General features: G+C 39.3%; 2 protein-coding genes and 2 long non-coding RNA genes across 5 annotated transcripts in view; 2 read left to right on the forward strand and 2 right to left on the reverse strand.

The window, feature by feature from the left end:
* The window catches only part of LOC121634908, a 4,515-nt gene extending 3,064 nt beyond the window's left edge, over positions 1 to 1,451 (reverse strand). Inside the window, exons 1-2 of the long non-coding RNA XR_006009321.1 lie at positions 1,413 to 1,451; positions 116 to 275 (exon numbers count right to left, since the gene is read on the reverse strand). This is a non-coding gene — a long non-coding RNA (uncharacterized LOC121634908). The remainder of the gene's footprint in view (positions 1 to 115; positions 276 to 1,412) is intronic.
* A 22,246-nt stretch (positions 1,452 to 23,697) lies between these two features.
* Positions 23,698 to 32,070, reverse strand: LOC121635090. The gene is made up of 6 exons (XM_041978150.1): positions 31,989 to 32,070; positions 29,636 to 29,728; positions 29,326 to 29,457; positions 26,803 to 28,123; positions 26,541 to 26,604; positions 23,698 to 23,827 (listed from the first exon to the last, which is right to left on the reverse strand). The coding sequence occupies exons 2-6, from the start codon at positions 29,726 to 29,728 to the stop codon at positions 23,698 to 23,700; spliced, it is 1,740 nt and encodes a 579-aa protein (XP_041834084.1). The 5' UTR covers positions 31,989 to 32,070.
* Positions 31,895 to 40,338, forward strand: LOC121634909 (BEN domain-containing protein 5-like). Of its 2 annotated transcripts, none has more exons than XM_041977870.1 (5): positions 31,895 to 32,137; positions 33,824 to 34,385; positions 35,873 to 36,000; positions 37,754 to 37,964; positions 39,906 to 40,338. In XM_041977870.1, exons 3-5 carry the CDS (start codon positions 35,878 to 35,880, stop codon positions 40,040 to 40,042), a joined length of 471 nt encoding a protein of 156 aa, XP_041833804.1. In that variant the 5' UTR covers positions 31,895 to 32,137; positions 33,824 to 34,385; positions 35,873 to 35,877; the 3' UTR covers positions 40,043 to 40,338. The 2 variants fall into 2 exon arrangements, with proteins under 2 accessions (XP_041833804.1, XP_041833805.1); XM_041977871.1 differs by lacking the exon at positions 31,895 to 32,137 and adding an exon at positions 32,272 to 32,472.
* Positions 40,339 to 43,876: 3,538 nt separating this feature from the next.
* LOC121634910 lies at positions 43,877 to 56,896 on the forward strand. Its single transcript, XR_006009322.1, has 3 exons — positions 43,877 to 44,153; positions 49,384 to 49,385; positions 56,883 to 56,896. It is a non-coding gene; the product is annotated as an uncharacterized LOC121634910 (long non-coding RNA).
* The last annotated feature ends 238 nt before the right edge of the window (positions 56,897 to 57,134 follow it).

Here is a 57,134-nt window from a genome sequence, read left to right on the forward strand (position 1 = left end):
GGATGTGTTATTTTAGTGTTACCTTTATTTTTTTGAGCAGTGTACATATATACTGTCCTTTTCTAGTGAACTACTTCTCTAAGAACTACTGTGAACTCACAACAACTAAGCATACCATATAGTACTTCAAAAAGTTTCAGCCTTCCAAATTCACGCTTTCCATGGCGCCCAACAAAGTTGTACTGTCTGGATAGAGTGTTGTCCATAATGAAGGCCATCATTCTTCTGGTGGCTTCATCAGCAGTGCTCCCTCCAATTTCTGCCACAACAGCAACCTTAGGACATAAGGGGACATAAATTGCATTGGCAATTCACAGCTAAAGGAAAGCAAATACAGCTACAGTGTAATTAAGTATGCTATACTGACATTTTTGACTGAAAATTAAAGTGTCAAAGTAAAGCGCTGTACAAATGCAATGATCAAAATGTATTATCCACTATAAATCCAAAAAAACCTTTGTTAAAAGGAACCATATCAGACTATCAGCACCTGTCGGGCTTAATATGTTGTTATTGTCCGGTTATATTAAAATGAATTTAGTAATGAGTTAAAAAATTTGCTTGCTTTAAAAATCTTATATCTCAATGTCTCAAGAATTATATTTTCTATGTACAGCACATCGGCAAACGTGTTTTAAAATGTGCTATATAAATGAAGTTTGAATTGACCTATGAGGTTGACATTTTATCTGTGCAATGCATTCTGGGACAGTGACGTAAATCTGTTGATCTCAGGGTAAGAAGATAAGTAGGTGAGGACAAATGTGACTTTTTTGGGGCTAGATTTTCTTTGAGCTGTTTTTGGTTTCAGTATTCAGTCAAAATGAAACAACAGCAGGGACAAATAGTCAAGACAGGAAGTACTGGGTGTCCTCTTGTTGAGATGTAAACACGTCCCTCCTGAAATAATGTATAAATGTCACTGCACCATCCAACAAGTCTGAAATGTTTCAAGGTCAGAAAGTTAACTAGTTCGACTTTAAGGACATGCTATCTGTTGACACAATTAAACCTAATCAATCATACTTAACTTTTGTGATTTTACCATTTTCATTATATATTATATAATGTGCAATGCTTTCCTCTAATCTATATTAGAATACCTTTAATCCCGATGTTTACCGTGAACAGCTGTTGACAGGAAAAGGAGCTCTTTGCAGCAAATGTGCTTCCTGAGTTGGTGTTAGTCTGTCCTCTCATTTTCAAGTTTGTTTTTGGTGATTTCTTCAGTGATTGCTCTAAATCAATGCATTTTGTTTAATTTAAAAAATACTGAACTCACTGAGAAATCACTGAGTGAATGTACTGCTAGATGGGGCCAAGACCACACCATTTGACATCATTGCCCAGAATGTATTGCAAAATAAATGGTTGCATTTAATGAGCATATTTATTACATCCTTATCATTTACCACTTCTTTCAGGAAGACCGGGTCTGCCAATTTTTGTTCCATTGCCTCAACACTGGAGACTGTCCGGAGTGGAAAAATGGCCCCCTCAGGTAGAACTGCGGTGGCTGGTCCATCGTGTTGTTTTATCAGTGACTGCAACATCCGACTGTGGACCCTCTGAGTCTCCTTAATGTCTTCCAGGAGGGTTAGAACACGTACAAACATGTTCTCTTGTGAACTGGCATTAGTGGCTTGGAAAAGCCTTCTGGGATTTTGTTGTGTAACCACAGATGAAGGCGTGGAAGCTGGTCGTGGCTGGACAAATTGATGGGTGACGTTCAGGTGGGGAGTTTCTCTGGACTGCAGGTTCTTCAGGGCTGATGCTGGTATGGTCTCTGTCCCAGCATTGTCCCAGTCTTCATCTGAACTTGACAGGATCACTGGCCTTGAAACACACACACAAACATTATAAAATAAATGGCATGGGTAATACAGTTTATCGTGAGTACAAAGACTACAAGCAGCACAGATAATGAGAAGCAAGTGTTTACAAGTTCATGACCATCCCAGGAGAGCTAATGCAAATAAATTTATATCAAACCCTGTAATTTTATCAGAAAATTTTGAAAAAAAAGTTTGTAATAATAATAATAAAAATAATAATAATATATTTTATTTCTGGACACCCTTCATGACACTCAAGGTGAACTTACATTAAAAAACCATCAAATAAATAAAATGAAATACAATAAGTTAGTAAAAAAGAAAAAGAGAAAAGATTAAAAATTCTGAATTTAGAGCAACCAGTTTACCTAACATCATGTCTTTGGATAGTGGGAAGAAGCTAGAATACCTGGAGAGAACCCATGAAAACACAGAAAGACCCCTGTTTAAACCCCTCACTGGCCAAGCCTCGAACCAGCCACCTTCTTGCTTTGATGACACAAGAGATACGCCATCACTGCTGTTTTAGATGAAAAACTGCACCACACCACAAAAGTTACTCGATCTTTTTATGGTTGCAGTTTTCTCATTTCATTAACTTAAAAAGAACAGAATCAGCTGTTTAAAGTGCTGATCAACATTTATAGAGTAGCTATATCAAATCTACATAACCATCTCACCAGGAGACTACAGTCCAATCAAACTCTGATCAACTGCATCGATCAAATTAAACATTGGATGTGCCAGAACTTCCTTCAGTTAAATCAAGACAAAACTGAAATAACAGTTTTTAGATCCAAGGAAGAAAGATTAAAAGTCAGTTCTCATCTTCAAACATTAAAGTTCTAAACTACCAACCAAACCAGAAATCTGGGAGCAGTCCTGGACTCAGACCTGGATTTTAGCAGTTATATCCTCTTGACTACCATGAAAAAAAATACTGTCCAATCACATTTTTTTTCCCCCAATCTTTGTAAGGTACCAAAGCCCCACCCCTTCACATTTGGTATCATTGAAAAGCCCTAAATGTCCTCTGTAGATGGCAAAAGGAGTTAACTCAGTAGAATGCAGTGGGTGGGAGATATTCAGGTTTACAAATGTCCCACACAGAGGACAAATCTGAACTACTGGTAGTCAGGAGGATATTAAGACAGTTGTGAAGTCGGCCTGTTATCACTTAAAGAACATCTGGAGGATTAAAGGACTGATGACTTAGCAGGATTTAGAAAAACTGGTCCATGCATTTATCTTTAGTAGACTGGACTCCTGTAATGCTGTCCTCACAGGTCTCCCTAAAGTCCATCAGACAGCTGCAGTTAGTCCAGAACGCTGCTGCTCCAGTCCTCACTAAGACCAGGACAGTAGATCCTAGAACTCTAGTCCTCAGATCTTTACACTGGCTTCCTGTCTGTCAAAGAACTGACTTCAAAATCCTGCTGTTAGTTTACAAAGACCTGAATGGTTTAGGACCAGAATCCATTCAGGATCTTCTGGTTGGTTATGAAGCAACCAGATCCCTCAGGTCATCAGGGTCAGGTCTACTTTCTGTTCCGAAAGTCAGAACTAAACGTGGAGAGACAGCGTTCAGCTTTTATGCTCCTCACATGTGGAACAAACTCACAGAAACCTGCAGGTCTGCTGACTCAGCAGTTTTACATCAGGGTTAAAACTTTTCTATTTGCTGCCATTATCAGAACAGCTGTTAGTTCCCCACACTGGAACTTTATTTCTATTTTATCTGTTTTATTTGAGCTTTTTTTGCTTTTAATTTTTTCTATTTCTATTAAACTTTGTTTTTAATGTTTTCTTTGTTTTTAAATTTTACCCAAATTTCCCTGAGGGCTCTCTGAAGGGATTAATAAAGTATTTCTATTCTATTCTATTCTAATGTACAAAGTACAAAATGTATAAAGTAATAACGACAATAAAAAATATGATTTTTATTTACTTTAAGGCACCCAAAGTGCTTTACACGCTTCTGTAATGCTTTAATGTTTTATGTAAAGCACATGGAATTGTCTTATACATGAAATGTGCTATACAAATAAACTTGCCTCGTCTAGAGAGCATGAGTTTCAGCTTGAACAGGAAACTGTATTAAACATTTTGATATCGGATTCGTGTAGCTCAAACACTGAGAATAAGAGAATTCTGTTACAGCTAATTATAGTAACCTATAGCCCCTAAGATCATGACTGAACCTGGTGAGCAATAGCAAAGGCCTACTGAAAATATAATTTGTCTTTATTTCTTGTCAATTTACATTATTCATAAGAAACTGAAAAATTTACCTCCTTTTCCGCTTCCCTCTTCCTAGTATCCTACCCGAATCGGACTCGGTCTGCAAATCAGAGGTCACTTCAGACTTCTGCAGTTTTGTTCTGGCATTTTCAAAGTTTTCTGGAAATGTCAGTCACACACACACACACACAATTTCAAAAAGTTGCACAAAGGAATTACAGCAACATTTCTTGTTTTTGTGTTTATATGATCAAAATATAAATGAACAAGGCGAGAATCATTACCAGCTTTCCCCAAGATCCGAACTCTGTACTGTGGCCAGTTTGCATCTGGCGTATGTCCATCCTTTATAGCCTTGTTGATGTCTACTCTCCCTGGTGGCCAGAAACAAGAGTCTTCTGCTGGTCCAGTAAATCACTTGCATGGAATAATTGAGACACCTCCACCATCCAGAAAATCCACAACTGCAAACGGTAACATGCTGGAGGGGGGGGCAAAACAAACAAACTAGTTCAGCAGTGGCAATGCCACATATCCAGACTTCAATGGCAAAATCACCATTTTCTGTTTTAACTCTTCAACAAATACAACATGCATGTCTTTAGATAAATTTGAAACAAAGTATATTCCAAGGCATGTAGAATCCAATGGGTAGCTGAAAAAGGCATCACTGTTTTCAAAGACCTGACATAATGCTTTTACAACTTGACAGTCCTGCAAAATGTTTCTCACAATATGAATTCTTCCCCCAACACTAAAACAGTTATCTCCCATTGAGCAAGAAACTAATGTCTGTCCGTCACTGTAATTCTTGAACTGCTTCCAGGTTTGAAGGTCACTCGCTATTGGTCCAGAGTTGTGGGGCTGTTTAAGAGAAGAGGGAACAGAAATGTTCTCCGTTCTTTTTTTCTGAATACACTGCCTCTCAAGGATGTGCCTGACAATTTGTTCCACAGGCTTCTGAGGCCTCCGTACAATCCTTTTCAGCTTTCCTAGGAACGTTTCAAATGGGAAGCAAGAAATGCTGTCCAAAGGACCAAACTTCCGTGCATCTTGAGCAAGGTGTATTAAAGAGTGTACATTATAGCTAAGAAATTCAATACCATAAATCAAACCAAAGTCTGTCACAAACTGTTTCAAAATATCCTCTGCATAGCCACAATTATCAACACACAAATCGAGACTTAAAAGGATTCTTATAGATACAGATAAAAGTATAAAGTTTCTATACACTTGGTTTGGTATATTACCAAGTAAAACAACTGGACCTGTATATAGCAAAAATTGCCTCAGTTCAGTTGCTTTCCACATACTAATTTCAAGGAGAGATCTTGGTTTCCTTGCAAAACTTCTTGGTAAATACTGCTTGACAGAAACCATAAATGCAGAGATCACATTTAGAATTTGAATGGACTGTCTGCATTTTGGGGGACCTTTTAGCCAAAGAAAAATAAGCCTGCGCATTACTCCCAAGCACACAAGATGCATGTAGTCCAGCACAAAACCTGAGACTAACCCCAAACCCAGATCATTCAGAGGTGAAACCCCAACTTGGTGCTCTTTGTAAGCTAAAGCGTGAAAAGCCTCATCAGTCCTTTGCTCAGCAGAGGTTTCAGGAAAACACACCCTTCTATTTAAATGTACACCTTTTTGAGTGCACCGCTCACATGAATAATAACCAGTGTGTCCCTTTACACATTTAAGAAAAGCCCGGGCAGGAGCATCACAAATGAATGCATCTGGAGCAGCAACTCTGAAATGGACACCATTAAACTCAATGCCCTCTTGTGTAATTGCCCTTACATCTTGTACAAATTCCTTCAAGTATTCCTGTACATTAGAGGGTTTGGTATTACCCGATTTTGGGATCTCTTTGATCCTTCCGAGAATAGGCCACAGACAAACATTGGTGCTGTGAAATAAAGGTAGCCCATCAACATTTATTCTAAGAGTTAGAGTGTCTGTTAGTTCGCTCAAATCAAAATCTAAAAGCTCTAATGCTGCAACAATTGACTTCTTTAACCCAAAATAGTAGTATGATCCCCCAGCAACTTCTTTCACATCGCATTTGCGGGCAGTTGACATCAGTGTTCGAGCATCTAATGGCACATTGAGACCCTTTTGTCTCAAAATTTTCATAAGGGCAGACAAAGCATTGTGTGAGATATTATATTCTGCAGCCCACTCTGCAAGTCCTTCTGTATCATGTGGTATTTGTGACACATAATCTGAATCTGAACAGTCATCATCAAAGTCAAACTCATTAAAATCAGCCTTCCCACATTGAAAGTCTTGAGGAAAAATGTCATTGTCAAAAGAATCATAAAAAATGTCTGTGTGTTGTTCATTCAGTGGACTGAGTTCAACATGTTCATTGCAATCATGAAACACTTCTGCTGGTTCATCCTCAAATTGACAGTCTGAATCCTGTTGATGCTCTGATTTATTCTGCTGTGAAATTAATTGTAAATGTTCAGCCACTTTCACAGCTATTTTTCTTCTTTTTGTCCTCTCAGACTTCTCCATTACTTTCTGAAAGACAAATATTAAGTATTAGAAAACAATAAGATAAAACAGCTAATTTGGGGGATCCTGACTTGCTGTGAATATAAGGTACAAGAGCAAAGAGATGGGTGATAAATCAATGTTCAGATTAATTTGATATTTATAATGATTTACTTTTATGAAAATCTGAATATGTTTTCCTTCTGTATGCTCTGCCAACACTCACCTCTGGCATCTGTAGCCAAAAAATAAGGTCACATAATTAAACACAGAATGCATGTAAAAACAGCAAAGAAAAGAAAACGCAGAATTTGGGGAAAAAACTGAAACCGATTTCATAGGGCCGTCCTTGGTACTGCCCACTCCACTGTACAACAGCAAACATAAATCAATATACAGTATGTATTAACAAATTTTAATGCAATACAATAAATGTACAATTTAAAAATTGTATAGCTAGCTGAAGTCATAAAACAAACAAAGTAAAAAGCTCATGTTTAAGAGAAATCCATCCCTCCAGATCAATATTCACACAGGCAATTAGGAAAAGAAATCCTGACAAAAGACCTGGCACAAAATACATAAAAATCCAACAAGCAATAACACTTGTCAAATAAGCTGGATATGGCTAGTGAAATAAAGCCCAAAAATTGGTTAAAATACAGAAGAAACAGCAGGGAAGTTGACATGTAAAGCAAAGGAATTTGTCAGCACTGCTTGCCCTTTCATCATTTTATACATTTAACCACCGTCCACCTTACTGAACTTAAGTCTTACACGTTGGGAAATAATTCTGTGGCACTGCAGCTACTTTTGTTTACTCGGCAGCGTGTGCTATGAGACAACTTGCGCTGCCTTCAGCTGTCGCCACACACCTGCTTTGATAGATTCATATTGTTGAACTCGCGGAGATTTTTTTTTTTTTTTGAGAAAAAAAAAAAAAAAAAAAAAAAAAAGGAACCATTATCCGAAATAGAGAGTCCACCACCACCATAAAATCCTTCCTTTTAATATTATGTTTTGTTTTAAATACAGGGGAAATGTCAACTTTGGTTAAAATCCCAGTTCAGCAGAAATACTTCTCAATTTATATCGAACTTGAAAATGGGTGCCAACAGTGCAGGCAAACTTTAGGTGAATTTTTAACATTTTAATAAAACGCTTCATAAAATATATAACTAAAAATGTGTTATACATTTTCTTCACACTTTTCTGTAAGAAGACAAGAAAAAAATTCAACAAACTCTGACCAGGTCATGAAAAATGTTTTTTTGCCGTACCTGTCTAGCGTTGACAGTAAGCTAGCAACTGCCTTCAAAAAACCGGCAAAAACCGGTTTAGTCAAGCATTCATAAACATCTTTAGAAGCAGTACAGTCAACTTAAGAATTCACCTCGACGAGACTGGTACATTTTGAGATATAGCTTAAAAGATTAAACTTAAATAAAAATGTCTTACGCTTCAAGCAGAAACGTTAAGCTCCTATGAAGTCCACGGTCAGTGTACCAAATAAGCTCGAAATGGTGGAATGGGTGTGCTCTCGCGACATTCCGCCTGTTCTTCGAAATTACGCGAAATACTCTCTCCCATGCTTCATGCTGGAAATGGATTGGATGGATAGTGTCACGTGTAACGGGCGGAGGTGGAGGTGAGGACCCAAATGCAGGCAGTCAGGCAGGAGGCAGATTCGGTGCAAGTAAAAAGGTTTGTTTCCCAAAACAAAGACAGGGAACCACACACGACAAGGGTAAATCCAGTGAACAAAAACTACACATGACCAAATGAGGATCTGACAATGAATGACCGAAAACCAGGAGTACTTATACACAGAGGGAGTAACAAGACACAGGTGAAGTGGATTACTAATCAGGCCAGGTGATCTAATGCGGCAGAACAGAAATCACAGGAAAACAAGAGGGAAAAACCAAACATGACAAAACTGAAAGCTAAAGCATGAACATAACTATAAACCAAGAACACCGAACTAAACATGACAAAAACCAAAATCCTAAACATGATCAAAACACCCACCAAAACCCAGAAACCGTGACAGGATAGCAAATAAGGAAAATATTATTTAGGAGTAAATAATGGTGTGTGTGTGTGTGTGTGTGTGTGTGTGTGTGTGTGTGTGAGAGAGAGAGAGAGAGAGAGACTACTGGAAAACAAATAATGAAAGTAAATAATGCTCCTAAAATGTATATAAAATTGAAATATATATGTTTTGTTTTAATGTAGTGAACAGACTAAGTCTCTGACTTAGGGTTATTTAAGATTAATTTATTTTTACAAATTAAATATTTGTTAGTTGGGACAGGATCATTAAACTCAGATGGGTTTTATCTGTGTTACCCATTCAAAACCCATGTACAACCTTCCCATTTGTTACCCCTATGGTACCCATAAAATATAAACCATTTGGGTTGGCCCATCTGGGCCCTATTTGGGTGTACCAAGTGGGTCTCAGATAGGATACCCACCATAAGCCCATGCCCACTGGGAACCCCATCATCCCAAGTAAATCCCATGTGGGGCCCACATTCATATGTTTGCTGGGTAGTGGCCCTGAAGAAAGGGTGAGCGGTGCAAATTTGATCAAAATTAGACAACTTATGTCCAAAAAAATGAGCGTCCACGGCCAATGCATTTTCAATAGGCTTTTCCCTACCAATAACCCCTATTCAATTTTATAGGGACGTGGAGAGCCTCCCGTGGGCCAACCGTGCAACGTAGAGGCCCGGGACCACCAGGTATGTGTGTGGGGCGGCCCCCCGATCCACATATCGAGCCCGTGTCACACAGTGACGCCCAGAAAATTTTCCCTCCAGATATGAAAAACTTTTCAAAAAGATGCTCTCGGGGTCAAAGAGCTGAACAGCCCCTGTTAGTTTCCAGGTGAAAAGAAGTGGAAAAATATTTTTGGGGCCCTGCGGGCCCAGAAACTTTCAGGGTTCGTGGAGGGGGCGGCAGGCCACACCCACATGAAACCTGGGGACCCTCCGGGGCCGCGCCGTAGGCTGAAAACCTTTTGCATTAAAAGTATTGGCGAGTGGATGCTTTGTCCACCTGCCTATAGCTCCCATTATATCACTTTTAGGCGTCTGGAGAGCCCAAGAAAGTTCCCAGAAACCCCAAAATCGTGTCAGTTGATGTATGCTGTGGGCCCTACGGGGCGGATCAGCGCCCGCATCAAAAACGTGCATGTGCACGAAAAGCCAGTCAAAAAGACACTCGCTCAATGTTAAAGTATTAGACGTGGACAGACGACTGCAGTCGCCGCAAGTTTTGGGGTCCCGCGTGGCCTACGATTGGGCTAGAGACCGCAAAATCGAGTCATTATTTACTGAAGTCATCCCCTACGAGGGTGCAGTGGAACAGTGGAGCTAAATCATTTGTGTGCCAAAAGCCACCCAGTTTTACACTTTACAGACAAAGGCCTCCATGTCAATGTATTGGAAGAAACACACACCTTAATATCTCGGCCTGGGAATGGGCTAGAGACCCCAGAATCGGGTCAGTATTAACTAAAGTCATGCCCTACAAGGGTGCAGTGGAATGGTGAAGGTGAAATTTAAACCCCGTGGACCTGGTGGCATGTACTACAAGCGTGTGAAGTTTGTATGTGGGAGTTATGCTGTTTGGAAGAAACGTGTCCATGTCTAATACTTTAACATTAAGGGTTAGTTCAGGGTCGTGGACAGAGGCCATAACTTGCTCATTTCTGAAGATATCAAGCTGAAAATGATGTCACATACTCAGTGGATGTACATGAATCCACCTAGTGAGTTTCAGCCCTCTAGGACAAAGTTTGACCCAGTTTTAGCCTGTCCACGAACCCAACCTGACCTCCAATGTTAAAGTATTAGACACGGACACATTGATTCAATGTGGCCTAGCTCAGTCATTTGTAATGATAGAGACCTGAAATTTTCACCAGTTGTCCTTTGTGGGACCCCCTTTCATCTACCCAAATTTGAAGGAAATCTGAGAAACTTGGTTGGATTTTGGGGTCAACGTATGCGTCGCTCCTTCTGGAGTACCAGAGGCACGAACACAACTTAGTGAATATTTTCAAAGTGTTTCACTGTGGAGTACCAAGAGCACAAGGAATATCTTCTAACAGGGAGACAATAAAGTATTAATTTCAGTTTTCCACTTAATTTTACTCATTTTTAGACTTTTTTTTCTAGAGTACCAGAATTTAGTGAATTTTTCCAAAATGTGTCACTGTGGAGTACCAAGGGCACAAGGAATATGGTCTAACAGGGACCCAATAAAGTATTTATTTCAGGTTTTCACTCAATATTTGGTCTTTGCAGCTTTGCAGCGTCCAAGGGTGATAGTTTTGCATTAATAAAGAGCTCATAACAGTAGCTTTATGAGGATGTAAGTCCCATTGGGTTTTCACCGTGTTTGCACCATGTTTCTGCAGAGAAAACGGAGCAAAGGAAAAAAAAAAACAACAGCAGGGAGAGGTGGGTGCAGCAGCTGTAAACAACTTTCTCCACCGTGCTGGAGTTTGGTGTGCTGTTTCTGATAATGTTTAAATGTTAATATGTGTGACTGCTATCTTTAATATATATATTACTAGTGTTTTTCATAATATAGTAGTAATTACACAGAAAAAATAATTATTCCTATATTAAATTAAAATTTTGGAGAATGCCAAATCGAAAGTCAGTCGAGTCAAGACTTTTTTATATTACATGGCGTACGGGCACTTCAAGCTTTGCGATTGGCTTTTCTTGGATGACATGCCAAGGATTTGAGGGTGAGTAAGGGCGCTTTTTCATCTCTGACCCCTTTAGCCATACACAGGAAAAAGAGAAAAAGATGCAGCTGTATTTTTAGGGAAAATTCACCCTGGAAACATATTCTAAAGTGTGCTCTCTCTCTCTTCCTGTCCCCACTATTTCTTCTCTCTTCTTCTTTCATCCAACTGCTGGGTGGGGTCCCTGGTGAGGGGAGCAAAGATTAAAGTTTCAACAGCAGAATTTTATTTAAAAAATGCTACAAATAATCATCATGTTTTTGTCCGAGACCCCTCCCCAAACAAGTAGGCTCACCAAGGTGCAAAATCTCCAGCGTGAGAAAAAAATGTGTATTAAAATGCTCCAAAGGGAAGTGGTGTTCCATCAAATGGCGGTAAAGAGGGACAAAACGGGGAAGCTGCCTCCTCATGAGGACCTTAAAGGTCCCATATTATGCAAAATTCACTTTTTAATGGTTTTGGAACAGTCATACTGGTCCCCCCGCATGTGTAGGAGACCCGTAAGTGTGAAACTCTTTCAGGCGCTCTCTCTCCCCCCTGCTCCACCTCTAGGGAAGTAAGCGCTGAAATGAGCTTGTTTGAAAGCGTGTACGTTATGACGTCATAAGGGACAATAACCACTCCCCACAGAGCGATGGACCCGTCTACCGGCTCTCAAAGCCCGCCCTCTAAAAATCACCTAGCCCCAGTGTTTTTCCCTCTTCGGCAACCCTCGTTAGCGGACATGGCTAAGCGACAGAAGCACTGTTCTGTTTGTGGCTGCATAAATGAACACGAAAACGTTTTTTTACTTCCATCCACTGAACCCACGAGGACTGAGTGGATTAATTTTATTTTGGAGGAAATGTACCCGGAAAACTTCCAAAGGTTTTGCATGTCTGTGGCCAGCATTTCAAAGAGGACTGTTTCCACAACATGGGGGCATGGAAAGCAGGCTTCGCCAACCGTTTGAAGCTGAAGCCAGGTTCAATACCAACTGTCCGTGACACAGCTGGAGAGGTAAGAGCTGGCAGTTATTTTATCGTTTCGGCCTTATTAGTCTGATAGCTTGAAAATATATTAACCTGTCAATCACCTCATGACGGGCGATGCGATGGGCGGAGCCAACAGCTGAGCTGCTCCACCAGGGTTCCGCCCACCATAAACGGCACATTTCTGAAGCTGCTAAAAAGAGGGAGGTGAAGAGAAGCCGCTGCACTCAAACTGAGGGTCGATTTGTCCATACCATGGCGGAAATATTTCATTTAGATATTAATGAATGGTCTCAGATTGGGAATAAAGTGTATAATATGGGACCTTTAAAGCCTGCCTCACCCTGGCAGAGCAGAGGATCCCGGAGCTGCTGGATAAGTTCCTCTTCTTAGTCTGTCTTTCTTTTAATTTAATATTGACAAGCATATGCCTTCTCATCCATAAAATGACTGACAGAGAGGATTTATCAATACAGTTTCATGCTGAGTGCTCTCTCTCTCTCTCGCTCTCTCTCCTCATCAGACAACCTGGAGGAAGAATACTCCAGCAGCGACCGATTCCTCCTCTATGGCTTCCTGACAGCGTTCTGGAGCTGCCTCTACGACTACCGGCCAGTTGTGTACGCAAACCAGACCGACGCCGAGGTCCTGGAGGCAGAGAAGTCTGGGGGAGAGGATGGTTTCCTTCTTTATGTAAGCACTCTGACACTCCTGCCCAGTGGTGTGAGGTGGACATGTTAGTGGATTGAAGGCTCACACATTTTCCCCTCTCTGTCTCTGTGTGGAAAAACTGGTGAAAGAGCACAAAATGGTTAAGACATTCAGGGAAGCCCAAATGTTTTTAACCGTGGAGGAATTCCAGTGGCTTCAGTGGTGGATGGCTGTAAAAGCTGCCCTAAAGGAGGAGAAAAAGTCTTTTCTCCTCTTCACAAAGGGCAAGGGGCCATCGAAGAACCTGAACACGTACCTGTGTCTGGCCTGGTGGGACATGGGGCTCCAGGGTGAAATAAATTTCATGCTGATAAGGACGGCAATCGCCACCTATGTAAGTTCCCACTCAAGCTCAATAATTGCTCAAAGACAGACATGAAAACTCTTAATTGTCTTCAATAGTTGTTCATCTTGTCTTCCAGGCCAAGCAGTCAAACAACTCGGTGGACAGGAAGAAGGTCGCTGTATACATGTGCCACGACATCCGCACGGCAGACCGCTTCTCTTCAGAAGAGGAAGAGCTGAGCAGAGGAGACTGAGGTGGAGCACAGTGAGGATGAGGACATTCCCTTTGAGGAGTCAGGATTGATGGAGGAGCTGCAGTGGAAAGAGAAGACGGAGGAAGAGGAGGAGGAAGAGGAGAACGAAGGAGACGAGAAGGAGTAGGGGAAGGGACAGGAACAAAAGGGGGAAAAAAAAAGGACAAAGGTGTGGCTTCCCCTTATTCGAGGCTGACCAGGGCAGCAGCCCGTGCAAAGTGTTCAGTCATGCTCAGCCCGTTTAAAATCCAGCAAATGAAGGAGGTGTCATGAAAAGTAAAAAGCACAATAGCAAAAAGAAGGCTGCAGATGACAAAATAGTGTATTAATACGTTTTTTTTAAGTAGTTAATTTGTAATGAGTGTCTGTTTATTTTTCAACCATATTTTTTAAAACTTGTAAATAGTTAATTGATTTGTTTATTTTTGTATTTTGCATTTGTGTTAGAAGTTATCAGATATTTAGATTAGTTCAATTAGATTAGTTCTTAAGTATGTTTCCTTAAAATGTTCTGTTTGTTGTTAGTTTTTAATAAATTTGTTAAATTGTTTCCTGATTTCTGTCTCACTGTGGACAAGGGGTGAAACAGGGGTCCAGTGGCAATAACTAAACACAAGAAAAAAATTAGGTAAAAACTTTAAATAGTAAAAGCTAAATAAATTAATTTAATTGTAGCCAGGTAGTGAAAGAATGAAAATGTGGTATGGACATAATCTTAAAATCCACTTTGTTTAATATTACTGGTTAGAGCAGGTTAAAGATGTATACTGAGTTCAGACAGCAGGGGGACTATTTCTGTTTGAGTATCAGTATCCCCGTTTTGAAAGTGCTCATGGGAAAATTTTGACAGGAAGTAAAGAGAAAGCACTCGGAAGGAGAAGGATTGCACATGTTAGCGGTGAGAAACAATTCATATTGCGTGTGCGGGGTCGCACACCGCCTTTGACCGTTTATTTCGTAGCAACCGTTGGGGGTACGCACACGCTTGGGTTCCCGTAACCTAGAGGGTATGGCCGGAACCCCAGTGTAAAGTATAGGCGTGTGTACGCCCTTCCGAAACTTCAGGCGTACGGGGGGAAAAGCCTTCCACCTTAAATACCATTCTGTGGCATATCTATTTAGGAAATCTCGCATTGCAACTTAACAGCTAACAACTAAGCATATGGCTAACATGTAGAAGACAGCCAACAGCTAGCAGGTGGCTAACAGCTTGCAGATGGCTAACAGCCAGCAGATGGCTAACAGCAAGCTGATGGTGAACAGCTAGCAGGCAGCTAACAGACAGCTAGCTGATGGCTAACATATAGCTGAAGGCTAACAAATAATTGATGACTTACACATAGCAGACAGCTAATAGCTGAGTAGATTCATAAGGGGAAAAGCCTTCCACCTTAAATACTGCTTTGTGGCACATCAACTTCATGAATCTCACTTTGCAACTTAACAGCTAACAGCTAGCAGGCGGCTAACAACTACCGGTGGATATTGGCTAGCAGATGACTAACAGCTAGCAGGTGGCTAACAGCTAGCTGATGGCTCACAGGTAGTAGACGACAACCAATACCAGACAGCTAACAGCTAAATGACAGCCAACAGCTAGCAGGTGGCTAACAGCTAGCTGATGGCTAACAGGTAGTAGACGACTAACAGATAGCAGGCAGCTAAATACGTTGCACCTCAAATACTGCTCTGTGGCGTAGCTGCTTTGTGACTCCACTCACTTTGTATCTTAAGAGCTAACAGGTAGCTGACAGCTTCCAGACAGGAGGTGGCTTCCAGCTAGCTGACAGCTACCAAATATTAGATGACTTACAGATTGCAGGCAGCTAATGGCTGAGGAGATTCTATTCTATTCTATTCTATTCTACAGTCATTTAGCAGACACTTTTATCCAAAGCGACTTACATTTTGAGATTCAGAAGGGGAGAAATGCCGCTCTGTGCCATGGCTGTTTTGTGAATACCGCCGATGACTAACAGCTAGTAGACAGGTAACAGTTTAGAACGTACTTGCTAGTATGAACTTGTCAGAAGTACAAACATTTGAAGATGAAGAACGCATGTATGCTCATTGTGCATTTGTAATGGAAGTGTACTTGATGATGTCAAAAACCTTGCTGTAAACAAAAAATAAAATAAAATTCACAAAACACTTGCTGAAAATTGTTAAAAAGGACAGAGCAAAGCCATGAAATTGAGGTCCTGGGGCCTCATTTATAAAGCTGGCACAGGAACAAAAACCGGCATACGCCAAATATAGTCAACTTTTGGGAGTTTTCAAAACCAAACTTGGTGGGAGAATGTTCCCACACTGTAAAAAAAAATATAATTTTACAGGAAATGTTCTGTAAATTTTAACAGATTTTTCCTGTTTTCCAATAAAACAATGGAATGCTAGTAGATTTACAGATATTTTCATTAATTTTAGATTTAATATTTAAAATTACAGTTAATCAACCATAATGTAAGATTACATTAAAATTAGGTTTTTTTAATGACGATTTATTGTATTTGTACATCTTTACCTGTACTTTTACATGAAGATTCTGTATTTTTTTTTACAGGTTTATTACCATTTTGCATAAGACAATGTAATACCTGTAAATTAACAGATACTGCAGTAATTTAAAGATGTACCTTTAGAATTACAAGTAATTAACCATAATATATTACATTTTTATTATGTTTTTTAAAGGTAATTCCAAATATATTTTCATATTCAAATGTAATTTTACATAAAATGTGATGTAATTTCACAGATCTTTCCTAATAACAATAATGAAGAAATATGTAAAATTCCAGAAATCTTCGGGGTTTTCGACAAAATTACAGGTCATTAAGTATGCATCATTAAGGTGATTTTATGTATTTTTTAGAGGCAATAAGTAGTATTTGTACAGACAAAAAAGTAATTTACTACACATTACTGTATAAAGACCATTCAAAACATATCAATTTACAAAAAGTGCACTTTGCATTTCATTTTACAGAATAAATTCTTACATGTATTTTTACATACATGTATTTTTAATAACATAAAATGCCTGTAGATTTGGAGATATTGGGAGAATTTCAATTGTTACCTGGTATTGTTAGTACATTCCAATGTAATGTTGCATTTTTTTTTTACAGGTTCATTACCGTTTTCAATAAGACATTACATGTATTAGAAGATATTAGTAGTAGTTTTAAGATTTACCCATAAAAGTAACCATAATATATGATTACATTATCAATATATTATCATAGTCAATTTAACATGTTCATATTCAAATTTTCATTACAGAAATAAGCAGTCATTCAAAGTGTTGCCTTAAACTTTTAGGGAATTAATCACATGTTTTTTTGAAGGGTAAACATACACAATAGTAATTGACTGAAAACGACTGTTAAAAAATATATATTTTCCAAAAAGTACGAGATTATTTTTGAAGCCGCCATTACTGGTGATTTAACATACAAGTTTCCTTTTTTCTTCATAAATCTGGACTTGTCGCTGGAAAGTATTTGAAAAACCCTCTTGGTCTTGGATTTTTTTATTCTCTGTTGTCATGTGAGCCTATGGGGACTGGACAGGACACTAATAAAAAATTCTTCATTCATTAATTCTGAGAGCACTTGCAGTTTTTACACTGAGCACCAAGCCTCCAATCTGCCCGTCCTTTTGGCGGCTCAGTCTGTGGTTTTAGACAGAAGGCGGCAAATTGGAGCTCTGTTTTGGTCCGCCGATTTGCCGCCTCAGAGGGAACACTTATTTCCGCCTGCTGAATGGATGACCTGCACTGTTGTGTGACCCACAGCCAAGGAGTTTTAAAACCAGGAAACAGCTCATCACAGCAGTCAGTCCATCACTTCATCTGCGGACATCAGGACAGGAGATGATCATGGTGCAAACTAACGGTTGCTACTTTCAAATTAAAAGCCCCCGCTAAGAACTCTGATAAGGTGCAATTTCAAGTATTTCCCCATTTTTCATCCCCCTGTGCTCCTACTAAGTTACAGTACTGGGCATTGCTCTCCCTCTGCCAATCCGGGGAGGGCCCTGCACTGGAGCTCAAGTCTTCTTCTTTGCTTGAGGAGTGAGCAGGCCCTTCTTTTCACTCGATGGGGCGGTGGAAGGATCACGTTATGCAGCCAGACTCTACTCACCCCCTCAGGTGCCCCGGATGGCCAGGAGGAGGCAGTGTACTGGTGCATGTTGTTTTTTGAGAGGAGTTCACTTACACAAGGGAACACAGGGAGAACATGCAAACTCCACAGAGAAGGCCCTTTAGCCAACCCTACCCAAGCTGTGGATGCTGATGATGTGGAGGAGCAAACACACCCCAGCACCCATAGCGTCCCCGGCAGGAATTGAACCCAGGACCTTCTAGCTGTGAGGTGAGCTGCACTACTGTGCCACCGTGTTTCTTCAGAAGATATCATCTGCAGCAACAGAACAGGAAAAATGAGACAAGCTGCACTTTTATAGCATTTTTATTATTAAATCTGAAATAACTTTAACGTCATACAGCAGGTGTTATTTTTTCTTGTCTGACATATTGTGCATATTAAAAATGCTGAAACAGTAGAACTGACCATTTCTGCTGAGAACAATGCACTCGTGGAAAAAGATTAAACTCTGAATCTCTAGATGACATTCTGCTCACACTTTTGAAACAATTTCTTGATTCCCATCCTTATTCATGTGAAACAGCAGGTGTTATTTTTCATATCTGACCTATTCTACATATTTAAAAACACTGAAAAAGTAGAACTATATAGATTTCCACTGAGAACAGTGGACTTGTGGAAAAAGAAGGCAAAACTCCGAATCTCTACATGACGTTCTGCGCACACTGGCTGTGTGACTGCTCTCACCCCAACACGGCGCTGTAATAAAAACAGAGACTTTCAGCAATGCAGACACGGCACTGAACACTATGAGGGGCCGTGTAGGCCATAATATATTCACACACTCATACATACATACATACATTCTTACTCTCACATATATATATATATGTCAAGGGGTGTTGTATGGATCCAAGGAGTGAAGCTTACGGAGAATGATAAAGAACAGTTTATTGAATGTGCAGAGGAGATTGCAGGGTTTGCTGAACAGACGGGCTGGAGTGGGCAGACAGGACTTTCCGGGATGCAGGCGAGGTACGGACAGGTTCTTGGGAGAGAGATGTCAACAGGTTAGTATCAGTTAGACACGACAGAATCAGATAACGTGCACGACTGGTTACCTCGATGAGTAGTATAATCCAGCGATGACTGGATGTCCGTGTGGTGGTTATATGGAGGTGAGGTGATGATCTGATGTCCTTCAGCTGCGCCGTCCTAACAGCGGTGTCAATTGGCGGTCCGAATATGGTCAACAGGAAGCACTGATTGTAGATGAGCATGGGCCATGACAATATATTCTCAGTCTCACATACATACATTCTTACTCTCAAATAGATATATTCTTGGATGAGAACTGGAACTAAAAACCCCTCCCATGCATGTCTCATTCTGCACACACTAGTTCGTAGTGGGGGAAAAGACTGATGCGTTCACGTTTCCTATTCTGCATCCAGAGATTGTGGCTTTATTGTGGACAGTGGTGACAAAATCAGGAGGGCTTCACAGCGGAAGCAGAGGAAATAAGAAACTGCACTCTAATAAAATGAGCCAAAAAACCTGCCACCCGCGAATGACGATATTAGCGACTTCACAGGAAAGCAAACCCAATATGGTTTTTAACAAGCGGACGACATGATACTGCCCTTAATGCATCGCCACTGTAAACAGGAAGGACACAGCTACTTGCTAAAATTTATTAATTAAGCTAGTAACACCATTTGGTAACAGTAACTGAGTTAGTTTATTTGAAGAGTAACGCGATTGAGTATTACTAGTTACTGACAAAAGTATTGATGTCTTGCTACCTTTCTTCTGTCTCATTTCTTCATAATTTTGAGCTGACCATGACACAGCGCTGTCCCTGCTTCTCAGCAAATCACAGGACGATAAATTCCCTGCCTTCCGATTCCACCAACTCCTTCTGTTTCCATTATACTTTTCCTCACACATACACAAATTCTCTTCCTCACACACACATACTTCTCTTACTAGGGATGTGCATTTCAGGCAAAAATGCTATTCGAAAATCGGGCGTTACTAATTTACGATTTTCGAATATTCGCTTCTCGCGGAGTATGAAACAAGCTTTAATCCCATTAAACGGGATATGAAGTGCGCCGCTGCCACCAATGTGATTGTCTTCCACAGACAGCGAGAATCATCCTGACACGTTGCTATGCTGCAAACATGTGGAAGCCGCCAGTAATGCAACTTTCTTTTCGCCGACATATGAATCATTCTTCGAATTTTTATGATTTAACGACTATTCGAATATTCAAAAATTGATGCCCATCCCTATCTCTTACATACATGTATTCTTTATTTTACATGCAGATGTCATTGCATTAATTAAGAAAGAATGTATGTATGTGAGAGTAAAGACCCCTACATCTTCCACGAGAAGCGAGAACTTTGTTCTTGTTCTCGAGGGTCAAAGAACAAAATGACGTCATTTCGTTCTCGCCGGACATGATTGAGGACACTTCTTGCCACATCGAGCTGGCCGAACTTTTTTCTCAAGGGGCTCCGGGAAGTGTTGCGTGATTGGTCGGACATGTGAGGTGGGCGTAGATAATGTGTCAAAGCATGAAGGGGGACATAGTGACTTCCGCATTTCTACTGATGAAGGATGAATGAACAGCTTTAATTAACAGCTGATCGAGGTGGTGAGAAAGTACAAAAATGTTTCAAACACAAGGTACATAAAGATGCAGATTCTGCCGCGTAGGGCTGCTCGATTATGGGAAAAGTGATAATCATGATTATTTTGATTGAAATTGAGATCTCGATTATTTAACACAATTATAGATGAGAAGTTGGGGGGACATTTGAAGTGTTTACTGTGGTAATGCCGACTAGTTTCTTTCCACCAGGTCCCCATAGCTATTGTTTGTCTCAGACCAGCAGCTATGTTCCGACTGGTGTGATCTGGAAAAAAATAGTCTGGAGACATTTTGTTTTCAAGTTGAAATCCGGGTCAATAAAATGTAGCGTGACATTTCTATACGGCTCTGGTGCGGCTTTACCACAGGTCCGTAGCGGTGGCGAAACATCGGACTGTCACCACGTCTTTCACAACACCCTCACCGCACTCATCATACAGGGAAGAAAGAGATAGTCCACTAACATGGTGTTGAGATGGCAGTGATACCATTTGTCCAAAGTGTTGATGAGTTTCTTAAATCCCGGATTGTTCACTGTGTTAACTGAGAAAAAAGTTCTGTTTGTTTATAACGTTTGTCTCTCTGTGACTCTGGGAGCTGGTGGATTATTTAGTTGCGACTCACAAAAATTAAACAATTTTCTATTTTTTTGTGTTGCGTTGCAAGCCCCCGTGTGCAAGTCTGCGTGCACGAACGCAACATTTTACATGCACGACTGTCGCCTGTCGCTTGGCTGGAGGAGGGCAGCGATTTCCGCTTCCTCGCACAAGTTTAAATAGAAAATGATGGAGAAGGAGCGACGCCACCTCCCTTGTGTCCAGGTGTCTGCAACTCGTTCTGAATAAAACTAAAGCGGTCGGGGCTGTGGGAGAAGTCTGCAGCAAAGCGCTGCAATGACAGCTGGGCTTGATTTGAAAACAGCACAAATCGAAGGACAAAAAATAATCGGACCATTTCATTTTTATGATCGTTGAAAACCCAGATCGTAATTGTGATTAAAATTCTATTAATTGCCCAGCCTTACTGCCGCATGCACCGTCTTGCAGTGTCACTGACCAATTTTCTCGTAAAATAAAAAATAACCGGGTCAACCGGCTCCTGCACATAGACGAGCCCCCCCCCCCGCAGTAATCTCTGCCCTGTCTCGCATGCAGCTTCTCGCGGAGTATGACATGCCCTGCCAAGAAAGAACTTTTTTCTCGCTCTTGCGGCCTCGAGAACAAGAACAAATTTCTCGCTTCTTGTGGAGTATGTAACAAGCTTAAGGATAAATGTATGTGAGAGAAAGAATGTATGTATGTCAGAGTAAGGAATATATGTATGAGAGTTAGAATATATGTGAGAGTAAGAATGTATGTGGGAGTAAGAATATATGTATGTGAGAATATATGTATGTCAGAGTAAGAATATATGCGAGAGAAAGAATGTATGTATGTCAGAGTGAGAATATATGTATGAGAGAGTAAGAATATATGTATGTGAGAGTGAGAATGTGTATGTCAGAGTGAGAATATATGTATGAGAGAGTGAGAATATGTGTATGTCAGAGAGAATATACAGTGCATCCGGAAAGTATTCACAGCACTTCACTTTTTCCACATTTTATTATGTTACAGCTTCATTCCAAATTATATTAAATTAAGCTCTTACCTCAAAATTCTACACACAATACCCCATTATGACAAGGTGAAAAAAGTTTTTTTTTTAAGTTTTTGAATTTATAAAAAATGGAAAATGAAGAAATCACATTTACATAAGTATTTACAGCCTTTGCTTAATACTTTGTTGATCCACCTTTGGCAGCAATTACAGCCTCAAGTCTTTTTGGATATGATGCTACAAGCTTAGCACACCTATCTTTAGGCAGTTTCGCCCATTCTTATTTGCAGAACTTCTCAAGCTCCTTCAGGTTGGATGGGAGACGTCTATGCACAGCCATTTTCAGATCTCTCCAGAGATGCTCAATCGGATTCAAGTCTGGACTCTGGCTGGGCCACTCCAGGACATTCACAGAGTGGTTCTGAAGCCACTCCTTTGAGATCTTGGCTGTGTGCTTTGGGTCATTGTCCTGCTGAAAAATAAACCGTCGCCCCAGTCTGAGATCTCGAGCGCTCTGGAACAGGTTTTCATCCAGGATGTCTCTGTATATTTCTGCAGTCATCTTTCCTTCTATCCTGACTAGTCTGCCAGTTCCTGCTGCTGAAAAACATCCCCATAGCATGATGCTGCCACCACCATGCTTCACTGTAGGGATGGTATTGGCCTGGTGATGAGCGGTGCCTGGTTTCCTCCAAACATGACGCCTGGCATTCACACCAAAGAGTTCAAGCTTTGTCTCATCAGACCAGAGAATTTTGTTTCTCATAGTCTGAGAGTCATTCAGGTGCCTTTTGGCAAACTCAAGACCGGCTGCCATGTGCCTTTTACTAAGGAGTGGCTTTCGTCTTGCCACTCTACCATACAGTCCTGATTGGTGGATTGCTGCGGAGATGGTGGTCCTTCTGGAAGGTTCTCCTCTCTCCACAGAGGAACGCTGGAGCTCTGCCAGAGTGACCATCGGGTTCTTGGTCACCTCCCTGACTAAGGCCCTTCTCCCCCGATTGCTCAGTGTAGACGTCCGGCCAGCTCTAGGAAGAGTCCTGGTGGTTCCAAATGTCTTCCATTTACGAATGATGGAGGCCACTGTGCTCATTGGGACCTTCAAAGCAGCAGAAATTTTTCTGTATCCTTCCCCAGATTTGTGCCTCAAGACAATCCTGTCTCGGAGGACAGACAATTCCTTCGACTTCATGCTTGGTGTTTGTGCTCTGACATGCATGGTCAACTGTGGGACCTTATATAGACAGGTGTGTGCCTTTCCAAATCATGTCCAATAAACTGAATTTACCACAGGTGGACTCCAATTAAGCTGTAGAAACATCTCAAGGCTTATCAGTGGGGACAGGATGCACCTGAGCTCAATTTTGAGCTCCATGGCAAAGGTTGTGAATACTTATGTAAATGGGATTTCTTCGTTTTCCATTTTTAATAAATTAAAAAAATCACCTTGTCATAATGAGGTATTGTGTATAGAATTTTGAGGTAAGAGCTTAATTTAATATAATTTGGAATGAAGCTGTAACATAATAAAATGTGGGAAAAGTGAAGCGCTGTGAATACTTTCCGGATGCACTGTATATATGTGAGAGAGAGAATATATGTATGTGAGAAAAGATCATATGTATGTGAGAGTAAGAATGTACGCATGTATGTGTGAGAATATATTATGGCCTATACGGCCCCTCATAGAACACAATGTCTGCACACAACACCTTTAATACATGCAAAGTGACCATAAGCAACTTGCCCGTTAAGTACTCCATTCAAACTCCGCAATGCGGTTGATAAGGCTCAGCACTTTGGGGTTCACTGCAACGCTCTTCTTCTTTTCCTGGCGCTCTACTTTGGAGCCCTTGTCAGGATTGATCTTAAACATGCACCTGGACAAATAGGAGTGGTAAAAAATACAAACACTGTTAGAAAGCAACACAATATTAACTAAAAATTCACAACAATCTAATCAATCTCAAATAAAAGATACACAGGATGTTTGGGGGCTAACAGGTATTGGTTGCCGGGAGGGGAGAAAAAGAAAGACAGACATTTTTGTTAAACATGATGATGTGAAACAACCTTGCTGTTGCTTATGTAGCTGGTGAAGACATTATTGTGCCACCAAAACTCTATCCTCAGTGTTGTTTTAGTTGTTTCATAAAAATAAACATGTTCAAGATAGAAGTAAGATGTTCGAGGTGTCACTAAAGTAACAAATATTGCCAACAAAGTCACTTTTACACTTGAAGTGCATTGTTGCACGAAAAGCTAGTTTTCTCAGCTTTTTCGTAAAAAAAAAAACATTTTTGCTGCAACTACCCCAAGTTCTACTGCAGATTACTGAAGAACGGAAAAAACTAGAAACAGTTTTTTCTGATGAAAGAAGAGAGTCTAAGCTCTCATTTGGTAGTTTCGGTGTTTACATAGAAGTAGCACATAATGATCTGTGGCTCTTCAAAAATAAGTGAAAGTGTTCAAACACTGGTGATATGGAGCGCTCTTCTCTGAAAACGGCTGGCAGTGAGTGTTATTTTGGTCCACTATTGGTAGACCTCTACTTTAAACAGATGATCTCCCTTTATTCTTATAAAATCACAGCTCATCATTAGAGCATATGACTATCATTACATTAATGTTTTACAATAAATCTATCTATTGATTATATTTTCTTATGGGATAGCTGTGAGTTACCTCCTTTGTTTAAAAACATTTTTCACAGTTCCAATGCATAATAAGGTTCATTTTTGATGAATCCCTTAAATCTTTAAAAAATCATTCTGATTTTATAGGAATTTATTTAATTGTAATTTATTTAGGAACTGAGTGTAAAAAATGAAAAAAAATATTTGTGTACATAGCAGGCATTCTTGCATAGCTTAATAATGTATAATTTAATTTGGCAAGTCTTTATCGACATCACAGACAAAATGTTTACAAAAATGTGATTACATATTTAAGTGCAGTACTCAAAGGCAAAGAAATGCTAAAATGAGTGTGTGTGTGAGGGAAGGAGATTTCAGTCTCCCGTTTTGTCACTTATATTGAAAATAAGAAACAAACATAACATATTCTTTGTGGTTCAAACAATTCCAAAATAGAAAAAATAAATCAATAAGACACACAAATGCATTTTAAGAAACCCAACACTAAATATGCCAAAGAACTAGCTGCTGAGAATACCCAAAATCCATCATAAGAAATGCAAAAAAAAAAAAAAAAAAGTTAACAGGGGGTTCTGTAGGCTACATTTTAGTATCTTTTTAATGAAAGTAAAAAAATGGATGACACACACTTTTTTCTTGTCTTAGCACCAGCAGCATCTAAACACTTTTAGAGGTATGCACCTTTGAAACTGGTTTGTAGTACACAGAACAGGAAAGGAAGAAACAAAAAACTAATTAATAAAAAAATTTAACTAGCTGATACAGAACTGTGTGTGTTTAGCAGGTGGGACTGCCTAGTGTCAGACCTGCAGTGTGGCTGTAGAACCCTGGCATTTCTGCTTGGCCTAACATAGACACTCCAGTAGCAAAGACAGTTCTGTAGGATAGTAATCATGAGAGGAGCAAAAGCAGCCTGGGAGAGGCTGTAGTCAGCAGTGACATAGCCAATGAGAAGCACAAATAATGCAAGTAGAAACTATACCAAAGGCATGTTCTGTCCATTCCCAAAGAATGTGTTAACTTCCTCTCTGTAATTAGATTGTTTGATCGTTTTTCTGTTTATTTTTAATGCAAGTTTTTTTCTGTAATGGAGCATTTACTGAAATATTGTAGTGTTTCAACTTTCCAAGCCACCATACTGATGTGAACTACTCACATGTTTCAGTCTCTCTCATATGAGTTTGGCAAGTCACACACAAACACTTTCTCTATACATTCTATAACAACACACTTGTGGCATAACCTGTGTACTGAGATGAGTTGCATTTTTGTTCTGTCACCTTGTCTGATGCATGCAAGGTGTGGCACTTGTGGGAATGCAGCTGGAACTGTATCAAATGGGATTAACAACAGGGCAAGCTCAGTTTCTCCATCTACATCATAAGAGAGAATTTCATGCAACTGCCCCCTAGATCCATCATCCAGTCTGACACACCAGTCATTGCGTCTCTTTGCTCGGCTGTAACCGTGGCTGGTGAAAACAATACCTTTGTGAATCATTCTCTTGTGTGAGAATATTTCACTTGAAGGCTGTTTGCCTGCTGTGTCAAATGCCTGATGCTCTTCCTGAGTGAGATGCTTGACCCTGCCAGCATCAAGAACAGTGGTGTTGTCACACTTTTTGTAGCTCTGAACCTTTGAGTTATCAGTCATTTGGCTACAGAAACCCAAAACACGGTCACTTACTCTGTGTTTGGCTGAGAAGTATGGGATGGATTTGTGAAGCAAAAATTTGCCCACAATCTGCTTGGGAACATCTTTTGTGCCATGCACCAACTTAAGAAGACTCCCATTGGCACTTTCAAAAACAAAGGCAGAGTGTGCCCATAAGGGCCCCAACAACTTCACTGATTTGGCCAAATGTGTTAGAAGATGTACATTTGAAGTCATGGAAGCCTCACCAAAAAGCACTTGAAATCTGATCACAAATTCCAACAACATTTCATCAGCTTTGTTGACCTCCTCAAAACTGACTTCCTCTTGTAAAAGCAGGTAAATTGCTGACACAAGAAGACAAAGATGCTTGGTGTATTTCACATCCAAGAGTCCTTCAAGACAAGGCAGACTATAAAATAGCAGCCAGTTCCTCCATTCAGATGCCTTCCAGAATTTGAATTCTGACATTGATCTAGGGAGTCGAGTGATAGGATGTGGTGGTTTTATTTTTTGAAGTCTGTCATTCAACACTCTTAATGTACTTGGGTTACCAATGTAATATGGCTCATCTACACTCTCTAACAGAAGCATTGCATGCTGCCTTGCAACACCCAGTAATACAGCATGCATGTAGTCTGGTGCAAAACCCCACACAATGTCAAAGAATGGCATATTAATTAAAGGAGATGGCCCCTTTACTCCCCTAACATTTTTCTTTAGGTTGAGAGCCTCCTCCATGTCTTTCAGCATGCTCTCTGCATCTCTGTCAGGATAATCTGATTCTGTGATAGGGTATTTCACTTGTCTGTTTACAAGTGTGCCTGGGTGGAGGCAGAACCCACAGCCAAAATGCCCATTAAACTGGGTACAGTTCTGCATTGCTGGTCTAGCCTTGGAATCAACACAACAGCATAGACCCACAACTTTGCTGATGACCACTCCCTCATCCTTTTTCCATGACACTGCCTTGGTTGCAAGCGCTTTTGCTTGATCGACAAAAGGCTTAAGAAAAACATGCATTTGAGGTTCTGTTGATCCAAACCACAACCCAGCTAATATCACGTGCTTGAACCTAATGTTTGGTGGCAGCTCATTGAGATGAAGGTGAATGGGCCAGATGGAAAATCTGGATGATTTGTATAGAGGAGAACCATCTGAATTAAATGTGTATGACAGATTGTTAGGATCTGATAGAATTTCACCTGGTGCTGACAGAACTTTATACAAGTCACCATCATAAATGTCTGATATTATATTGCCTGCTTTGGCTGGTCTGTCCACCCTGTAGCTCAGCTTGGTCTGTAGCTCTGGAGTGTGCAGAATGTTCTGAATCTGGGGAGCAATTGGAACGCTGATAAAAAAGGCCCCATTATTAAGTGTAGTTGGGTCAACAGGTGAATTGCAAGCTGAACACACTGTAATGGCCCTCGCTAACACCTCATTTTGACCACCCAAAGAGGTTTTACAGTCTTTACAGTACAAAATAAATTCAACTTTGTCCATGTTTCTTTGAAACACTTTGTTGGAGGCATACTTAGATGCTGGTACAACATCTTGTCCAAATAAGTGATTGATGAGTTTAAGCAAGTCATCAAGTGCAGATCCAGTTATCTGATGCCTTGCCGCGTAGGTCAGGATCATCAGTAATGCCTCGGCCCGTGATGTCTTCCCTGTGGCCTTAAGAGATGTGTCCATATCAGTGTCTGCTCCATTACCTGGTGGATCATTTGAACACTCAAAGTTGCTGTCATCTGGTGACTCTGAATCTTCACGTTGAAAGTTGCTGCTGTCTGATGACTCTGCATCTTCTGGCAATGTGTTTTCTTGCATGAAAACCCCTTGGTGATCTGCCAAAATCCGGGCCTAAGAAAGACAGTGACACATTAAACTCTTGATGATTTTCACAACATCTTTAGAAAAGGTTATTAAAGGTTACTTTGTGTTTCTTTCTTCAACATCTATCCACCCTGTTGATTACATAATTTGCAGATACTGCATTTTTGGAGGAGTTTAAAGAATAACTGAGTCTGTGTTTTATTTTTATCAAAAAATCTTGTGTGATGCACCAAAATTTACTAGCTGTGTGTGTTATTTGCTTATTCTATTCTGGATCTAAAAGTTTTGAACTGCTCCTCACAGATTATCAATGCAAAAATGTGTATGTAGGAATAACACTATATTTTCAGTTATGCTACTTATTGTGCTAAAATATAAAGCTCTAAAATATGATGGCAATTACGTTTTGTATCAAGTTTATTTTCATGTTTTCTGCTTGCCACAACACAAATGTTAAAGTTCACAAGCCAAAACATAGCGTTCATTTAGCAAAGGAAAGCCTTAATATAGGGCCCCATGTAGATTTAAATATAAAAAGCTTTATACCTTGTGTAAGCTAAAAACACGAGTAACCTTCTTTGTTTCCAACAATCTTTATCTGTATCTGTTTCTTTCTTGCAGGGTCACAGGGGACTGAAGTCATCCCAACTAAAATTAGATGAGGGCTAAATATACAGTTTATTTTCACAATAAGTGAGGCAGTGATGACGGGGGGAAAAAAAATTCTTGACTGACTTGAAATATGTGCAACCCCTTTTTTTTAGTTGGTTAATTTATGAAAAAAAAAAACCCTGTACCTGCCATTTCTGGTGGGAAAATGGCTTACATATTACAGTTACTGTTGTGGTGCAATATACCTACTTACAATGACTAAAGTAATGTCTGTGTCTATTGAATTCTGACCTATAATATCAAGAGGTTTCACAAATAGACAGCAAAGTTGTAGGTGAAATACAACAGCCTGGAATTTTGCCTCATTGTTCATTTTTTGAGGTATAAATCTAGTCCATTACTCTCTGAAAGTGGCAGCACGCTGAACTTGAAAATTAAGAAACAAATGCACATTTTACCTCTCACTTGAGTTACCATTTATTGGGAATAATTGAAAAATCCCAATAACTTTTGAATAAACATGGCATGGATACTGGTGAAATCAGATGAACCACACACAGCACATCCTTAGTTTATTTCATTTCAAATCCAAACTTAAATTATTTCAAAGCACTAACCTCATCTTCATGTGGCAAGCTCTCATGGTCACCTTTCACTCCACAATGATTCCCATCTGCCGGTATCTCAAATGTTGGAGTCTCATCTGCCAGGGTCACACCATCTCGTGTTTCATCTGCTGGCATCTCATACTGCTCCAAAGACATAGGACATACAATGAATGAAATACATTTATTCTGTAGTTCTTGCTGTCCCTTTAACTGAGAAGTGAATTTCTTTCTTTCAATAGAAAATTAATAGGTGATATTGCATTTTTAGCTGTACTGTAGTTTAATTGCCAGTTTACCATCTTAAACCAGGCATACATACCTCATTTTGATGACATATTCTCCTATGTGTTGATCTTGGGATCTCCAAACTGCAATGAGGTTCAAGGTACACTTTGTACTTTCTCTTTGGCATCTAAGGGGTAAAATAATACTGCATGATCATGATAGTCGTTTTTATTTGTTTCCTATTTAACATGTACAAATATCTGTGTGGAGTGACATCAGAACTGTGGTATTTCTTATCATATAATGCACACTGATTGTACCTACATGTTGCATGTCTGTGATTATACCGGTAATTTACAGTAATGACTTAAAGTGAAATTTCCCATTGACAAACTACAAATTATATTGCTGCATCAATCTATGAAAACACAAATCAAGATGTAGTTTATAGGAAGCATCCTTCCAGTGTGTATTTTAAGGGCAACAAATGTTTTATTTGGTTTTTATTTTTGCCATGTCTAATTTCTAAATTCCATAAAATCATCAGAATGCATTCAGACCTTTTAACTATGAATGACTTCAGCAATACAATATTGCCCACAGTAAGTATGTACACCCCACATGTGAAAATCATGGTTGTAATTTGTGACTACAATCCAACTCCTTCGAGGCGAAGGGGGGGGCTCAACTTGAGTACAAGAACAATATCCGTACTGTAGCAAGTTTTCATATGACGGACTCTAGAACATTCCACCGCAGTGTCGCGAGCTCATGTCTTCATGCAGCGCGAGGACGTATCAAATCGGCGGGAATTTGTCGCAATTGCCGGGATGTTCGCTTACGTTAGATATACGGATGGCTACAAAGCTATCGTCCCAATTTCAGATATAAAAAATTTTGATCCGAAAACCTACAAGAATGACGTTCTTTATCAAATTCTCTGGGAAAACGACTACTACAACGGTCAAGTTCTCCTACTGAAAGGTAAGTTGATGCAAAGTTAAGATTTTTATAGTGTATATAAGCTAACGCCATCATTAGCTTAATTTAGCTACTAGCATAAGACACCACTTTTTATATATGGAGTGTGTCTCAAACCGCGCACTTACATGAGTGCACTGGAAGGTAGTGCGTAGGGCGCACTAAGCACTACCTTCTGTAGTGCACACTATCGTGGGTAAGTCCTGATCCAAATTGAGCACTAACGTTTTGCACTTACCGGTAGTGACGTACCAGCTTAGCGGCGCCGCTCCGTTAATATACTTTTTTTTTCTTCCAAAATCCAAAATCACATCAACATACGTGTTTGCATGTCATACTTTTATGCTAAAACAGCTTTTAAATAAGCAAAGATATCTTAACTGAATTAAAGTACTTTACATTATACATCTGTTTTCATTGCTGTTTACACTGATACCGTTCACGTCTGGCAACAGGAAACCGATTATACTAGAAATCATCATTCAAAATATGAAATGCAGTAATGACGCTAAAACGGAGATGCAGAAAACATTTTATTTAAAATTTTAATTAAATCATTTCTCTCTTGCTGCCTCCTCTTCTCCACAGCAGCGTCCTAGCCCGCAGGGGATAAATGCCTCAGTGCCACTGCTGGCTCGGTAGTTTGATGCCACAGTGACCTACGGTGAACACAGAATGGAAGGTTATATAAAAGCAAACATTATTATATATATGTACTTTATGGTTACTTTGCAGACGCTTATCTAAAGTGATGTACAATCAGCTACGGCTTCGTCAGCGGTACCAACGAAACGGGCCGGTTCTCTAAACCAGCGGTGTTTCCTAATCAGTTTTCAGATTAAGGACCATTTCGTTTACGCCAGAGACCCCGCAGTGCTTAATCTGGAGGTTCAACAATAATGAATAAACATACGGAACCTATAGCATTAATCTTTTTTAACACTTATAGCCCATCTAGATCCGCGAAATCGGCTATAAAACTGCTAACATTTACGTTGCTAACTTTACTGCAACCTCCAACAAATGATCAGATCCATAACTGTCATTAGGGATAGAAGAGATAAGAAACATGCTGCAGTTTATATTAGAATTTTGATCAAATATCTTCATACTTACAACAGTTGAAAATACTCTCCGCATGCTTCGGTACCGCTGAGTCGGTGGCTGCCGGCTCTGAAAACTGGTTGAAAGTCCCTCCCCTTCCGCTACGTCAGCAAGATGGCGTCCGTTTAGTGCGTGTAGTGTCCATCGTTTCGCACTAGATTTTTGGCCGAGTTTAGGGCAGCATCCGGGTACTTTCAGTGCACTGAGTTTTTACTGAAATTTCTGTGTCAGCGCACTAAGCACTTAAATGTAGTGTTCGAAGTATAGAAGTGCGCGGTTTGGGACACACCCATGGTCTTCGACAGACTTAAGCTTATTTACATAATTAGCTAGCATGTTAACATACACACTTACGTACTTACCTTTTCATAGAAACTCGAGAGGACCTTCAACAGTTCACAGAGAATCCTCGGAAGCGGATTAGAGTCCCAAAGGTCATGGAGGAGGGGCTAGTTGCGGTGGAAAAAAATCCTGAAGCGGTCAGAGAACTAGTGACTTGAAGAAAAAAGCGGTAAGTATATGCAGGGCTCTCATCTCTCACGCATTGGGCGTGAAACACATTTCGACTTGCTCACACGCCGAATATACCATTTCTCACGGTGAGAAATCACCATAGACTGTAAAATCAAAGATCAATGTCGCGCCGGAATAGTACTACAAGTCCCACAATGCACTGCGGCTGGTTGCTGCGCGACAGTCCGCAGCTCTTCAGCTAGAAGCAGAAAGCGGCGGCACCGGATAAACAAAGTGGGACCGCTCGCTTTGACTTAACTTGAGACGAAGCGAAGCCACAGCGTTCCTTTTCCATGGAACCCAGGGACTTTACACTCATTGTTAAAGACGCAGGTGATTTGAATCATACACCAGAAATTACTGTGTGACAAGCCTTGGAAATGGAACATGTAATGAGCTGTAGAAAACAAGCTGTTCCGTTTATAGGAGTTAAATGTTCAGTTAAAGTTTTATCTTCAGGAGAAAACCCTCAGAGCTCTATCAGATTGCACTTTTTCAAAGCACCATTACTAAAAAACGGGAGCACACGGAGCTCTGCTTTTAACTTCATTACCAAGTGGAAACTAAGATAAACTCTGAGTTTTTGTTTGACTTCAATGGACCAAGTAAAACCGGAGATATGATCTTCAATTTAACGGTATAAAAATGTAGTGGGATATGTTTGGATAATCAAGACTGATTTTGTAGATTTATTGATTCAGTTAGCATTTAATGTTATTTATGAGTTAAGTTGATCTAATCAGCTGATAGTTCGAGGTTCTAGTCAAATACTATCATTACAACAAAAAAAGCTGCAGATAAAACCAGAATATAACAGATTTAACCAATCTGGCCCACTACCTGCATTTGGCTTTCATGCCCTGCTCTAGAAAGCTCCACTGAGCAAAAACCTCCATAATGAATGATAAATGCTGCATCTGATTGAACCAGTCAGATTAAACAATCATGATTTAAAACTATTAAAAAAATCAGCTTTTATATGTTTTATTTTTATTATTGATATTGATAGCAAAATATCTGAAAAAACTGCTGCATTATGTGGATATTGTTGTTAAAAAGCAGATCACAGTATTACCTGAACATATGAAAAACCATACTTTCTGTTCATTATTAAAGTTTGAATGTATAAATGCAATTCACAATGCTTAAGCATTTTAGTCATTGCTTTGCACTAGGTGTCCAACTGTAATATCTATTTGTGTGTTCTATAATGCATTTAAAGATATAAATATCAAATAAGAATCACAGCATTTGGTTGTCTCAAATGTCGGGAAAAAGCAACTCAGAATTTGAACATTTCTCATCATGATGCTCAGTGGTTAATGCTGTCCAATCTACCAAATACGCTCCTGATATATGGTAGGACCATTGACTTTTTTTAATTTATACACGTCATGCATGTCATGAATGTAGTGGAGAGACCTGAAGTCAGCATGAGCCCATCATAGTGCAACTGTCCAAGTCTGCACGGGACATAAAAATTAGCGCTGCAGACCAGGGGCCTCATTTATCAACAGTGCGTAGGAATTGCTTCTATCTCCTTAAGCATTCACTATTTGTATTTCAAGTTCTTACAGTAAGTGTCCACATAAAAGATCATACTTGTGAAATTTTCTTTTAAAGTGAAACACAATTATACCAGTAAATGCTTAATAAAATATTTTTTTTGTGTGTTTTGTGTTAGAAAACCATCCAAGCAGCTGAAGGAAATGAAAAAAGAAAAAGCCTTATGCGGATCTTGGAAGAAAAAAAGGCAATGAAAAAAACTTCTCCACTTCTTGCAAATGAACAAAAGAGGAAGAGGGAGGAAACGCCGCCAGACAGCTTCTCTGACAGTGATGAAGACGGAGGAGGAGTTGTACCACAACGGATATATGATGAACTGACTACACTTTTGGCAAAATTGTTTTTTATATGCTGTCCCCTTATCAATTAAACAAATAAAATTGAAATAATATTGGCCAATATCAGATTGATATCGGGCTGATATCGATATCCAGTTGTAAAGACAATATTGGCAGATACTGATATTGGGCCGATAGTATCGTGCACCACTACCAGTGTATTATTGTGAACGTACTGTTGGAGTTCTTAATGCTGCTCTTTTTTTTTTCTTTTTTTATGAAGATTTGCTCAACTAAACAAGAGTAAATGTGAGCTGGAACTGGAGTTGGCTAAATATAGGGAGGCAAACCTTTCTCTGCAACAAAGCCTAGATGAGGTGCTTAAACAACTCTTTTCACAAAGTGAGTATTATCTGTTCATAATTGCACATGAATAACTAATAGCAGTATTTTTCTTTTGACAGTTTTTTTTTTTATATGTGCTTATAGGATATATATATCCTTTTGAGCCACTACAAAAAACCTCTGCAATAACATAAAGGGAAAAAAAATACTAAAAAGGGTTAGGCCATAGGGGTCTCTACATACAGTATTAAATATAGCAAAGTAGGGGCATTTTATAAGACATTGCTGAATATGCAAAAAATTAACTTTCATTAATAACTTTGCAACAGTGTTAACTTTCATAGGTCATGTACGCTTGAACTTCATTCATGTTGACTGAGGTGAGGTGAATGAAGAATTTGAAATGACTAAAACAGGTGGGCAACATTTCCTTTGGAGGGCCAGGTTGACTTGAAATAGCAGGTTAAGGGCCACACATTCTACATTTGAATTGAAAGATGATATACATGACATGGTACCAAATAAAAAAATATCATGTACTATTTCTAAACAAAAACATTCTCATGTACATGAATACATTCATGCATTTTGGCCATGTACGGGCTAAAACAGGGGTCTCAAACTCAAATAAAGCGTGGACCAAAATGTTAAAATTAGTACAATCCGACGGCCGGAAAAGTTCTTTATTTAGAACTTATTGAAATAACCTCTTTGCACATATTGACACTTGTGCCTCCAGTCATATCAGTCAGCAAGAAGTTACATAGGAAGACCTGACAGTATGTGCCAGTTATGCAGCAGTTCGATGACAGACAGTCGGACGACAGACAGGAACGCGTGCGCATCTCCCGTAACTGCAGCGCTGCTAAAAACAAATCGAATACATTTTTTAAAAGTACGCTTTTCTACTCTCCAGCTATTTCACCTGCAGCTGTCAAGAGCTCTGCGGTTCCTCTCTTCAGTCTAACGTTCAGCTGCATTCGGGCTTCGTGGTACATGATGGCACAAAAAAAAACATTTTCAATCATCTTCTCAATTAACAACAGGGGATCAGGTTGCTGGAGCTGATGAATGAGTGGGACAAGGACTGGCGCATGCGTGCGCCACGCAGTGCGTTGTGGAATTTATTGTAGATTCACAGTATATTAGTGATTGGTGCAACATACCACTAGGCCAGTTATAATTATAATTGAATATTATCATGCAGGTCGAGGATTATTCCATTGCGGGCCAGTTATGAGGACAAAAGGGTGCAGTTACCTCTTCTAATAAATCAACAGAAACCATCACATCAATAATTAACTGTATATTCCTGACCCTTTTTAAGTGACAGATTAAATATTCATGATAACCTGTATGTTGGAAATTTACTACAATCAACTTGTGTTTTTATCATGTTATGCCAAAATGTATACCACAGGACCTGTTATAATGGCGATATTGCTATAGACTTTAAATTCTTGTTGCTGACAGCTATTTATTGTAATATTAACAAATTTCTACTGTCACTGTTTGTGTTACATGTTAACACTCTGTGGACAAAGGGTCAATGATGTCTCAGGTCTCTGAGCCTGTCACCAAGTCCACAACTTTAGCCACCAGCCCCAATTCAGAGAGTGAACCTCTTCAGCTGCCGAACACCCCAAGGGTATTGGAAAAGAAGGATGGGAAGGTACATGTTTGTTTGTTTTCCCTTCCCTTGTAAGCTTTCAAGTAATGGTTTGGGATTGCTTCTAATTTGACATGTCTTCACTATATGAATGGATGGCATGTACTATTGGTGTTCTAGAATGCGCCACTAGATGGCAGCACATTGTAGTAGCTCTGTCTTAGCTATCGTGATTTTTTAAATACAGGCGTCTTTAATAGACTTCAGCTGTCAAATTAGGATTTTACAAAGAGGATTTTCATGTCGGTTCGGAGGCTGTACTACACGGGAGAGTTTTCTGGATATTTTAGGCTCTTTTTGGCTCTTTCAAAATCTTGTTATGATGAGTTTCCATGGCAACAGAAGACTTCTTTACCAGCAGGATCAACTGATAAAACTCCCAAATCAAGATTATCAGTGAGATAATCAAATCTTGATGGTCTGGACAGAGCTAATGAACTGTACATGTTCATTAGAATTTTTCATTTTTTTTTAAAATTTTTTTAAAGGGTCTTAAGGCGACTTTGAGTCCGTGCTGCCGGGACAGGCGCTGTGGGTAACTGCAGCCACCAGCGAAGCGACATGGGAGCGTGCACAAACACTTTACAGCCTGTCCGGACATATTCTTTTTAAGACTCACAAGATGCCGCTGATAAAGTCTTCTTTTTCTTCGTGGTGCCACTTTTTTGTGGGCTTAGAGTGGATGCAGGTCGTTTGCTGGCTGCAGAAGCATCCATAAATATCCCTTCAGTGTTTGAATCCGAGTCTGCGGCGGCCATGTTCTTCCTGTTCAAGAGCTGTCGGCAACGCGCATACAGCGTCAGTTTACGTTACATCCCCACGACTGTGCGGGAAATTCGGACGCTGAACGGCAGCGCAATATGTAGCACATAGCCTGTTCAAGGCAACAGACAGATACGCGGATGACCTCGTTATGTTGGGTTTTTAATGTTTCACCACCCACTTTCTTGATATTTTACATGCAGCCGGAGATATGGGGAGGTTTTCATTCTGCATCGATTCCATTACAGTGATGTTGAACGGTGCACATTCAAGAAGGTCTATAAAAGTCCACAAAAACTTGGCAATATTCCTCCATACTGCTGGTCCATGTAATCCAAGTGTCCTGAGTGGGTAGCATCCATAATTTACTCAAAACAACATAATTTAGTATATTTTTATGAGCTAAAATGCAGCACATTGCATTTCCCCATTGCGCATACATGAGACTAAGGAAGCTGGGGGGGTTGCGCGTTCCAGTCTGCCGCGGCTTCCCTAGTATCTTGAACTCTCATCCAGGAAATACAATATTTTATGGTTTAGGGTCTAAAAATATACTATATGATATCGTTTCCACTAAATTGTGGACCTTTTTGCCCGGGCACAGTTCAACATCACTGTAACGGAATTGATGGAGAACGAAAACCTCCCCATAACTCCGGCTGCATGATAAATATCAAAAAAGTGTTCCAGAGTGTTAATCAGCATGGGGGTGAGTAGAAAATGAAGCATCATTCTGAGGGTGGAGTATTCCTTTAAGTTTGGGGTCTTTCTCTCCATCTTCATCTATTTCTTTCTCCCTGCATCTCCTTACAATATGATGTAAAGGTTCAGGATTGCTGTCTTCCATAGTGCAAGCAGTTGGAAAATGTTATGAATATAAGATCATTTAAATTAATAGAGATTTACAACAATGTCAATAACCAATAGCACTCCCAACTGTTACTGCATTTCTGTAATATTTAGCAAAATAAATGTGTAAATACTACTTTTTCAGATTCATATTGGAAATGAGGTTTGGCTGCGAGAGGAAGTCTGGAACAAGATCCAAGCCACAAGAAAAGACTCGTTGTACGTCAAAGAGTTAGCAGTGGCCATCTGGGGGAGCAGTGAACTAAAACAACGAAGTGTGTCAGGAAAGGAATGCCCCACCAAAAACACTGAGGCAAAGCCTCCCTTGACCCCAGACAGGCTGGGAACCCTCAAAGGTATACAGTACAACTCCTTACACAAATGTCATTTTAAAGGAGCTAGATACTAAATTCTGCCTCAAGTTTCAGGAAAAATACTGAAATATAGCATGGACAGTGACATCACAAGCCAGACCATGCTTTCAAAGTAGTTTGTATGACCCCCTATCTTCGGAACCGTTGGACCCACCTCCTTTTTAAAATGACACAGCAAGTGAAGAGCAGCTGGGTACATTTTTATATTTAGCCCTGACCTAGCTAACATTACAGACAAATGTGTGGCTCAGCTACTGTCATAAGCTTAAGTTACAGTGCCGTATGAAAGTTTACATACACTCCCATTAAAGAAAAGGCTAAATTCATAATGGTTATTCAAATAACAAGAAAATGAAAAAAGGAATGATAAATAAAAATAATGATGCACGATAAGTAAACTTCCACCGATACCGATAACAATGTGTTCATTTGATGTAAATAATAGCAAAAAGCACAATTTCATTCAGACAACAAGGTGCATCCCTTGAAAACTGTTGAACAGACTGATGGTTTAATCTGCAAAGGTCTTCATGGAGTCTAGTTGCTTTTGAAATACAAAATATTTAAATCATTTAATATATCTTTATTGCTGTATGCAAGCAGGTGCATTCCTGTGCATGCAGCATTGCTTACTGCAGCGGTTCCCAAACTTTTTCTGTTGGGTCACCCTTTCATCGACATCAATGAAGTCAAGCCTCCCCATCACAACAAATGCTCCCGATGCGTACACAGGAGCGTATGAAGAAAAGTGCCATGAAGCTAGGGGTGTGAATCTAGCAGCAACTCACGTTTCAATTCGATTCCGATTCTTGGGGGAGCAATTCGATTCTGTATCAATTATCGATTCAAACCGATCTTAATTCGCATTCAGTCCTCTTTAGTAACAAAACCTGCTGATTAACTCCATTCCTCTATAAGCCAGAAACAGTTCTGAGGAATTGTTTAATTAGTTGAAAGAAAACTGATCATTTTCTTCAAAAAACAATTTAAACCTAGCTAACATGACAATTTTAACATGTCTTTGTCACTTAGCAGCAGCTTTGAAAGTAGTCAAGCTAATAATTTTTAGCCTTTTAAAAAAATCCATTCTTGGAAATTTTGAAACAATTCTAAATCTTGATGAACAAAAATCTTGATTCCGATTAAAAACTATTTTTTTCACCACCCCTACATGAAGCAGTCTTTTATTTATCGGCTGATACTTTGTTAACTTTTGTTCAAAACCATGTCAGAGTCAAAGGGAATACTAATTCTACTGCTATAGTGTTTTAAACCAGGAAGCTGAGTTAAGCTTTCAGTAAAAACGTCTCTGCCACAACAGCTGAGGAGTTTATTTCTAAAGTGATCAGCATCTTTTCTATGGATGAAAAACCCCAAAGTGGATTAAAACCCACACAACCCACTGTGGTCTTTCTTTATTACCCACCATTGACCAGAACCATCACCTGATCAAGCTCAGGGACAGATATGCATCTTGATAGTTTATTATTTTTATTTATCTCTTTTTTTTGGTAATTGAAATCACTGCTGTTGTTCTATAATGGTTTTGCCTGTTAGTAGGCCTACTGTAAAAAAAAATGTGTCCATGTTTTGCTAGCAAAACAGCTGTTTTGCCAGGTTATTCAACTCCCTTCCCTGACATATGTCTGGGTCCCCCTAGGGGTCCCGACCCCCAGTTTGGGAACCACTGGCTTACTGCATGTTACAAAGTTGAAGGGGGGGCACGAGAACAAGAAGAGAGTTCTTTGAGTATGTAACAAGCTTAAAGCCCAGCAGTGAATAGATGCCGAATAAAGTTCCTTTAAACCTATTTAACATTGTGTGTAGTCAAGGTGACATTACAGTGCATGCTTAGAACAAGCAGTAGATTTTACTTTTTCTATTCCAGGCCAATAATTAATCAATTTTTATTCTTTTTTTAAGATTGTTTCTATCGCTGGCTGAGGGCCCAGGATCTGGAGAAGGCAGAGGTGGACAGGAGATCGAAGCTGGTGGGCTTCTTTATCTCCCAGAAAATTCAAGACTTGAACAAGAAGGACAAAAAAAACTTGGAAAAATGAAATGAAAATTGATGGAAAGCTTTTATCAAACTGCATTTGTCATTTATTTAAATAAGGGTTTTGGGTTTCATTTCACTTAAGGTTTTATTTTTATTGTGTTTATGCTTTAAAATAGACTTTTAATAGCCTTGTTATAGTACATTTTCATGACCAGTTTAACCAGATTTCCAATTCAGTTATCTGTTATGGTAAACTTTTACGGTGAAAATTACTTAGTAAATGTTGACATGTTGGCAGTAAATGTGAAACTCACCGTCATTATTGAATGGATTTGTTTAATAAATATGTCATTGACATTGTCTTGTGCTGTTTAAAACATGCCATATTCAGTATACCACCTTAAACCTATGTAAAGCAGCAAAAACATGAGTGTAGATTTCCCCCTCCAGCTTGACCAGCTAAAACCATCAGTATCCAGCTTGACCAGCTAAAACCATCAGTATCCAGCTTGACCAGCTAAAATGTGTCCAAAACACACCCTAGACCAGCTATACCAGCAAGAGTACTTAGACCAGCTGAAATTAAGCTGGTGACCAGCTTGACCAGCTTAGGATGGTCAGGCTGTTTTTTCAGTAGGGTTTGCTGATACATGTTCATAAACTTATTTGTGATTCGAATGCGGTCAAACTGCTGTATGCTGCCCTGTTTATTTATTTATTTAAATAAATACAATACATTGAAATAGATAAATAAATACTTTATTTACTGTATTATTTACTTTATTCACTTAGTGCAATCAGACTAGGCAGATTCAAATTTAAAAAATCGGGCCTATTTCCAGTTTGCTTCCTACCAACCTGCAGGTTGAACAAACCAATAATTGGCCAGATGGAGTGACAGACAAGTGGAGTGACATGTAGTCATGAATCAGAGGCACAAAAACTTTGACAGTGGTCTCCAGTCATTGTGTTTAACAATCCATTTTCCCCATTTGCTTTGAAATATTATAGATCGGACCAAAAATTCTGAGAATACAAAGCATATGATCGGTCCTGATTTCTGATCACATGATTGGGCTGGGACATCCCTACCAGAGAATAGGATGACTGACTATAGATAAATTACATTTTGTCTGTAAGAAGTTTTGGTAAATGGTTATTTGTGAGCTGAGCTTTTATTAGCCTTGGACAGAGCTAGGCTGACTGTGTTTCTCCTGTTTCCCCATATATGTGTGAGAGCTGCTTGTATTGATGTCATTCCTGTGAAAAAAGGAGACTGGCCTGGACAAAGTAAGACCATATAGATTTCTCTGTAAAACTCTCTATATATCCTTGATCTGTTTTGGAAAGAAATGTGGAGTAATGTGCTGAGGGTAATATCTAAAGAAAATATTTATCACTCTTTATGTTTGCTCTCCCGCGTCTCTCTTAGTTTAGAAGAAAAGTGGCACATTGTTGGCTTTGCCTGCAGTGCTAAGTGGCTTGTGAATCACAAGGAAGACATATCCTGTTGAAATTGTGCCAACCTGAAGTGAGTGATGATTAATATGAAATAAACTTTTAAATAAAAAGATCCTAATGAACCATTTGATGGAATTAATGACCTGTTCTCTGCTCATTAGCACTGAGGGTACCTGCTGTAGAATGAGTCACCTGGCTAAGGATACAGACATTCCTCGATGCTTCACCTTGTGTAGCCAAAGTGAGTGTATACACACACACAAAATACAATAAGAATCATAGTCCCTCTCCAGTTACGGATGATAAAAACCTTAAATCTAAGGCTTGAAAATGATCAGAAACTTTATAAATAAAGAGGATAAATTGGGATCTTACTCTCCAGTCATGTACATTCATGAAGTCATGTACATCCAGGCATGTACATTCATGAAGTCATGTACATCCAGGCATGTACATTCATGAAGTCATGTACATCCAGGCATGTACATTCATGAAGTCATGTACATCCAGGCGTGTACATTCATGAAGTCATGTACATCCAAGCATGTACATTCATGAAGTCATGTACATCCAGGCGTGTACATTCATGAAGTCATGTACATCCAGGCGTGTACATTCATGAAGTCATGTACATCCAAGCATGTACATTCTTGAAATCTGCTTCCGTCAGTGAAATAATGACGAATTCGGATTTTTATTTTTATGGTATGAGTAGTTGTTCAGGTGTTATTTTTCTGATTGTATCAGCTGATAGTAGCAGAATGTTTTTGGCAGTAATCATTTTTTCAATCATGCTACTATCTACTAATATATATGTGTATATATGTGACTCGTATAGTCGCTCTACAGACCTCAAAGAAAGGCTCCTCTGAAAGCGCCAGTGTAATCAGAACCTTGATCAATATATTTATTGGATTATATATTCAACTTGCAAACTCTAAGCTAATTTATCAGCCGTTACCTTTCCTCTCTCCAGACTCCACACCAATGCTCTCTTGCTGCTCAGCCTCTGCCCTGTTGCTCTACGCGCCGTGTTCACGTGCACAGCAGATGACAGCTGAGTACAGTGGTTGTGCTGCACAGCGTCCTTTAAGAAATGTTGACGTTCACGTTAAATCATTTTATGTTCTGCATTTTGAAGGTGTGACAATATAGCCATGGTGGGCCGCCAGTCAATGTAGGGTAAATGCAGCTTTCTCCGAGGCACTTTCTTCCGCCTCTCTTTGCTGCGCTTTTCCTACAATACACGTGCTCTTTGTTGTGGTTTGAGAGGTGCGGGACTTGGTGACATTACGCCTGTAGTATTGAGCTACATGATAGGCTATAATGAAAAATGAAGTGACTGGTTTTTTTTCTATTGAATTTTCTATTGAGTCCCTCTTTTTTTCTATCGTACACACTCCTATCGATCAATATACTGTATATTATCAAATTATCGCCCAGTCCTAATGTCTGATAAGACAAAAGCAACTCAAAGTACAAATAAAATCTTCAGTTTCTCATGAATGTTTGTCTGTAAATGCCAAAAGGTTAACATGGATTATCTAAACAAATACCTTTTTTCTCCATAGATGGACAATCAGAGGTATTTCAGGAGGCCCCAGCATCAAGCAAGTAAACAGGCAGTTTGAAATGATCAGATAACAGTTTTTCTCGCACAGTATGTATTGCCCACAATGAATGTATCCTACAATGTTCTTTTATGTTTGTTTAATTTGCAAGAAATAATTACAAAGTTTAATGGCCACAATTTAAGTTCAAATATTGTTGATTGTCTTCATAAGTTGCTCCTGTGCTTCATAATTGTGGAGCGGGGTCTAGTAGCTAATAAATGAACAAGTACTGTCACATGACCAGGAAGTAAAAGCTCAAGAGGCACTTTACAAAACGTTTTTCAGCAAAATGAAGGTTTTTGTTGGCGATCTGGACTCTCATTTACATGTGAACAGGGGTTGGGGCAAGAACGCAGCCTTTCGAAAACTGGTTACGAGTGGAGAATTCTAAAAACGCTGGGTTATCTATAGTCATGTAAAGGGAAGGGCGAAGACCAATTTGAAAACATAGGCAAATAACAAGTGTTCCATTGCACAGCATGAAACATTGGTACAACAAGGTATAAAAAACCTGAATGAATAAATACAAATTAAAGTAAGAACAAATTAGGTCAATTACAGTAGCATGACATAACTGCAAAGGCCTGCCCATAGAGTTACTGTAAGTTTTACGCATGGATATAAAAACTGGTAGCAAATTTGTCTGCCTGACGTCTTCTGGCAACAAGGTCCAGAACTCAGGGGCTCTGAGGGATAAAGCTCAAGATAGACAGATACATGTAAATATACTTACCAGTTATTTTGTGTGAGAAAGGACACATTTAAATGTATGCTTGTGATGATTTTGGATTATATGAATATATATATAAAAGGATTAACATGGATGTTCTTGATAAACTTCAACCACGTACATATGACAACCTTTACAGTGAATAATTGGGAACTAAAATTACCACAACAAGCGCTCACTTCAGGGGATACTCCATCTGGTGGCGGAAATGAGTAACTACAGCACAAGAAATAAAATCCAAAATCATCACAAGCATACATTTAAATGTCTCCTCTCTCACATAAAATAACTTGTAAGTATGTTTACATGTATCTGTATGTATTACATGTATCTCATGCTGCTGTGATTGACCTGTTTTGTTCTTACTTGTTCTTACTTTAATTTGTTCTTACTTTAATTTGTAAGAATTCATTCATGTTTTTTATATCTTGTTGTACCAATGTTTCATGTTGTACAATGGAACACATGTTTGTTGCCTAGCTGGTTTTGTCTGTACTCTGTAAAGCACTTGGTAACCTTGTTTAGATAAGTGCTATCTATCTATCTATCTATCTATCTATCTATCTATCTATCTATCTATCTATCTATCTATCTAGAGCTTTTATTCTGACACTTTTACTTCCTGGTCATGTGACAGTCCGTATTCATCTATTAAACAATTACAGTAAAACCACAAAATGAAATGTACATAAACAATTTCAGCCTTTATTTTGAAATTTGTTTACTCGTTTTTGGTTTCCTCCAACCCAAATGAAAACTTAGAAAACGTGCGGTTCTCTTGTTTTTTCATTTTTTTGGTTCAAAATGACAAAAATGCAGTTAAATCCTATCTGACAACAATTTATACTTTCCTACCTGACCCAACCACACAGATTAATCCATCAGAGACATTTAGCTCTGCTTAGATGTGGTTTAGCAAACAGTAACACAGTATGATGGACACCATGACAGCTCCCCAAATGAAGCCAAAACATCTTAATCACCTCCTGGTGGCTGTGTTCTGGTTGAACACTAAGAAAAACTCCAAGTAGACATACCTTTTTTTTCAAAAGATGGTTTCTGTCTTTATAGGTAGTTCTCATGCTGATGTTACTTATAGATGAAAATAGTTTGTAGTTGGATAATTTTAACAGAATTCTCTGAGTTTTTGTTTCCAGTTTTGCCCTGCAATTGTAGAGGTATAGTCAATGTAACTTACTTGTAGAGTACAGGAGCAACTACTGAAGAAGAAGCTGAACAATATTTTGGTCTTGCAGTTTGGACATAAAAGTTATGAATATCAGTAGGATAACATTTTTGTAGTGTTTACTGATTGTAAACATGGCCTGTGAAAAGAGCAAAATCTGCTATGCTTTTCTGTTAGTATCTAATGGTCCATCTATCCGCCGCAAGAAATATGCATTTTTATACCTTATCATGTAAGTATTTTAACTTCATGGTATTCACAAATGAAAAGTCACAGGTTTGCAATTTTTCTTTGGTCTCCAGGTGTCAGGTTTTGATGTTTATAATAGATTGTTGCTTATGTCCATGCAGTAGAACAGGAGGGAACTTTCCAGAGTTACTGTGTTGAGGCAAAAAAGTTACTCTGTCAAGGAATGAGGAGTCTGGTTCCGAAGTGAAGAATGATTACAAGTTTATTGAGCACAGAATTAAAATACAAAGAATAGAAAGAATAGGAAGAATAGAAAGAATAGGATTGCAATCTGAGAGACTGTTCAGAGATCTGACAGCACAGAGATCTGAAGAGAATCTGATAAGAAACATACATGCAGCATCTTTTAAGCAGAATGACCACGTCACAGCACATCATATATCTTGTAAGATAAAAACAAAGAGACTGTCTGTTCCTCACACAGGATTAGACACTTATTGAGCACATAAACAACCCCAGTGACATTAAGGCAGGATGCCCTGCTGGGTCATCCTGAGGCGCCTGGCTGGTATCAGATAAGTCACACAGGTCAGTGTGAACTGCTCTAAGGAATGCATCAACTTACGATAGCAACAGGCTACTCAGTATTAAACTTAATTACCAAGAACTTAAACAAGCTGTTTACCCTGAGAGTGATCAGTAGACACAATATAGTAAAAGGGAATAATATGAAATTTCCACAACAACTGGATGGGTGGAGCAGGGAGCTATGTGGTTTCTATGATTAGGGATCATGACTGAATACACGTTATATGGGCCCATGGTTAAAGATATGGAAATATTCCTATTTATTTTTTCTTTTCCTATAAAACAAGTCAGTCTTAACTGTCTTGATGTGTAATGACTTACTATCCTTGTTGTTCTGTCAAATGACAATTTTTAATGAAATTTGTTCAGTTTTTCAAAAATGAATGTTTAGTACCCTAAATTTGCAGATGTATCTTTTAATATATATGTTAATGCATTGTGGTGTGTTCCATTGTCCAATTCTTTAAAATAACTAATACTGTAAATGTGCAGAAATTCCTATTTGAATAAAATGTACACATTTTCTTTATACATTGTGCCATTGTTTTTTTGTTTTTTTTGTTTTTACTTGGGGAGACCACAATTACACAGCAAGTCAGTAGATGGATATGACAGTTTCAGGAAATTACTACTAAATATGCTTAATTTACAGGGCTTGGCCTTAAATGTAGCCATTTTTGATGTATTGTAATATATTTATCTTGTTTTTCCACTGTTTAATGGTTGTTTTTTTTAATCTACCATTCCCTAAAATGACAGATTAATACTATAAATTTGCAGACATTTATCTTTAGTTTAATGAACTGTTTGTTTTTATACATTATAACCTTGTTATTGTATATGGGAAAATAGTATTTTAACATGAAATTACTCTAGATAAACATGGCTATTTCCTAAAATATATAATTTGTACCGTAAAATTTTAATGTGTTTGAACATAATATATATGTTATTTTTAAGTATAATGGGCATTTATCAACTATGGTTATACTGTATTTTAAGTATTTTTTACTGTAAAACCTACTCCTGTATTTTTACAGTTTTTGTATGTAGTTCTGTGATACGGTTATTTACTGTAATTTTACGGTTTTCGTTTGGAAACTTTGCTGCCAGTACTTTTACCGGTTTTTTACAGTTTTTTTTACAGTGTACCTCCACGGCATCTCTGACCCTCCCGTTCGCACAAAAACAGAAAACGGTGACACCAACAGTCCCAAATAAAATCAAGGAAATGTGTGAACTGTGAGACATTTGTGTACAATCCGCTATTACCTTAGAAAAATACAAGAGTCTGCAATGAGTAAAAGTGTAAAAAAAAAGTTTATTAAAGGGAAATGAACAAAGACAATAACTTGCAAGTAATGAGATTGGTCATCCTGACTTGTGCGACGTCAGGAGAGACTCTGCCAGGTCATAGTCAGGACAAAAGTTTTATACCTTTCTGTTGATAAGTAGGGGTCACTCTGACCAGATAAGGTCTATATTCCAGATCTGCGTCTTCACAAGGATAAGCCTGCAGCCACTATCAAAGTTCTGAGGAGATCGGAGATCGGGGAACTTTGAGCAGTAGAGAACAGAACACAATGAACAATTCACAATGGATAAAATGTTGAATAATCAGAACATGCTCCTTTCTTCATGTTATCACTGGATCGGTTTTTCTGAAAGTATCAGCCTGCTGCTACTTCACTGAAGCTAGCTAATGACTTTAAGCCAAATATGATAACTTAAAGAACACATTATGTTCTTTAAGTTATCGTGGGATTTGGTAAATGAACAAACACACACACGTTAATATTCAATATTCAATTAATATGCTAATATCTCGAGAGATAAGTTTTCTCAATGATAAAAAGCACAAATGGGAACTGATTCTACTACATTTAGTGCCACTATAACAATAACTGTTAAATAATTATAAATTAAAATGATACTGAAAAGTACATAAATTAAAATGAAAAGTCTGGATGGGAGGATGGGAGCTGGTTCCATAAGAGTGGGGCCTGATAGCCGAAGGCTCTGCCTCCCATTGGACTCTTAGAGACTCTGGGAACCACAAGTAGACCTGCATTCTGAGAACAAAGTGCTCTGCTGGGAATATGTGGCACTATGAGATCTTTGATATACAATGGAGTCTGGTCATGGAGAGCTTTATATGTGAAGAGAAGAATTTTACATTCTATCCTGAATTTAACAGGAAACTGATGAAGAGGGGCTAAAACTGGAGAAAGATGAGCTCCTGCTAGTTTTTATGACCCTGGCTGCTGGAGACTTCAGGGTGTATTTGGGACAGAACGCAATTGCAATATTCCATCCTGGAAGTAATGTTACAGCCCGGCTCAAACACCAAACAGGGGAGGCAGGCATAAGGTGGTGTTTTAGAAAAACCTAAATTTATTAAAGAAAACAAACATGTGAAGGTCTATGTCAGCAGTGTAAAGGCGGATTTATGGTCGCACGGCGTCTGCGTAACCGCCGTAGGTGCTGCATAGCTCCGCAGAGGTTTGACATGCATCACTTCCAGACCTGATGTGCACCCATACTATGCAGATGGTTACACGAAGGTACTCCCTTGTGATTGGTCAGTTTGGGATCACTTGTTGCCAGATATCTGGATGTTCTTGCTGAATTTATGTCGTAACCATCCAATAAATTCATCCATCCATCCATCCAATGTCTGCCTCTTATCTGGAGTCAGGTGTCGCAGGCGCAGCTGCCTAAGCAGGAAAACCCAGAGATACGTGAAGTCCTCCACTTGGGACAGGACCTCATTGCTGACCCGGAGGAGGCAATCCACCCTTTTCTGGCTGAGCACCATGGTCTCGGATTTGGAGGTGCTGATTCTCATCCTTGCCGCTTCACACTCGGCTGCAAATTGCTCCAGTGAGAGCTGAAGATCACGGTGCAATGAAGCCAAGAGAACCAGATCATCATAGGACACCTCACAGCTCGTAAGAGGGGGTCCGGCACTCCATACTCCCGGAGTACCCCCCCACAGGAGTCCCCAGGGGACTCACTGGTAACCTTCACCAGGTCTGTCTCTGGGCTATCATCAGCTCTAAATCCGGACTGAAACTCTTCAGATTGTTATTACTCAAATGGGAACATCATTTAGTTGAACCTATTTTCTCAAGAATTTTAGACTTAAAGGGGAGGTTGGATATAGGTCTATTGTTACGCCCGCCAGCTTATCAGCCGGGAGGTAGTGGAGTTACAGGATATGCTGGAGAACAAGTGGCTGTGAAGACTAACCAGCACCCGCCTCCCTTGCGTCATGATTGGCCACCCTACGCTTCACTCCCTGACAGGGTACCCAATCCGGAGGAGAGGCCTCCTTTAAAACCGCATCATCACCATCATTCATTGCAGCTGTGGACTGTGGGACACATGCTTACCAGCCTGAGAGAGATTACTTCTTGTGTGGTTTAGAGACATTCCCTGTGTGTGGACTTTTGGAGATTTGGTGTAAAGGTAACTGCTTTTGAGTTCTGAGTTTGAGTACTGTCCCTGCCTGAAAGAAGGAGACTTTTGTGTTTGGTTTATTAGGAGCTTGGATTTGTTTTGTTTATCAGTATTCCGCCTGTGAGCATGTAGCCCGTTTTGGGGAAATTTATGGTTTGTTTGCTAATTGTTAGTGGTAAAGGTAATTGTTAAACCCGAAAGGGACACTTTTTTAGTTTGTTTATTTTATTTTGTAGTTTAAACCATAGCCGGATAAGGATTGATTGATTTCTGTTTTGATTATTAATAAAGATCATTGTATTTTATTTATCCTTGGTCCAGCTCCATCTGTGTTACAGTCCTATTGACCCCTGGACAAAAGGGGGACGTAACAGTCTATAATTAGCTAATACTCCTGGATCAATGGCTGGGGATGCAGGTGGAAACTTTAGTCTCATTCATGGTTTATCTAATCAGCCTGTCCTCAATTCAGACTATCATTTAACTCTAACGATGACCCTGTTTTCAGCACATTTTGGGACGGACACAAAGGTTTCAGTAGCCTAAAGTTAATGTTATTTGGCTCATGAGTTTGCATCTTTATTTTATAATTATTGCTAAGAATATAGTTAATGATCTCATCAGTCCTGGTTTACATAATTCTTAAATTTAAATTTAAACACTTGGTGTTACATTTAGTGTTTAAATGTGTGTGTTTAAAAAAGTATAAAAAGTAAATTAATTTAAGTAACAAGAATTCCTTTTTTCTTAATATCAAAGGGATAATCTAATTTGCATGTTTAAATGACATCATAATTCTCTATGGCAACGGAACATTCCAAGAGCATGTGACCGTGTGTTCTATAGCAGTGGTCCCCAACCCTGGTCCTCAAGGCCCACTATCCTGCAGGTCTTCGATGTCTCCCTGTTGCAGCACACCTGATTCAAATGAATGGCTCATTAGCAGATTTGTGCAGAGCTTGTCACAGAACCATTTAATTTGAATCAGGTGTGTTGCAGCAGGGAGACATCTAAGATCTTCAGGATATTGGGCCTTGAGGACCAGGGTTGGGGACCTCTGTTCTATAGTACAGAGTTCCATTTCAGTCAGACACCAGACCAAGAGAAAACACTTGCTTTGTTTCAGAGCTTTTTCACCAACGATTTTGGAAAACTGCGACACTCATGGATTTTGAACTGTGAACTGTTACCTTATTTCTCGTTTAGGTTTAGGAAAGGAAACATAGGAAAAACAAGTGGTGTTTCTGTTCTTTTATTTTTACTTTGAAGGAAAGAATGAACTGCCTGGAAGTACACCGATCAGATCGTAAGATCACAAATTACAAGCACAAACAATTTACTCTAGGAATTAGTTAACAATAATTAAAAACTGTCATGATTATAACAATATATTTTAGATTAGGTTAAAGTAAGAAATTGAAAAACATACATATTAGTGCTGATCTTGCTAATTTAGCCAAGAATTCGTTTAGTTATTCCACATTTGTACAGTTAGATGTTACTGTGTTACATGCATAAAATCACTAATATTATTCAACTAGTATTAATATGTATATTATTATACAGTATATTAGTATAGCATATGTAATTATTTCCAACTGACTCAACTAACGAAATGAAAAATATAAAATGAAAAATATAAAAATGATAATGTGAGGAACTGTACCAAACAATCTTTCGGCTACCACCCCAACGATAAAAGCTTAGGCAGGTGAAACATTGCCTACCCGTATATACTCAGTATGTCTCCCTCCCAGAGTATTATGTTTTAAAATTTACGTTGCTCAGTCCTTTTGCGTCACTGACGTGAAAGCTTGTATAGCTTTCTCCTCTCAGTGAGCAGCAGGAGCTGCCGTAGGCCTCTATTCCATCTAAAACCACTAAGAGATAGCAGGCAGCTAATAGCTGAGGAGATTCAGAAGGGGAACAGTCTTCCACCTCAAATACTGCTCTGTAGAGTATCGACTTTATGAATCAAGCTTTGCATCTTAACAACTAACAGCTAGCAGACAGCTGACAACTAGCTGATGGCTAACAAATGATAGATGACTTCCAGACAGCACACAGCTAATTTTCTACCTGAAATACCATTCTGCGACATATCTACTTTGTGAATCTCACATTGCATTTTAACAGCTAGCAGATGGCTAACAGCTAGCAGATGGCTAACACACAGCTAACAACTAGCTGATGGCTAAACAATAGCAGATGACTTACAGATAGCAGGCAGCTAACAGCTGAGGAGATTCAGAAGGGGAAAAGTCTTCCACCTCAAGTATAGATCGGTGTTCTTTGCATCTTCTTTGAGAATCTCGCTTTGCATCTTAACAGCTAACAGCTAGCTGATGGATAACAAATACTAGATGACTTACAGATAGTAGACAGCTAATTTCCACCTCAAATACCATTTTGTGGCATATCTACTTTGTGAATCTGGCATTGCATCTTAACAGCTGACAACTAACAGATGGCTAACAGCTTGCAGATGGCTAACAGCTAGCAGACAGCTAACACCTAGCTGATGCCTAATAGCTAGATGATGGCTAACAAATAATAGATGACTTACAGATAGTAGGCAGTTAACAGCTGAGTAGTTTCAGAAAGGGAAAAGTCTTCCACTTCAAATACCATTCTGTGGCATAGCTACTTTGCGAATCTGGCATTGCATCTTAACAGCTGACAACTAGCACATGGCTAACAGCTAGCAGACAGCTAACACCTAGCTGATGCCTAATAGCTAGATGATGGCTAAACAATAGCAGATGACTTACAGATAGCAGGCAGCTAACAGCTGAGTAGTTTCAGAAAGGGAAAAGTCTTCCACTTCAAATACCATTCTGTGGCATAGCTACTTTGCGAATCTGGCAGTGCATCTTAATAGATAATAGGTGGGTAACAGCTAGCAGATGGCTAACAGCTAGCAGGCAGCTAATAGAAAGCTATCGGATCGCTAACAGCTAGTTGATGGCATCTAATAGCTGAAGAGATTCAGAAGGGGAACAGTCTTCCACCTCAAGTACAGCTCTGTTGAGTAACGACATTATGAATCACGCTTTGCATCTTAACAACTAATAGCTAGCAGACAGCTAACATCTGGCAGGAGGGTAACAACTAGCTGATGGCTAACAGTAGAGGATTTAGAAATAGCAAGCAGCTTATAGCTGAGGAGATTCAGAAGGGGAAAAGTCTTCCACCTTAAATACCCCTCTGTTGAGTATGGACTTCATGAATCATGTTTGTATCTTAACAACTAGCTGACGGCTAACAGCTAGCTGACGGCTAAAAGCTAGCTGATGGCTTAAAGATAGTAGATGACATAAAGATAGCAGGCAGCTAACAGCTGAGGAATTTCAGAAGGGTCTTCCACCTCAAATACCGCTTTGTGGAGTATCGGCTTTGCATTTGAACAGCTAAATGTGAGCAGATAGCTAACAAATAGGTGATGGCTAACAGCTAGCTGATGGCTAAGAAATAATAGATGACTTACAAATAGCAGACAGCTAACTTTTCACCTCATATATCATTCTGTGGCATATCTACTTTGCAAATCTCGCATTGCATCTTAACAGCTAACAGTTGTAAGTAAGGAGACAGCTAAGAGACAGCTAGCAAGTGGCTAAAAAACAGCTGATGGCTAATAAATAATAGATGACTTACAGATAGTAGACAGCTTATAGCGGAGTAGTTTCAGAAGGGGAAACATCTTCCACCTCAAAGGCCATTCTGTGGTATATCTACTTTGTGAATCTCACATTGCATCTTAATAGCTAACAGCTCACAGGTGGCTAACAGCTCGCACGTGGCTAACAGCTAGCTGATGGTTAACAAATAATAGATGACTTACAGATAGCAGATAGCTAATAACTGAGTAGTTTCAGAAGGGGAAAAGTCACCTCAAAAACCGCTCTGTGAAGTATTGACTTTATGAATAACGCTTTGCATCTTAGCCAACTGCTAGCTGTTAGCTGTTAACAGCTAGCAGACAGCTAACAAACAGTTATCCCATTGCTAACAGCTAGCTGATGGCTACAAAATAGTAGATAACTTACAGATAGCAGGCAGCTAACAGCTGAGGAGATTCAGAAGGCGAAAAGTCTTCCACCTCAAATACCGCTCTGTGGCGTAGCTTGGTTGTTAATCTCACTTTGCATCTTAATAGCTAGCAGATGGCTAACTGCTAGCAGGTGCCAATCAGCTAGTTAGCAGGTAACTGCTAGCAGATTGCTAATAGTTAGCAGAAAACTAACAGCTAGCTGATGGCTACCAGATAGTAGATTCTATACAGATAACAGGTATCTAATTGCTGAGTAGATTCAGAAAAGGAAAACTCTTCCACCTCAAATATCGCTCTGTTGCATATCTACTTTGTGAATCTCATTTTGCAACTTAACAGCTAAAAGCAAGCAGGCGCCTAACAGCTTGAAGATGGCTAACTGATATTTGACCACTAACAGATAGCAGGCATCTAATAGCTGAAGAGACTCAGAATCTTCCACCTCAAATACCGCTCTGTGGAGTATCGATTTTATGAGTAAAGCGTTTCATCTTAACAGCTAACAGCTAGCAGATGGCTAACAGCTAGCAGACAGCTAATAGACAGTTAGCTGATGACTACAAATAGCTGATTGCTAATAGCTGAGTAGATTTATGGGGGGTAAGGCTTTCCACTGAATCTCTGAGGGCCTTGTTCTCGGTAGCAAGAGCTTCCACCTGCTTTGGCTATATTCCAAACTTTCTTTTAAGGATTGAAACTCACGGTGAAGAACTTCCAGCAGAGAGAGCCGGGCATCGAGACTGGATAGCTTCCCATCGATGGAGATTAAGATATCCATCGTATCGTTGCCAGTTGGAGAAACTGGGCTGGTCGCTTCAGGGGAATCCGCCAGGCGAACCCTTTTGGAGCCAGTTTTGGAGCTCGTTGTCGCAGCGTTGGACTTCCCCATCATGATCCGCTGGAAGCTTTCTTTAATGAAATTCATCAGGCTGGTGAGATCTTCTTCGCTGTGATCCAGAGTGACCGGGTTAGTGTGGTTTGGAATATCGACCCCTTTTTTTATATATATATATAAATTATTATTATTTTAACTTTTCTCTGTTAGCTTGGGGCGTTAGTTTGTTTTCAGTAGCGCGCCATGTTGATCCTGCCAAGTCTTGCCGAGTGACAGGATGATATGAGTGGAGCCTGCCTCTTGTGAATGTTTTGTAAGACACTGAGAAGCCTGGGTACTGCAGCAGTGTGTAATTAATAACAAATGACTTTTCATTTAATTCAGTCCCCTGATAAAGAGGTATGTACTACTAAGTCTTATGTAACCCTTTACAGAAGTGTCCTTTTTTATTCATACTTTTAAACACTGGCAAAAGTTTTTGTTGTCGGACAACTATTTTATAAATATGATCTCAACATTGCTTTGGTAATCTACTGCCTAAATTGTGTGTACCAAGTGAGGCTGGCCATTTTTTAAACAGCAATGTAATAAACTGGCTTTTTCTACTGCACTCACAGTTTTGAAGCTTTCTGACAAGTGGGTGCTGGACGTGGTCGGCAACACCGACATTGGCGAGCCTTAAGTCGGCAAGTGACATTCAAGGTGTCCGTCTTAAGGACTCTCACACTCACCATGTATCGATCTAACAGGGGTAAGCCATCACTTTAAGATATCTCAGTTTTTTCAATTGTGATTTTTTTTTTTGTCTAATCTGTTATACAGTAACTAACATTATTCACAGATGCCACGCCTGCGTGTAGGGTTGTTGTCCCTTTGGGTCTCAACCAGGAAGAATTTCTACAGGCTCTGCGAAAATCCATTCCTGATATACCACAGGAGTTTGATCTGTGCAGAGTGACGGGCAGAGACAGATTGTGCCATTGGTGGAGCAGACACACAGTGATATAAGAGACAGAAATGCTCTGGGCCGCTCCAATCTGTATCTGCGTCCAAAGGTATTTCAAAATGTTCAAAAAGGGTATGGATTGCTTACAAGAATAGTCTTTCTTGGGTTATTGTATGTTTATGTACTTTAAAATCATGACATTAAATGCAATGGTTTATAGATTACTGGTGCAAGTGGAACTGCAGCTAATCAATCTGTCAACCACAAAATGGCAAGGTAACTTCATATATGATCTGTCACAAATGAACAAGCATAAAATTGTATATATATTTGGTCATATATATATATATATATATATATATATATATATATATTTTTTTTCTTTTAATTTATGCAGCGCTGTAGCAGACCACATTCTACAAAGAAGCTTGGGTAGCCATCAACCAAATCCAAAGATTGACAGGTGAGTAGGGCTTTTTTTGTTTACCCTTCCTTGTCCTTGTAGGTGAGTAGTTTCTTTACATGTCTAACTAATCAATTTTTAGTCATATGTAGAGGATGGGCTGGGATGCGTCCAAGCTTTTAGGCTTTTTTAAAATAACCGTGTGGGCATGTGCTCACTGTACATAACCCAGAGGAGAAGCATCATGTGTGGGTATCCCATTGTCACACTCGACAGTAGCCATCCAGCGGTTGCTACCTTCCACGTTTGTGTCAAATGGATAAAATGAAATTCCATAGGCGCTAAACCAGTTAGAGCAGGGATCTCCAAATCTGGTCCTCAAGGGCCGGTGTCCTTTAGGTATTGAATAATTCCCTACTACAACATACCTGATTCAAATAAAATTGATTTCCAATGCTTGTCAAGTTGCACAAGTCTGTTAATGATCCATTTGTTTGAATCAGGTGTGTAAGGCAAGGCAAGGCAGTTTATTTGTATAGCACATTTCATGTACAGGACAATTCAAAGTGCTTTACATAAAATAAAGGCATTACATATATTTAGAAATAGTAAAAGGCATCAACACATAATCACAATAAAATAAATTACATTAAAATGATTAAAAGCAAGATTAAAGTTAAAAAAAAAAAAAAGTTAACCTGCAGATTTCATGCATAGGCACATGAGAAAATAAATGTTTTTAACCTGGATTTAAAAGTATCTACATTTGGTGAAAGTTTAATCGCCACTGGCAGTTTGTTCCACTTGTTTGCAGCATAACAGCTAAATGCTGCTTCTCCATGTTTAGTCTGGACTCTGGTTTGGACTAGTTGACCAGAGTCTTTGGATCTAAGAGCTCTGCTAGGTTTATATTCTCTAACATATCATAGATGTATTCTGGGCCTAAACCATTCTGGGATTTGTAAACAATCAGAAGGGTTTTAAAATCTATTCTGTGACTGACTGGAAGCCAGTGTAAAGATTTCAAAACTGGTGTGATGTATTCAGATCTCTTAGTCCTGGTTAAAACTCTAGCAGCAGCATTTTGGATGAGCTGCAGATGTTTAGTGCTCTTTTTAGGAAGTCCTGTTCAACGACCATTACAGTAATCCAGCCTACTGGAAATGAATGCATGGATTAGTTTCTCTTGGTCTTTCTGGGAGACTAAACTTTTAAATCTGTTGAGCTGGTAAAAACCTTCTTAGTGACAGCTTTGATGTGGCTGCTGAAAGTCACGTCTGAGTCTATCAATACTCCAAGGTTACCAATTTGGTCGGTGATTTTAAGAGCCCAAGTCTCCAGGTGTTTGCCAATGCTGACCCTCTTCTCTTTCTACGAAACAAAATGATCTCAGTTTTGTCTTCATTTAATTGTAGGAAATTCTCCTTCATCCAGGTGTTTATTTGTTCCAGACACTGACACAATAAGTCTATTAAACTGCAGTCATCTGGTGACAGAGACACAGAAAGTTGGGTATCATCAGCATAACTTTGATAATTAATGCTATAGTTCTGTAATATTTGACCCTAAGGGCGCATATACAAGTTGAACAGAAGAGGTGCAAGAACTGACCCCTGGGGGACTCCACAAGTCACGGCCACTCGCTCGGATTCATAGCTGCCGATCATAACAAAATAACTCCGGCCT

The sequence above is a fragment of the Melanotaenia boesemani genome, chromosome 23 (assembly GCF_017639745.1).
Source record: "Melanotaenia boesemani isolate fMelBoe1 chromosome 23, fMelBoe1.pri, whole genome shotgun sequence".
Classification (NCBI taxonomy): Eukaryota; Metazoa; Chordata; class Actinopteri; order Atheriniformes; family Melanotaeniidae; genus Melanotaenia; species Melanotaenia boesemani.

What these genes read in the sequence shown, in the direction of transcription:
- LOC121635090 (XM_041978150.1), bottom strand. Translation starts at nt 29,728, where the DNA reads ATGCCAAAGAGAAAGTACAAAGTGTACCTTGAACCTCATTGCAGTTTG. An exon ending in GAATATGTCATCAAAATGAG is followed by an intron (nt 29,458 to 29,635) that starts GTATGTATGCCT and finishes TCTTTGGAGCAG; the next exon opens with TATGAGATGCCAGCAGATGA. An exon ending in ATATTACATTGGTAACCCAA is followed by an intron (nt 26,605 to 26,802) that starts GTACATTAAGAG and finishes TTCTTGTGTCAG; the next exon opens with CAATTTACCTGCTTTTACAA.
- LOC121634909 (XM_041977870.1), top strand. Translation starts at nt 35,878, where the DNA reads ATGATGTCTCAGGTCTCTGAGCCTGTCACCAAGTCCACAACTTTAGCC. An exon ending in TGGAAAAGAAGGATGGGAAG is followed by an intron (nt 36,001 to 37,753) that starts GTACATGTTTGT and finishes CTACTTTTTCAG; the next exon opens with ATTCATATTGGAAATGAGGT. An exon ending in CAGGCTGGGAACCCTCAAAG is followed by an intron (nt 37,965 to 39,905) that starts GTATACAGTACA and finishes TCTTTTTTTAAG; the next exon opens with ATTGTTTCTATCGCTGGCTG.